General features: G+C 40.4%; 3 protein-coding genes across 3 annotated transcripts; all 3 read right to left on the reverse strand.

Moving 5' to 3' along the window:
- Nucleotides 1-11,592: 11,592 nt before the first annotated feature.
- LOC130293261 (nicotinamide N-methyltransferase-like) lies at nt 11,593-13,577 on the reverse strand. Its single transcript, XM_056541762.1, has 3 exons — nt 13,555-13,577; nt 12,325-12,645; nt 11,593-12,016 (listed from the first exon to the last, which is right to left on the reverse strand). Exons 1-3 carry the CDS (start codon nt 13,575-13,577, stop codon nt 11,593-11,595), a joined length of 768 nt encoding a protein of 255 aa, XP_056397737.1.
- A 19,069-nt stretch (nt 13,578-32,646) lies between these two features.
- LOC130294430 (indolethylamine N-methyltransferase-like) lies at nt 32,647-38,037 on the reverse strand. The gene is made up of 3 exons (XM_056544192.1): nt 37,887-38,037; nt 35,143-35,350; nt 32,647-33,070 (listed from the first exon to the last, which is right to left on the reverse strand). Exons 1-3 carry the CDS (start codon nt 38,035-38,037, stop codon nt 32,647-32,649), a joined length of 783 nt encoding a protein of 260 aa, XP_056400167.1.
- A 6,328-nt stretch (nt 38,038-44,365) lies between these two features.
- Nucleotides 44,366-54,026, reverse strand: LOC130293262 (nicotinamide N-methyltransferase-like). The gene is made up of 3 exons (XM_056541764.1): nt 53,876-54,026; nt 45,151-45,358; nt 44,366-44,789 (listed from the first exon to the last, which is right to left on the reverse strand). The coding sequence occupies exons 1-3, from the start codon at nt 54,024-54,026 to the stop codon at nt 44,366-44,368; spliced, it is 783 nt and encodes a 260-aa protein (XP_056397739.1).
- Nucleotides 54,027-65,120: the final 11,094 nt, after the last annotated feature.

Consider the following 65,120-nt stretch of genomic DNA (forward strand, 5'->3'; position numbering starts at 1 on the left):
GTTTTCTTGTGGTAATTTTTACTGTGGTGCTTCTGTCTGTTCTGCAACCTCTTGAGGCCAAAACCAGCAAGCAAATGAAAAAGCACATGCGCCAATACGCTAACTAACAACCAATAAGAAATTAAATATCAAATAGCCACTTCACAGGAAGGTGGATCATGATTATGACGGAAGAATATTCATGAGGGAGGGGGGCGGACACCAAATGAGCGAGGGGCAAGGCTGTTAGATACGCAACACCCTACATGGAGACGTGGCGAACACAACATGGCGGTCGATTAGAAAAAATAAGTGGTCGACATGAAAATAAGGACTTGAAAAGTACACAGTTTCCGAATCTCAAAGAAGGTAAACAAACAAGAAATCCACACACACCAAACACAGGGGCAGAGAACATAATGGTACACACACACATAATACCCAAAACCAGTCAAAACAACGGAGAACCCCTTTAACCCCTTAAGGACGCAGGACGTAAATGTACGTCCTGGTGCGGTGGTACTTAACGCTCCAGGACGTACATTTACGTCCTAAGCATAACCGCGGGCATCGGAGCGATGCCCGTGTCATGCGCGGCTGATCCCGGCTGCTGATCGCAGCCAGGGACCCGCCGGCAATGGCCGACGCCCACGATCTCGCGGGCGTCCGCCATTAACCCCTCAGGTGCCGGGATCAATACAGATCCCGGCATCTGCGGCAGTGCGCGATTTGAATGAATGATCGGATCGCCCGCAGCGCTGCTGCGGGGATCCGATCATTCATAACGCCGCACGGAGGTCCCCTCTCCTCCCTCCGTGCGGCTCCCGGCGTCTCCTGCTCTGGTCTGTGATCGAGCAGACCAGAGCAGAAGATGACCGAAAACACTGATCTGTTCTATGTCCTATACATAGAACAGATCAGTATTAGCAATCATGGTATTGCTATGAATAGTCCCCTATGGGGACTATTCAAGTGTAAAAAAAAAAATTAAAAAAATGTAAAAGTAAAAAAAAAGTGAAAAATCCCCTCCCCCAATAAAAAAGTAAAACGTCCGTTTTTTCCTATTTTACCCCCAAAAAGCGTAAAATTTTTTTTTATAGACATATTTGGTATCGCCGCGTGCGTAAATGTCCGAACTATTAAAATAAAATGTTAATGATCCCGTACGGTTAACGGCGTGAACGAAAAAAAAAAAAGTCCAAAATTTCTACTTTTTTAATACATTTTATTAAAAAAAAATTATAAAAATGTATTAAAAGTTTGTTTTATGCAAATGTGGTATCAAAAAAAGTACAGATCATGGCGCAAAAAATGAGCCCCCATACCGCCGCTTATACGGGAAAATAAAAAAGTTATAGGTCATCAAAATAAAGGGATTATAAACGTACTAATTTGGTTAAAAAGTTTGAAATTTTTTTTAAGCGCAACAATAATATAAAAGTATGTAATTATGGGTATCATTTTAATCATATTGACCCTCAGAATAAAGAACACATGTCATTTTTACCATAAATTGTACGGCGTGAAAACGAAACCTTCCAAAATTAACAAAATTGCGTTTTTCGTTTTAATTTCCCCACAAAAATAGTGTTTTTTGGTTGCGCCATACATTTTATGATATAATGAGTGATGTCATTACAAAGGACAACTGGTCGCGCAAAAAACAAGCCCTCATACTAGTCTGTGGATGAAAATATAAAAGAGTTATGATTTTTAGAAGGCAAGGAGGAAAAAATGAAAACTTAAAAATTAAATTGTCTGAGTCCTTAAGGCCAAAATAGGCTGAGTCCTTAAGGGGTTAAGGGGTTACGATTAGAAGATAATTTCAAGATGAAATTAGAGAAAGTATACCATTTACAGTCATTTTTGCTGAGAGAAAATGTGTGATGATTTGACATACTTTCTATTATACAAACAAAATCATTCTTCATAATTATACACCAGGACACAAAATATCCATAAAAATTTTGTCTACACATTTATTGATAGTTTTTTTGGAAATCAATTGTACTAACTTTCCAGATTTATTTAACCCCTTAAGGACGCAGAGTTTTTCCGTTTTTGCATTTTCATTTTTTCCTCGTCACCTTCTAAAAATCATAACGCTTTCAATTTTGCATCTCAAATTCCATGTTATGGCTTATTTTTTGCACCACCAATTTTACTTAGCAGTGACATTAGTCATTTTACCAAAATATCCACGGCGAAGCGGAAAAAAAATAAAATGCCATTTTGTAACTTTGAAGGCTTCTGTTTCTACAATTTTTCGGTAAAAATGACATCTTCTCTTTATTCCGTAGGTTCATACGGTGAAAATGATACCCTACTTATATATAGGATTGATTTTTAATTACTTAAAAAAAAAAATCATAACTACATGCAGGAAAATTTATATGTTTAAAATTGTCCTTTTCTGACCCATTTAACTTTTTTATTTTTCTGCGTACGGGCTGATATTAGGGCTCATTTTTTGCACCGTGATCTGAAGTTTTTATCAGTACAATTTTGAATATTGATTGGACTTTTTGATCACTTTTTATTCATTTTTTTCATGATACAAAAAGTGACCAAAAATACGCTATTTTGGACTTTGGAATTTTTCTGCGTGTACGCTATTGACCGTGCGGTTTAGTTAATGATATATTTTTATAATTCGGACATTTCCGCACATATGTTTCTTTTTATTTACACTGTTTTTTTTTTTTAAATGTGAAAGGGGGGCTATTCTTACTTTTATTAGGGAAGGTGTTAAATGATCTTTATAAATTTTTTTTACACTTTTTTTTTTGCAGTGTTATAGCACCCCCTTGTGGCTTTTTCACTGCACATACCGATCTCATACACCGATCATTGCCATGCATTGACGCGGCAAAGATCAGTGTAATCGGCGGTCAATTGCTCAAGCCTGGATCTCAGGCTTGGAGCAATCAATCGCCGATGGGATGCGACGGAGGCAGGTGAGGGGACCTCCGCTGGCGTTCTAGCTGATTGGGACAACGCGATTTCACCGTGATGGTCCGGATCAGCCCGACTAAGCTAATGGAAAACTTTTACTTTTATTTGAGATGCAGCGATCAACTTTGAACGCTGCGTCTAAAGGGTTAACAGCACGCGGCACAACGATCAGTGCCACGCGCTATTAGCACAGGGTCCCGGCTGTCATTGGCCGCTGGGACTAACCCAGTAAGACGTGGGGTTATGCCGCGTGACCCCGCGTTTTATACCGGGATCGGGAGCAGGGTGTACAGGTACACCCTGCGTCCTTAAGAGGTTAATTCATGGTGTTTCACATACGATATCTTTTAAGGAAGGTTCTAGTTAGAGAAGACTTTACCATTGATCATTTATAAGGGAGTGAAGAGGACAAAAGTGACTGATGTTATTCATCACAGTTCACAAGTCTAGATACAAATGAAACAATAAAGTCTACATGTCATAGCAGTGGCAAAGCTATACGGGTCGCAGTTGTGAATGGGCCCCCTCACTACAGTTAGGCTGACTCCTGCCTGTCCCCTCCTTCCTGTATAAGCAAAGGCTCTCAGAGGCAGCACAAGATCAAAAAAAAGCCAAAGATCAGGCTGTGTATGAGAGAGGGGAAGACCTTTGGTTAGGTTATATGATCGGTTATATATATATGCTTATTAAATTGGGAAATATAGATATAGCTATACATCATTATTGAGGGAATAATGCATAGTCACAGATGGTAAATTGTTAGAATCTGTGAGAAAGCATATATGCCCATGAAGAGGTGTGTAAAAATGGTCAAATTCTATACAAACCATTATTTAGCAACAACAATAGAGAGTGAGATAATAGGAGTAAGATAATGAGGCACTATTCACTAAAATCTGTAAATAGGGGACCCACATACAGGAGCTTTGAGCTCATCTGAAAACACTGCAGTTGACAGCTGCTGATGGTTGCATGTCCAGAGATTTTCCTTCAGCAGCCACTGCATCAGAAGGTTGATATATCAGTCACGATATTTGACGAGGGCTCCTTTCTGGAAAACGCAGTTGAACGATGCAGAAAATAAGATAACGGCTAAGTATTTCTTTATTATCATTGCTTAAGTGATGCTTAGCTCTGTAACATCAGTTTCTTGCCTTATTTAAAGATTACTGTATCTTGGTTATAGCTGACTGTTATTGTACCTGTAGTGTATTTAATTATTGGTTATTTTTTGCTGTCATACTTTTCCTTTTTGTTTTCATTATTGTCATCACTACATGTTATTGTCATTTATTAAATGTTTTTAGGTACAAATATTGTTTGTTTGTGATTATTGAAATACAGATCCTTAAAGGGGTACTACCGTGGAAAACTTTTTTTTTTAAATCAACTGGTGCTAGAAAGTTAAACAGATGGGTATCACTTCTATTAAACATCTTAATCCTTACAGTACTTTTTAGGGGCTGTATACTAAAGAGAAATCCAAAAAGAAATGCATTTCCTGTGATGTCCTGACCACAGTGCTCTCTGCTGACCTCTGCTGTCCATTTTAGGAACTGTCCAGAGAAGCATATGTTTGTTATGGGGATTTTCTCCAGAGAGCACTGTGGACAAGACAAAAAAAGAAATAAAAAAAGAACATAATTTCCTCTATAGCATACAGCTGCTAAAAAGTACAGGAAGGATAAAGATTTTTTTTATAGAAGTAATTTACAAATCTGTTTAACTTTCTGGCACCAGTTCATGAAAAAAAAAAGTTTTCTACCAGAGTATCCCTTTAACTTACTATCTGCCACTCCCCCCAGCAACACTAAAATCACTCTCCTGTCCTCAGGTGTAGTATTCTTTCGGCTTTAGGTGCTCATTACATCACACTCCTCTTAGGCCATCACTGGCTGAGGCAAAACGGCGATTAGTTCAGCACACCGTGATGTGTAACAAAAAGGTACTAATTGTAGTGTATTTTATATTTGCCTAAATGCAGTGTTTTTCCAGGCATAATGGGGGAAATTTATCAAAACCTGTCTAGAGGAAAAGTTGCTGAGTTTTTACCATGGCAACTGTCACGATTCGGCTGGCAGGAGGTGGATCCTCTGTGCCAGAGAGGGATTGGCGTGGACCGTGCTAGTGGACCGGTTCTAAGTTACTACTGGTATTCACCAGAGCCCGCCGCAAAGCGGGATGGTCTTGCAGCGGCGGTAAAAACCAGGTCGTATCCACTAGCAACGGCTCAACCTCTCTGACTGCTGAAGATAGGCGCGGTACAAGGGAGTAGACAAGAGCAAGGTCGGACGTAGCAGAAGGTCGGGGCAGGCAGCAAGGATCGTAGTCAGGGGCAACGGCAGGAGGTCTGGAACACAGGCTAGGAACACACAAGGAAACGCTTTCACTGGCACGATGGCAACAAGATCCGGCGAGGGAGTGCAGGGGAAGTGAGGTATACATAGGGAGTGCCCAGGTGAACACACTAATTAGAACAACTGCGCCAATCAGGGGCGCAGTGGCCCTTTAAATCGCAGTGACCCGGCGCGCGCGCGCCCTAGGGAGCGGGGCCGCGCGCGCCGGGACAGGACCGACGGAGAGCGAGTCAGGTACGGGAGCCGGGGTGCGCATCGCGAGCGGGCGCCACCCGCATCGCGAATCGCATCCCGGCTGGAGGCGGTATCGCAGCGCACCCGGTCAGTGGATCTGACCGGGGCGCTGCAGTAGCGAGGATGTTGCGAGCGCTCCGGGGAGGAGCGGGGACCCGGAGCGCTCAGCGTAACAGCAACCAATCAGATCAATTCTTTCATTTTTCAGAGGCTTCCTCAAAATGAAAGAAGTGATCTGATTGGTTGCTATGGGCAACTGAGCAACTTTTCCTCTGGACAGGTTTTGATAAATCTCACCTCATGTGTATCACAAGCCTAAGACTCCAGAAATGCATTTGTTTTATTGTGAACTTAAACCCCTTTGCGACTATTTTAACCTAAGGACTCAGCAATTTTTTTTCGTTTTGTCCTCCTTCCCTTCTAAAAATCATAACACTTTCAATTTTGCACCAACAGATCCATTTAAGGGCTTGTTTTTTGCGTCACCAATTGTACTTTGTAATAATATCACTTAGAAAACAATTATTTGTGGGGTGAAACTAATAAAGAAACGCCATTTTGTAAATTTTGGGGGCTCCCGTTTCAACGCAGTACACTTTTCAGTAAAAATGACACCTTATCTTTATTCTGTAGGTTCATATGGTTACATGGATACCCAATTTATATAGGTTTTATGTTATTTTAACCTCTTAAGGACGTAGGGTGTACCTGTACGCCCTACGCCCGGTCCCGGTATATAAAACGGGGTCACGTCCTTACCCCGCTTCATACCATGTCGGTCCCGGCGGCTAATGATAGCCGGGACCCTGGACTAATAGATTGCGGCACCAATCGTTGTGCCGCGCGCTATTAACCCTTTAGACGTGGCGATCAAAGTTGATCCCCGCGTCTAAAATTAAAGTGAAAGCTTCCCGGCAGCTCAGTTGGGCTGATCGGGACCATCGCGTTAAAATCGCGATGTCCGATCAGCTAGGACGCGAGCGGAGGTATATAGATATATATATATATATATATATATATTCCAGAGAAGCACCCCTTTAATATTAAGTACAGAAACCTTTGTTTGCTATTACAGAGATCAAATGTTTCCAGGTTTGCACACACTGCAGAAGAGATTTTGGCCCACTCCAGGACAGACCAGCCACTTCAGTTGTGGAGACTGTCTAGGCCACTCCAAGACCTTCAGATGCTCCTTACGGAGCCACTCCTTAGTTACCCTGGCTGTGTGTTCCGGGTTGTTGTCATGCTGGAAGACCCAGCCATGACCCATATTCAATGCTCTTAGTGAGGGAAGGAGGTTGTTGACAAATATCTCCCGATACATGGCCCCCATGCATCCTCCCCCCAAAACGGTGAAGTTGTCCTGTGCCCTTTGCAGAAAAGCAACCCCAAAACCACAAAGAATTATGTTTCCACCTCCATGCTTCAAGATTGGGATGGTGTTCTTGGGGTTGTGCTCATCCTTCTTCTTCCTCCAAAAGCGGTAAGTGGAGTTTAGACCAAAAAGCTCTATTTTTTTCTCCCCTTCCTTCTCTGGATCATCCAGATGGTCATTAGCAAACTTCAGACAGGCCTGGACATGCGCTGGTTAGAGCAGGGGGACCTTTGGTGTGCTGCAGGAATTAAATCCATGGGGGCGTAATGTGTTACTAATGGTTTTCTTGGAGACTGGTTCCAGCTCTCTTCAGGTCATTGACCAGGTACTGCCATATAGTTCTGGGCTGATCTCACAAGGTGAGATCTTGCATGGAGCCCCAGACTGAGGGAGAGTTATCATCATCGTGAACTTCTTCTATTTTCTAATAATTAAGCAAACATTTCTTGCCTACTCACCAACCTGCTTGCCTATGGTCCTGTTGCCCATCCCAGCCTTGTGCAGGTCTACAATTTTTTGCCTGATGTCCTTACACAGCTCTCTGGTCTTGACCATTGTGGAGAGGTTGGAGTTTGTTTGATTGAGTTGTGGACAGGTGTGTTTTATATGGGTAACAAATTCAAAGAGGTGCAGTTAATACAGTTAATGGAATGTAGAACAGGGCTTCTTAAAGAAAAAATAGCAGGTCTGTGAGGACTGGAAGTCTTACTGGGTTGTAGATGATCAAATACTTATGTCATGCAACATACAATGTGATTTTCTGGATTTTTGTTTTAAATTCTATCTCTCACAGTTGAAGGTATGATGATAAAAATGACAGACCTCTACATGCTTTGTAAGTAGATTCCTCAGGTCTGGCACCTGACTCTAGTAATTTTTCCCCAACACAACACCGAAATCTAATGCTGCTGTAAACAACTGCCAATTGCAACAGGGTTTCCATGGCAAAATTAAAAAATATGTTATGCCTTTGCACCAAAAACGTTCTGCTTCTGCCTGGGAAACCCTGTGGCAGTAATCACAACACTGAATAGAGGGATAATTAGATTTTTAACTTTTTTTTTTTTTACAGTAAATAGACCAGGACTATTATACATCAGTGGCTGAAGATATATATATATATATATATATATATATATATATATATATATTACAAAATAAAGAGTACATTTTTATTAAAAGAAAGTTTTTTTTAAACCTGATAGACAGTGTGCTTAACTAAACTGGGGCTTTGCATTAGCCTGTAAAATGCCAAACGCTAACTCCACATTAATATACCCCTACCCACTATTACAAATGCTGCTGGGACACATTAGATACCAGCAGACTGACTCTGACTGTCAAAAATGATAGTCTATGTCTGTGGTGCTAGCATGCTTATACCCATGGGCCAATGGGTACCAGGGTAAAGATAAGGTGGTTAGCACTTGCCATTTTATGAGCTTATGCTAAACACCCAGCTTAGTAATGAATGCCATAAACTACAAATTATGATTTCAACAGAGCACTCACCACAACCACTTCTTCAGCATACAGGCTTTATTCATAACATCTGTTACAAGCGTCAAAAAGGTCAAGCCCATACAGTGGAGCAAAATGACCTAGAGGTGAGGGAGTGTTCACAGAGGAAATGATTGTTTCATGCCGGGTTGGCGCTTGCTCAGGTTCATGATCTGTAATGGATGCCATCTATCAGACAGCTTCCACTATTTAGCCAATAATGAGTACACATAAAAAGCATAAAAAGCATACATATTCTACTGTTTCAACAAAATATATACACATTGTATTATGCAAAATTTCCAAAAGACCAGACAAACCACACTAAAACACTAAAAAAGCCAAACTCCATCAGATGTAACATAGCCAGAAAACTCCTACAAACTGAATGTGCTCCTGTCCAAGTTGCTGGTGTCAAGGATGGCTTGAGGTAAGGCATTAAAATGTGAGTGACCACTGCTTCATATTGCTGAGGGCCGGCATAAGCAAATTCTCACCAGATAGAATGTTGTCATTAAAACTCTTTTCTCAGCAGGAAAGTTGGCCAAAGTTCATTTATGCGGCCCTCTCACTCTCATACTGGAAAATTGCAGATCCTTGTCCTTCTATACAATCTGTATCTTCCTCAAATGTTTTGTCTTCTAACGTCTCATCTTGGCGTCATTTCAAGGTTTCCATCTTAGTCACGAGCAGATAGCAAGATCAGGAACATCCCAACAGGAACATGGTGTATAGGTTAAGAGTAGGTAACAAATATGTTTTTTCAGGATTAGAAATGGCATATAAATATGTAAGTACTAATATACATTGATCGGCATTCAGAATCATTTTAATCAACTTGTCACTGTTACTGCAGTCCTTCCCTTTCAAAGTGGACACTCAGAGTATGAGGGTGCACTGATAGGCAGGGGCTGGAAAAGGTGGTAGCTCGCCTTGTGGCGCACCGCCAGCTCGATGCTCACCAGAACGGGTGATCAAAAAACGTAAAATAAATTCAAATTAAATAAAATAAAAATTACCTAAAAAAATCTGCCACATCCAGACACTCTGCGGCAATAATTCCAATAGTGATGCCTGTAATCTGCATGTCATATTGAATAACAGTATTTTTTCACTAACACAGCACACTTCCTATGGGTGTTAGAGCAAAGCAAAGTGTTCTACACCCCTATTGAGCTTCTCTGTAGGCCAGAAATAGCTGTTTTTAATAGTGATTTGCCGTGAATAAATTCGGACCGAACCAATTTTTTGGTGAAAATTTGGCAAACCGGCTGAATCAAATTTTTCAAAAATTCGCTCTTCTCTAGTGTTACCCAATCGATGACGGCAGATGGGTTGCTGGTGGAGACACGACCGCTAGCTGATACTGGGAGATCAGGCCTCTAGCTGCAATTCCTGCTGCCACGTGCCCCTAGTCTGCTGCAACCTCTGCCTGAATTTAGGCCTCTGCCACTCCTCTGTGCACGTCCTGACGCTTCTCTGCCTGACATACTTAGTGCATATATGAGGGGAGTGCAATACGCTCCACTACGCTCAAAACAGTATTTGTCTACAACACCAGCAGGTGTGTATTTTTGCCTGGCCTTTCACAATATCTAGGCCCTTAAGACTTTAACAGGAACAAATGGTACACCACTTAGATGTACGCATGTGGTATGCACTTATGAGGGGAGGACAATAATGTTTTTTGCATGACTGATTTTACTTTGTAATGACACCTTTATCGTTATTGTAAAATGTATGGCACAACCCAAAAGGATTATTTATGGTGAGAAAGTAAAAAAACAAAAAAAGAGGGTTTTGCATTTACGCAGTGGATTTTATGGTAAAACTGACATGTTATCTATCTATCTATCTATCTATATATGTATACATATATTTATATTTTTTTTTTAGTAAAGAAAAAGTGTATGATACAATAATACCTATATTACACACTTTTCTTTTATTGTACTGCTTAAACTGAAACATTTTTGACAAAAAAATTATTCTGACCCATTATATCTTTTTTTCCGTACCCTATGGCTGTATGAAGTCTCATTTTTTGTACCATGACCTGTAGTTTTTTTTCTATATATGTGGCTTTTAAAAAATGTTATTCCTTTTTTTCTGGGATGACCTAAAATCAGCAAATTTGGACTATTTTTTAAGATTATGCTGTTTACGGGATCATTACATTATATTTTAATCGATCCGACATTTCCACAAATGCAAATATGCAACTATACCAAATATGCTTTATTTAATTATTTTAATTTTTTTTTATAAAATGGGAAAAGATGCGGATTTAATTTTTATAGGGGGAGGGGCTTATGTACATAAGTCCCTCACAGGGACTATGTATTGCAATCTTTTAAATGCAAATACTGATCAATGCTATGAAGAGGCATAACACTGGTCAGTGTTATCTACGATCTTCTTCTCTGGTCTGTCAGAAAGCAGACCAGAGGAGAAAAGCACAGCAGATGCGAAGCAGTTGAGCGGAGCTCTTGTGGCCATCTTTACTTATCAAATAACTGAGACTGAACCGCTGGTGGTCTGATGTGTGTCTGTGCTCCCCCCTCCCCCCCCCAGCATACTTCAGATACCGTGATCAGTATTGATTAATGGCGAGCATCAGAAGATAGCTGCCAGGACCCACAGTCTATGAAGCAAGTGCAGCTCCTGTGCTCACTTCAAAGCTGGGATGGGACTCCAGACTTACATGTACATCCTGGTGCATCAAGTACAAGGCAGCCAGTGCCTACAGATACATCCTGTGTCCCTAACAGGTTAAGTGCTGATTTAAAGAAGCTATGGTCAAAAATATGATCTATGTTGTTGACATGTCTTACACCTATTTCAATATAATTATTGGGCATCAATCGAGGTTTGTGATACCTATAGATCAGAAGAGTGACACAGATCCCACCCTAGTAAAGGATACAAATAATTAAATAATATAAGCAAAAAACAACAACACTAACCATGAAAAATAACTTATTCCAAAACCCCAGGCTTCCATGATGTCCTCTATGATCAGGCCATGTCTTAGCACTATTATAAGACTACAATAAGGTCTCAAAATTATAGGGGCTCCAAGTCCCAACATATGCATACTATATAACCTAGAATATCCACTCAAGCATTTTAAACCATTATATATTAAAAGATTTTGTCACAGAGACTTAGGTTGTATTTTTCTACTCAGACCTACTTATCCTTGTGAGCTGCAATGAATATCATGGCCTTATAGTCCATAAGGTCACTTACATTTGTTCTCTTCTTAACCTTACAGTAATCTATAACAAATCCTTCTCCAACTAGAGCTTTCCTGACAAAACCCTCATCATATGTGAGAGCATGGAACTTGTCTTTACCGACTATATAATATGTCATATCTAAAGCCCCAGCTAATATAAGATGTCCTCCAGGTTTCAGCATCCTTGAGAACTTCCTGAGATATCTCCTGTAGTCATCTTGGTCTTTGCAGATTGCATCTAGGAGCGCAACACTGATGATACAATCTGCTGGTGGTAAGTCTATCGGGTCCGTCATATTTTCTTTCTCAAGGTCACATTTCATTACATGTGGAATTGTTGATCTCACTTTTCCTTCTTTGTCTTGAAACTGATCACTGAAAGAAATAGGAAAAATTAGAAAAAGAATTGTCTCACGGTCAATATGAATATACAGGTATGTAAGCTCTATAGTTAGGTTTGGATTATTGGCATCCAGCAGGGATGGAATAAACCTACTGGATATTAAGCTGTCTAACATGACTTGCTCCACATTATTTGAGTGGTTTAGAATCTATTTTGTCTCATCTGAAAAAGGGTCATGGCTTTGATGTTGAATAGACTAATACTGGTCTTTATTAGGAGCAACAAAACAATGATAGTAGACTTCACCTAATATAAAAAAATAAAAAAAAAAATACTTCACCTGCTTCCTTCTATGTCTGCATGAAGTTTTATGGCATGTCCCCAATCGAATGCTCCAGTTCGTGAGTCCAGCCATCTCTTCAGCTCCATGATACATCTGTCACTGACCTTCAGGACTATGATGTGTTGGAAAAACTCACAGGCTGAATAGAGATGATGGATAAATGATCCACCGCTGAGGTCAATGAGGACATCTCCATTAATGTGACCTGCAGAAAAATGTTTCCAAAGAAAAAAAAAAGACTTCCATTTATGAATGTACCTGAATTTACCATGTAACCTATTAGACCTGAGATTGGCCCTGTCTTGCCGAGATGTGTAACTGAAAGGGAGCAAAAACCAGTAACAATTTTGGTAAGAGAATAGCTCATGGTGCTCAAATATATATTTAGATACAAGATTCCTGAATGACCTAACTAACTTGGACTGAGGTCAAGAAGTATAAGAATGAAGCAAGAGGCTTACCCCTGCCAAACTTTTGTAAAGAAGGGTAGGAACCCCCATTTTGAAAGTCACCGAAGCTGTCCTCAATTCTGAAAGAAAGCCTGGGATTCCTCATGGTGTAATGGCCAATATGGACACTAACGTAATTGATGTTACAGCTTAAAGAAGGCAACACTGGAAAAAGTTAAGGAGGGCTATCTGAATGGCCTACACTAAAATGTATAGTAAAAGATATACCTGAACTAGGCATTTTGCCAGTGAGTGGCGGAATACTTAGTAACAGTAGGATTACCAGTTGTTGTGACTCACATATCGGTTTTCCAGGAAGAACCCCTACCTGTCATGCCCAGATATTTGACCTTCAGCACCGTTGGAACGTGACTTTTTCCCAAATTCCCCTGACCACCTAAAATGCCAAATAAGTGGCTGCTTGATGACAATACTCAGAAACTTAAATTGTGAAGTGACTACTAACTAGCTCATACCGAACAGGCTGTGTCACATATTGCTACTGAGGAAGGGGTCTTTTTTAATTTAATATGTTTTGTGTACCCCAAAAATTGTTTAGCATTACCAATGCACCTTATTTTTTGTTCCAAAGATCCACATCTGAACCAGTTTAGACCAAGATCTCCTGGGGTGAAATCTCCATCAGCAGCGGGGAACATCCCTTATCCTTCTGTAATGTTTTACGCCATCTATTGCTGAGAGCTGCCCGGAGCCTGCTAACTACGAGGGCAAATAATTTCTCTCAACTTACCAGCTTTACCTCCATCAAACAACTTACCAGCTATACCTCCTGACCACCATCTTTGTTCATCTCCTATTTCAGCACATGAGCACATTACCTTTATGATTTAACCTGGAGTGAGATTGTTCTAGCTGGATGTCCTGTCCACCACTGGACGGAGCAAATATCTAATATATCTATAGTTCCCTTCAGGCCTACACCGGATTCTAACATTTGAAATTTTATCTGTATATTCAACACTTGTCAGGAACTGTCCAGAGCAGCACAGGCTTGCTATGAGGATTTGCTCATACTCTGGACAGTTCCAGACATGGACAGAGGTGTCAGCAGAGAGCACTGTGGTCAGACAGATTGGAAATTCAAAAAGAAAAGAACTTACTCTGGAGCATATAGTATCTGATAAGTAATGGAAGGATTACATTTTTTTAAATAGAAGTAATTTACAAATCTGTTTAACTTTCTGGCACTAGTTGATTTAAAAAATATATATATTTTCCACCGAAGTACATCTTTAACCTGGTGGAAAAGGGGTACTCTGATGGAAAACTTTTTTTTTAACCCCTTAAGGACTCAGCGTTTTTCCATTTTCATTTTTTCCTCATCACCTTCTAAAAATCATAACACTTTCAATTTTGCACATAATATTCCATATGATGGCTTATTCTTTGCGTCACCAATTCTACTTTGCAGTGACATTAGTCATTTTACCCAAAAAATCCACAGAGAAATTGAAAAAAAATTCATTGCGTGACAAAATTGACAAAAAATGTCATTTTGTAACTTTTGGGGGCTTCCGTTTCTACGTAGGGCATTTTTCTGTTAAAATGATACCTTATCTTTATTCTGTAGGTCAATATGATTAAAATGATACCCTACTTATATACATTTGCTTTTGTCGTACTTCTGAAAAAAATCATAACTACGTGCAGAAAAATTTAAACGTTTAAAATTGTCATCTTCTGACCCCTATAACTTTTTTATTTTTCCTCGTACGAGCCGGTATGAGGGCTCATTTTTTGCACCGTGTTCTGAAGTTTTTATCGTTACCATGTTTGATTGCTTTTTATTCATTTTGTTTATCATGTAAAAGGGACCAAAAATACGCTATTTTGGACTTTGGATTTTTTTTGCACGTACACCATTGACAGTGTGATTTAATTAACAATATATTCTTTATAGTTTGGACATTTACGCATGCGGCGATACCACATATGTTTATTTTAATTTTAATTTACACAATTTTTTTTATGGGAAAAGGGTGGTGATTCAAACTTTTATTAGGGAAGGGGTTAAATTACCTTTATTAACATTTTTTTTTTCACTTTTTTTTGCATTGTACACTGCACACACTGATCTTTTACCCTGATCCCTGCAAAGCCATAGCTTTGCATGGATCAGCGGAATAGGGTGTTGATTGCTCAAGCCTGCAGCTCAGGCTTGGAGCAATCAAATGCCGATCTGACGCGACGGAGCAAGGTGGGGGCCTCCGCTCATGTCCTAGCTGATCAGGACATTGCGATTTTATCGCAATAGTCCCGATCAGCCTGACTGAGCTGCCGGGAAGCTTTTACTTTCATTTTTGACGCGGCGATCAACTTTGATCGCTGCATCTGAAGGGTTAAAAGCGTGCGGTACAAAGATCAATAGCAGCCAGGACCGACCCGGTGTGATGCGGGCGTGCGCACGGCGTGACCCCGTTTTAAACACTGGGTAAGCCCTGCGTCCTTAAGTGGTTAAATCAACTGGTGCCAGAAAGTTAAACAGATTTGTAAATTATTTCTATTAAAAAATCTTAATCTTTTTGCCTCACCAATTGCAATTTGTTTTTTGCGTCACCAATTGTACTTTGTAATGATATTACTTATTTTATAACATAATCTGCGGTAAAACCAAAAAAAAATATTTATGTGGGGAAATGAAAAAAAAAGTCATTTTGCAACTTTTTAGGGCTTCCATTTCTAAGCAGTGCACTTTTTGGAAGAAATTACACATTGGCCCACATTTTCTAAAGTGTTTACACCCTTTTTTTCCCACACATTTGGCGCAATTTTGGCGTATCTGTCACCAATTTGCACCTTTTGAAGCTAGACGCTTTTGCTCCTTCCAGATGATTTTGACTATCTATACACTCTTTTATATTTTAAGTAGTCTGTCGAAGTGTTTTTATGAAGTGTGCCTTTTTGCTTTAGGCTCAAAGTTTGGCGCAAATGCCTTATTTACGGGAAAAATCTACACCATCTCCAGGGTGGTGTGAGAAAAACTTCTATGTTCTGTTTTGGTGCTTTCCTCTCCGGACAAGTGTTCTTTCCTTTTTTTCTATTTGTTTTCTGTGCATTATTGGTGACTGGTGCCGGCTCCTTATGCTCCTGCCATCCGGATGTCATCCTTCCATCCTACCCTTCATCTACTTGGCTGCAAGGACTATTGGGTCTCTGAGTGAGTGGTCCCTGAGTGGACCGTGGTGCTTTATTACAACCTTATAAATTTAAGGCAAGGATATTGAGGATATTTGTTCTATAAATGTATTAACCCCTGATGAACCACACACAATCTAGGGGAGAAACGCATTGGGTTCATGTTTTTGGTTAACTGTGCCTACTTATATTTGAGGAACTGACCCAACCTATTACATTGGTGGATCGGTTGGCTACCATATCAAGTACTGTGGCATTGTTTGGGTAACTGGTACATTATTATTTCTTGCTCCGACATGTATTGGCATGTGCATCTAGCCATCTTTTTGGCATTGTTCCATATCGCTGAGGGTTAGAGATTTATCAGTTTTAATATTTATTCAATAAATGATATGTTTTAGTAATACTATTTTCCTTCAGTGATGTGATTTTAGCAGTATTACACAAAAGCCTCTTGACACCAGAGAGACTTGTTTCTGTGATATGAGACACATAGTTACAGAGTGGTTACTAAGCATCCAGCTTTACTAGGAACATATGTTTAATATAGTAAGTCTTTAAAATTGGCAGGAAAAAACAGCCGGGTCCCAGAAGAGAGATGGACATGCCACCTCAGAAGGAGAAAACCAAAAGCAAGTGAGCAACAGAAAAAGGTTATAGGTTAGAGAAAAAGAGGCCAGAAACACAACTAAATTACAGGTACATTATCAGGATTAGGTAGGAGGTAACAGATCACTTCTTAATTTTAGTTTGACACTAGGACAGGTACGCATAAAGAAAAGGAAGACAGTTGGCCATGGCCCCAAAAATAAATAAAAAATTTGTATGTTCAAAATAGTACCAAAGACAGCAAAAGAGGCAACAATGACCTTAGAAGATTAGTACTTTTTAACATTATGATCTAAGGGAAAACAAGAAACCAAGATCAAGAAAATAAAACGGAAAAAGTAAGTTTGCGTCAAAAATCTTAAGATAAAACAAAAAAAAAAAAAAACCTCCTCAACAATTAGTTCGGTTTCACGTCCCGAAAAGTTCCGCTTTTTGGGACCACGACGCCGAACACTCCCATCAGTTTCAGTAGGCACTTCACTCCCTCCAACCTCTGCCATACTGCCCTCCTCCATATTCCGATTTTGAGAACTAGGAGCAGAGTTTGAAGATGAGGGTTGATTTCTATCATGAGCTCTGCGAGACGCCATCTCCACAAACACAGCTTACCAAATGAATTTAGGTAAGTTCCACCTATTTAACTAACGCTAAAGAGAAACTCCTGCGGCATTGGAAAAACCTGTGTAATTAAAAAGTGGGAGATAGAGCTTGGGCAGGATGTTCGTGGCTGTGCCTTTTTTATTATGTTGCGTGCGCCTTTTTAATACATTTGGCGCATGTACGAAAAACGTACAGGGTTAAAAAGGGTGTATAAAAAGATCAACAATACACACACATTGATAAATGTCGGCTATTATCTTTATTTTGTAGGTCAATGTGGTTACAGGGATACCCAATTTATGTAGATTTTATTTATTTTACTACTTTAAAAAAATTATAACTACATGCACTAAAATTTGTATGTTTAAAATTGTCATCTTCTGACCCCTATAACTTTTTTACTTTTCTGGACTATATGAGGGCTTATTCTTTGCGCCGTAGTCTGTAGTTTTTTTTATCAGTACCATTTTTGTTATGATGGGACTTTTCATCGCTTTTTATTAATATTTTTATGGTATTTGAAGTGACCAAAAATTCACTATTTTGGACTTTGGTATTTGTTTACGTGTAAGCAATCGACCATTCGGTTTAGCTAAACTTATATTTTAATACTTCGAACATTTACGTATGTCATGGTACCACGTATAACTTTCTTTTTTTATTACATTATTTTATTTTAAAAAAATAGGAAAAGGGGGGGGGGGGGTTAAACTTTTATGGGGGGGGGCTTATTCACATGTATTCTCTTTTTTTTTTTACCACTATCTACTTCTTTTTTTAGCCCCCTTAGCCAGGCTATACCATGTAATCTTCTGATTGCAGGCACTGCTCAATGCTATGCCACATAAATAGCATTGATGAGTGTTACCAGCGCTCTGCTGCATGGAGGCATGGAGCTGTAGATCACCGATCAGATGACCAGGAAGCAGGTGAGGACCCTCCCATCATCCAGTAAGCTGATCGGGACATCGCGATTCTGTCACAATAGTCTTAATCAGCTCCGCTGAGCTGCTGGGATAGATTTACTTTCAGTTTGGATGCCGCGATTGACTTTGATTGCAGCGTCTAAAGGGTTTATGCCGGGCATCCGACCAATCAGCAGTGCCAGGCATTAGCCATGGGTGCTGGCTGCCAGTAGCAACCGGGACCCACAGGGTTTAACCCGTTCTCCACTTGTGAGAATGGTTTAAACCCCGTTAGCGGGACTCAGGACGTACAGGTACGCCCTGAGTCCTTAACCCCTTAAGGACCCAGGACATATGGGTACATCCTGGGTCCCGGTCCTGCGATATAACGCGGGGTCACACGGTGACCCCGCATCATATCGCGGCGGGTCCGGCCTCATAGTGAAGCCGGGACCCGCCTCTAATAGCACTCAAAGCTGAGCCGCGTGGCTAAAATTGAAAGTGAAAGTTGCCGGTTAGCTCAGGGAGCTGTTCGGGATACCGCGGCATCCCCAACAGTTGTAGCACAGGAGGAAGGTCTCTTACCTTCCTTCCTGCAGTCCGATCGCCCAATGAATGCTTCAAGCCTGAGATCCAGGCTTGAGCATTCAATCGCCGAAAACACTGATTGATCCATTCCTATGGAGATGGATCAATCAGTGTAAAAGATCAGTTAATGCAATGTTATAGCCCCCTATAGCAGCTATAATATTGCATAAAAAAATCATTAACCCTTTCAATTATCCCTTTCCCTAATAAAAGTTTAAATCACCCGGCATTTCCAAGAATAAAAAAAACACAGTGTAAATAAAAATAAACATATGTGGTATCGCTGCATGCAGAAATATCCGAATCATAAAAATATACCGCTTTTTAAACCGCACGTTCAATGGCGTACGCGCAAAAAAAATTCAAAAGTCCAAAATGGCGCTTTTTTGATGACTTTTTATACCACAAAAATAAATAAATGAATAAAAAGTGATCAAAAAGTCTGATCAGAACAAACAGGGTACTGCTAAAAACTTCAGATCACGGCGCAAAAAATGAGCCCTCATAGCACCCTGAACACAGAAAAATAAAAAAGTTATAGGGGTCAGAAGATGACCATCTTAAACGTATACATTTTCATGCATGTATTCATGATTTTTTTCTGAAGTAATACAAAATCAAACCTATATAAGTAGGGTATCATTTTAACCGTATGGACCTACAGAATAAAGATAAGTTGTCAATTTTGCCGAAAAATGTACTGCGTAAAAACGGAAGCCCCCAAAACTTACAAAATAGTGTTTTTTTCATCAATTTTGTCGCACACTGATTTTTTTTCCCGTTTCACCGTAGATATTTGGGTAAAATGACTAATGTCATTACAAAGTAGAATTAGTGACGCAAAAAATAAGTCATCATATAGAATTTTAGGTGAAAATTTTAGGTGAAAAGAGTTATGATTTTTTAAAGTGAAAATGAAAAAACGGAAAAAGCCCAGGTCCTTAAGGGGTTAAAGGGGTACTCTGGTAGAAAACTTTTTTTTAATGAACTGGTGCCAGAAAGGTAAACAGATTTGTAAATGACTTCTATTAAAAAATCTTAATCCTTTCAGTACTTTTTAGCAGCTGTGTGCTACAGAAGAAAATCTTTTTTTTTTAATTTCTTTTTTGTGTTGTCCACAGTGCTCTCCGCTGACACCTGATGCCAGTGTCAGGAACTGTCCAGAGTAGGATAAAATCCCCATAGCAAACCTATGCTACTCTGGACAGTTCCTGACACGGACAGAGGTGTCAGCAGAGAGCACTGTGGACAACACAAAAAAGAAATTCAAAATGTAAAGAATTTTCTCTGTAGCATACAGCTGCTAAAAAGTACTTAAAGGATTAAGATTTTTTAATAGAAGTAATTTACAAATCTGTTTAACTTTCTGGCACCAGTTAATAAAAAAAATGTTTTCCACCGGAGTACCCCTTTAAGGACTTGGGTACAGAGGTGTACCTGTACACTCTGTGTCCTTAAGGGGTTAAGTCAAATGAGTTTTGCACAACAGAGAAGGACTTGTTTATGATGAAGTACTGACACAGAGCTGATACTTTGATGACAATGCAGCGTTCACAACACTTTAAATACGTAATGCTGAAATACAGGTCGGTTGACTGCTTTGCAGTTTGCTAGATATTTATGTGTGATGGTTTTCTGGCCTACATCAATGCTAGCTGGGATTTGTAGTGCACCAAAAGACTTCTGCTCTGCAGATACTGACAGGACAGGATATGATGTGAGATCAGTCCACAGATTAATGCTGTGCTCAGCTTGCTGTGGAGTTGCATCGATAAGAGTTTATGAAGGGTCTGTAGCATCAGCAGTGCTTACTACCTCTCAGCGTTCTCTCTCCCAAATGGTGGCCGCACACAGTACATAGGACCTTATTTTTGTCTATTAGACAACCCCTGTGCTGTGTTTTCTTGGCCCAAATCTAGTTTTGAGCTCAACTGGGTACTCTCATTTTTATTAAAGGGGTACTCCAGTGGAAGTTTTTTTTTTAATCAACTGGTGCCGGAAAGTTAAACAGATTTGTAAATTACGTCTATTAAAAAATCTTAATCCTTTCAGTACTTATTAGCTGCTGAATACTACAGACTAAATTCTTTTCTTTTTGGAACACAGTGCTCTCTGCTGACATCATGACCACAGTGCTCTCTGCTGACATCTCTGTCCATTTTAGGAACTGTCCAGAGCAGCATATGTTTGCTATGAGGATTTTCTCCTACTCTGGACAGTTCTTAAAATGGACAGAGATGTCAGCAGAGAGCACTGTGGTCATGTCAGCAGAGAGCTCTTTGTTCCAAAAAGAGAAGAATGTCCTCTGCAGTATTCAGCAGCTAATAAGTACTGGAAGGATTAAGATTTTTTTTTTTTAATAGAAGTAATTTACAAATCTGTTTAACTTTCTGGCACCAGTTGATTATTTATTTTTATTTTTTATCAATTTCCACCGGAGTACCCCTTTAAACACAGCTTCCAGCCCATGCAGAACTTGTTTGTGACCAGGGTTAGGAAAGCAAATGCAGAAGAAGTAGGTAAATTGTGCATTTTTATGGGAGTTACATGAACAGCGTCTCCCCACAATGACTCCATGAGTGACATAAACAGCATAGCTCCTATCAAAGCAAAATGCATAGCTCTACAAAGCAAACATATACACAAACAATATCAACTCATTTAGAGCATATAAGGAACAATTATAAGTGTGCATTTTATACTCTAAATATATTAATAATGTTTGTGTAAGTATTTGTTTTGTAGTTTTTATGTACCCGTGTTGGACACTCATTTGGTTGCCATTTTACTGCATTGTAAACCCATACATATTCAGCCTGGCTGCATCCAGGCATCCTGCCAATCTGATGAAGGGGTGATATTCCCCAAAACACATACAGTAATTGGATACATCTTTAAATGGAATAAAGATCATCTGCTTAATGATACACCTGATCCTCTCTGTGATCTGTCTGGAAGAATCCTTCTCTATGGATTCTTCATTTTCTTCTTTATGAATGGACATCAGGGTGATGTCCATTCATTAAGAAGATATAAAATACAATAAAAAAACAATAACTATTTAAACATAGAAAAGCCAAGCTACTTACCCTCTGTGAACATTTTTGTTAAGTTTTCAAGAGGAAAAATCAAGGAGTCACCTCTAAAGACCATATCTTGTTTATCTGAAAAGTATTGCTCCAGATATTGTCTGGAATCAAATCCCCCCCGTAGTACTTCTTTAAATATTGTTCCAACCAGAATTGCCCTATTCTCCTGATCCTCCACATTTCAACTCTGCATCAGAACCGGAATTTATCCTACATAAATTGTGCCAGTTTTTTTCTGAATACTTTCTTTTATACTGAGGCCATCCAGGATACATATTTCTTCATCTTTCTAGCTGGTGTCTTGGAATCCTTCTAGGTTCCTTTTCTCTACCATGTAAAAAGAAATAAAAAATGTTCTCCTCTTTTTCTCCTTGTAATCAGTAAATCAGTAGGAGACCATGGGGCTCAAATCAACTAAATACTCACCCACCCTTAAGTCTGGGCACCCGGAGAAATAGTATCCCAAAAGAACAAAATGTTGGTGGGGGATGAGTGGCATTAGTCAAGATTTAAGGGATCCCCACCGCCTATAGCCTGTTCTAGATACCAAGGGGAGAGCCCGAAGCAGTCCTTTAGCTTCTGTCTAATGCGTGCAGGGAATAGATATAAGAAAAAATGTAAGGAAAAAAACATTTCACCCATTTCTCTTTGAGCAGTGAAGATTCTAGCCAGTTCATACAGAAAAGAATGACAAGCTTTTCAAGGAGCAGATGGATAGAGGGGGTTGAGTCAGATATCTAGCAGTGAAGTATGGATTTTCAGGCATCTGCAGAGATAAAGAACAGTAGGCGTTTGTCATGGACCAGTCTCATCGAGGTGGAATCTGGGGGAATACCAGGTCAGGTGGATATGCAAGGTCATATACTCCCGAACCCGCTCCCAGAAGGCCCTAATAGAAGGATAGGACCAGAAGCAGTGTAAGAGGTCAACATGATGGGTTCCACATTTTGGGCATGTGTGGTCTGTGGTGTTGCCAATGAGGAATCCGCTGTGTGGGGAGATGTATGTGTAATTTTATAGGCCATTTCCCAATAGAACGCAGAGGGGAGATGTTTAGCCGCAGTCATTAAGGCCTGTAGGATGTTGTCGTCAGTTGTTATGTCATCCAGTATGGTCGTCCAGTATGAAATGCCCGAACTGATGCTTGAGTAGCGGAATTTGTGAGACAACATGTGGTAGTATTTAGTTATTTGTCCAGGGCAGAGCTGAGTCGGGGTAGTCAGGGAAGGGGCCATCCCATTCTTTTTCTGTCTAGTGTTGTGTAACACTGTGGAGTTGGCTAAAAGCCTGTAAGTAAAAGAATTGGTGAGGGCCCAGGATGTCATATTTCAGCCATAACTCATTATATATAAAGATGGCATCTAGACCTATCAACAAAGGAGGCACAGATGAGTTCATGCAGATAAAGGCACATTGAGGAAGATTTCTGCCAGATCCATGCATCGGATCAAGAGAGCAGCTGCTAAAATACCATTACATAGCAGCAATCAGATAGTTGAAGCTGTTGGAGCCTCTGGAGTCCCACGGACATCAATGTGTAGAGTCCTCCAGCGCCGTGATCTGATGTTTTAATCAGTACAATTTTTGTTTTGATCTGAGTTTTTGATCACTTTTTATTTATTTTTTTCTTGTGTAAAAAGTGACCAAAAATACTCTATTTTGGACTTTGGAATTTTTTTGCGCCTACACTATTGACCGTGTGGTTTAATTTACGATATATTTTTATAATTCAGACATTTACAGAGGCGGCGATACCGCATATGTTTATTTTTATTATGTTTATATATTTTTTACATGGAATTTGGGAAAAGGGGGGTGATTTAAACTTTTAATAAGGAAGGGGTTAATGTTTGAGTTTTTAAACTTTTTTAAACTTTTTTTTTTACACTTTTATTCCCATTAGGGGACTTTTAGGAGGAATCATTAGATTCCTCATACAGATCATTATGGTTCCTTAGAACCATATTGATCTGTGTGCTCTGCGCTCGATTGATAAAGCCTGTCCCTGCCAGGCTGTATCATTCAGAGCACCAGAGCTGCAGCAGGAGAGGTAAGCCCTCAGGCTACCTCAGCAGTGGATCAGCCCCCCCGCGATCACTCTGCGGGGGGGCGATCCACCCCACCGGACCACCAAGGACAGGATAAAGGCACCTTTAGACGCCGCTGTCAACTTTAACAGCGACGATCTAAAGGGTTAATAGCCGGCCGCTGCGATCGCCGCATTTCGGCTATTAATGCCGGCCCCCAGCTACAGGAATTAGCTATGGACCAGCTGGTATGACGCGGGCTCGAGTCGGGAGCCCGCATCATACCCCGTAAATGGCCATTGGACGAGCATAGACATCCATGGTCGTTATCAGGTTAATAACTCATTTGTGAATTATGAATTATTAATTATGGTCATCAAAAATATGACAAATATTATGACCGTTATGAATTGCCAAAAATATACAAACAATGCAATTCACAATATCTGGGCCCGACTATTTTTCCAGATATGAGTTCTTTGAAGTAGTGGTAGAAGTAACTTTTGCAATGTAATAAAATAATAACGCAGTTATTATAAAAGGGATATGTACATTTATTGGTTACAGTTGATTAACATTAAAGAGTAATAAAAACAGACCACAATATCAATGAAATGATATAAAGGATATCAATGACTTAATGTCAGATATATATCAATGATGTATTAGTAAGTTATTTAACAACATTAAACTTAGTCACAGAAGTGGGTTAGTTCAGATATCAATAGATTACTTTGCATAGAGATCATCACATCAAAAGATATCAAATGGGCATTTTACGTGTATACAATGGGAGTAAACCTGGCCCACTTCTAACCACAACTATCTCTGGTAAGATACGGTACTAAATATAATTAATAGTACGCTACTAATTAGGAAGACTTAAATTAAGTTTCCTCGTAGAAATTATTATGTCATGCGGAGGAGCAGAGAATTGGATCCCATCACACTATGCTAATAAGCAATAAGATCATTGCATTGATCCCCATAAGACGCGCCCCGTTCATCTGCAGTAGAAGGGGGTGTGGCTTATAAACTACTATTACATCTCATAATTGAGATTATATATAAGCCAGGTCTGCTACTGTACATGACATAATTCGGTCCACATAAAAAAGAGGTAACTTAATCAAATAAGAAACCTGTGTATCTTACCAAGAATACTTCTGGATGAAAGAAAAATTGTTGCCTGGGGTCCATGGGAATGCCTGAAGTCATAACCGGTTATCAGATAAGAAATTACTTATGGACTAAAGTTTTTCTCCCTGGTTCTTCATGGCTCCGCCCCTTCAGGTAGCCTCTAGGAACTTCTGTGATGAAGATGGGGTGCCCTCTGTCTGTTTCTCTGTTCCTCCCATGTTTTTAACCTCTTTCCTATATTAAGGGTTAACCCAAGTAATAATGTATTATCCAATAATGACTGGTGGGTGTGTGTATGGAGATCAGGGTTAGTCACATGTCCAGCTGCATGACATCACAGCTAAACATTAATTTACTATAATTGTGTTTTAGATGCATCCTTGCACTACAATATCATTGATGTCATTGATACTTCTCAGGCATCTCAAATAGATGTCCAGATATACAGATAAATAGAATGCAAATGCAACCCATGGTTAAACACCCACACACCTGTATTCAGGTGTACTGAGAAGTCAAAATAACAAACAATGAGTTTCATTCTCCGGGACTTTCTTTGGAGACTTGTCAGTCATGGGTATTGTCTAGAGTAATCTATTTTGATTACTTCACACATCCCACTCTGTGTTTTTTTCCTGACTTGGTGAAAATTCATTAAATAGAATCATTCAGTGATTCATACATCTTTCATATCATAACATTTGATTATATCCGTACCAAAAAGCCTGACACAATGCACCATCTCATGCTGCAAAGAATACCTCTGCATCAATGCCTGCTATGGGGTTAAAAGGAGAGAAAGTCATGGTGTGGCCTCCATCCTCCCCTGACCTCAATCCTGTTGAGAACCTTTGGAGCATCCTCAAGCAATTGATCAATGAGGGTGGGAGGCAGTTTACATCCAAACAGCAGCTCTGGGAGGCTATTCTGACATTGTCCAAACAAATTCAAGAAGAAACTGTCCAAAAAACTCACAAGTTCAATGGATACAAGACTAGTGAAGTTGCTATCAAATAAGGGGTCCTATGTTAAAATGTAACGTGACCTGTTAAAATATTATAAAGTTAAAATGTTGTTAAAAGTTTGATTGAAATAGCTTTTGATTTCAGTAAATGAGCTGCAAACACAACAAATGACAGTTTTCCCTTCTTTACAACCTTTAAAGTCTTTTGAAACTTACTGTGCTTAATAATTTGGCACAGTGTATTGTAAGTTTTTTATGTTTAAAAAAAAAAATCCTGTTATCATTAGGAGGTTTGTTCCATAAAATTTTAATTGTTCTCTTAATAGTTGATAACATGAGAATTATGCTGACTGTTATTTACATCAATTATTTAGGTAAATGAGAAAAATATCATTTGCATAATAATTTGGAACAGGGTGTATAATAGGATATCTGGAAAGTTGATTCCTCCATTCGACTTATGGGTGCTCTAAGATATGGAGGGCTATTCTAGTTCTATGATTATTCCAGATAAATCTGCAGAATAGGTTGGTAAAGTGTCTGACGTCCTTGGGGCGGAGGAGTATGGGTAGGGCTTGTAAGATGTTCAACAACTTGGGAAAGACAACTAATTTTAAGAGGTTCGCCCTGCCTAGAAATGAAAGGGAAAAGTGTTTCCATAGAAGGTGTTGAGGACCAAGATATTTTAAAAAGGGCGCTACATTATACCGGTACAATTAGGAGGGTCGTCGGGTAATATTTATCCCTAAAAAAGGGAGGGAGATAATATTCCAGTCATAGGCACATGCCCAGTTAAGCTGCGCCGGGCCTCTGAGGAGAGCCTCACACTTGTCAGTGTTGAATGTGTAGCCTGCAAGGGTCCAAAGGATGTTTGCAAACACTGCAACAAGGTCTGTAACGCTGTATGTCTGCTAACACTGCGACAAGGTTAGATATAAACAGTAAGATGTCGTTGGTTAAAGCCGACGGTTTTCAGCACAAGGTGCCAATCATGATCCGCTAGTCTGGAGTATGATAAGAGAGGTTTCTCAGCAGTGGATCTAAAGACGAGTTAAAGGGGTACTCCAATGGAAAACATTTTTTTTTAAACCAACTGGTGCCAAAAAGTTAAACAGGTTTGTAAATTACTTCTATTTAAAAATCGTAATCCTTCCAGTACTTATCAGCTGATGTACACTGCTCCAAAAAATAAAGGGAACACATAAACAACACAATGACACTTCTGTGAAATCACACTGTCCACTCAGGAAGAACACTGATTGACAATCAATTTCACATGTTGTTGTGCAAATGGAACAGACAACAGGTGGACATTATAGACAATTAGCAAGACACCCCCCAATAAAGGAGTTGTTCTGCAGGTGGTGACCACAGACCACTTCTCAGTTCCTATGCTTCCTGGCGGATGTATTGGTCATTTTTGAAAGCTGGCGGTGTTTTCACACTAGTGGTAGCATGAGACGGAGTCTAATACCCACACAAGTGGCTCAGGTAGTGCAGCTCATCCAGGATGGCACATCAATGCGAGCTGTGGCAAAAAGGCTTGCTGTGTCTGTCAGCGTAGTGTCCAGAGCAGGGAGGCGCTACCAGGAGACAGGCCAATACATCAGTAGACGTGGAGGTGGCCGTAGGAGGGCAACAACCCAGCAGCAGGATCACTACCTCCGCCTTTGTGTAAGGAGGAGCAGGAGGAGCACTGCCAGAGCGCTGCAAAATTAACTCCAGCAGGCCACAAATGTGCATGTGTCCACTCAAACGGTCAGAAACATATTCCATGAGGGTGGTATGAGGGCCCGACATCCACAGGGGGGGTTGTGCTTACAGCCCAACACCGTGCAGGACGTTTGGCATTTGCCAGAGAACATCAAGATTGGCAAATTCGCCATTGGCGCCCTGTGCTCTTCACAGATGAAAGCAGGTTCACACTGAGCACATGTGACAGATGTGACAGAGTCTGGAGATGCCGTGGAGAATGTTCTGCTGCCTGCAACATCCTCCAGCATGAACAGTTTGGTGGTGGGTCAGTAATGGTGTGGGTGGCCTTTCTTTGGGGGGCCACACAGCCCTCCATGTTCTTGCCAGAGGTAGCCTGACGGCCATTAGGTACCGAGATTTGATCCTAAGACCCCTTGTGAGACCATATGCTGGTGAGGTTGGCCCTGGGTTCCTCCTAATGCAAGACAATGCTAGACCTCATGTGGCTGGAGTGTGTCAGCAGTTCCTGCAAGAGGAAGGCATTGATGCTATGGACTGGCCCGCCCGTTCCCCAGACCTGAATCCGATTGAGCACATCTGGGACGTCTCGCTCCATCCACCACAGACTGTCCAGGAGTTGGCGGATGCTTTAGTCCAGGTCTGGGAGGACATCCCTCAGGAGACCATCCTCCACCTCATCAGGATCATGCCCAGGCGTTGTAGGTAGGTCATACGGGCACGTGGAGGCCACACACACTACGGAACCTCATTGTGACTTGTTTTAAGGACATTACATTTGATTTCAATTGATCATTTTTGTGTGATTTTGTTGTCAGCGCATGTAAAGACGAAAGTATTTCATACGATTAGTTCATTCATTCAGATCTAGGGTGTGTTATCTTAGTGTTCCCTTTATTTTTTTGAGCAGTGTATAATACAGAAGTTATTTTCTTTTTGAATTTATTTTCTGTCCATCCACAGTGCTCTCTTCTGACACCTCCGTCCCTGTCAGGAACTATCCAGAGCAGGAACTATTCCCCATAGTAAACCTCACCTGCTCTGCACAGTTCCTGACATGAACCGATGTGTCAGCACTGTGAGATCACTGTGGTCAGACAGAAAAGAAATTTGAAAAGAAAATAACTTCCTCTGTAGCATACAGCAGCTAATAAGAACTGGAAGGATTTAGATTTTTAAATAGAAGTAATTTACAAATCTGTTTAACTTTCTGGCACCAGTTGATTTAAAAAAAAATGTTTTCCACCGGAGTACCCCTTTAACCACTTAAGGACCAGGCCCATTTTGGCCTTAAGGACTAAGCCAATTTTATTTTTGCATTTTCGTTTTTTCCTCCTCACCTTCTAAAAATCATAACTCTTTTATATTTCCTTCCGCAGACCCATATGAGGGCTTGCTTTTTGCGTCACCAATTCTACTTTGTAATGACCACTTATTTTACCATAAAATGTACGGCACAACCAAACAAATATTATTTATGAGGGAAAATTGAGAAGAAACTGCAATTTAGCAAAGATTGGAAGGTTTTGTTTTCATGCTCTACACTTTATGGTAAAAATTACGTTTTCTTTATTCTGTGGGTCAATATGATTAAAACACTACCCATGATATATGCTTTTCTAAAATTGTACCGCTTAAAAGAAAATCTCAAACTATTTTAACAATAGTAGTAAAATCTCAAACTATGTTAACAAATTAGTATTTTTGAAATTGCCCTATTTTGACCACCTATAACTTTCTAATTTATCTCTATATGGGGCGGTGTGAGGGCTAATTTTTTGCTCTGTGATCTGTAGTTTTTATCTTTATCACTTTTGCTTAGGTTTTACTTTTTATACATTTTTTTATAATTTTTTTTGGGAATAAAATGTGACAAAAAAAAAGCAGCAATTTTGGAATTTTTATTTCTTCTACGTTTTTGCCGTTCACCATACGGGATAATTAACAATATATTTTGATAGTTCAGACTTTTATACACCCAGCGATACCAAATATGTTTATTAAATATTTATATTACACTTTTTGGGGGGTAAAATGTAAACTGATGATTTACATTTTTATTGGGGGATTTTTCACATTTTTCTACTTTTTTTTTCATTTAACCTTTTATTTTTTTTTACACTTTAGTAGTCCCCATAGGGGACTATTTATAGTAATCATTTGATTGCTAACACTGTTCAGTGCTATACATAGGGCATAGCACTAATCTGTGTTATCGGTCAACTTTTGCTCTGGTCTGCTTGATCTGGTCTGCTTGACCAGAGCAGAATATCCCTGGAGAGGGACGGAGGCAGGTGAGGGGACCTCCGTCTGCCATTATGGATGATCAGATCCCCCGGCAGCGCTGCGGGCGTTCCGATCATTCATTTAAAGAACCGCACTGCTGCAAATGCCGTGATCTGTATTGATCACAGCATCTCAGGGGTTAATGGCAGACATCCGCGCAATCGCGGATCTTCGCAAGTATCGGTGGGTCCCTGGCTGCTGATAGCAAGTAATGATGATCAGCTGCTGATCCCAGGGGGCCATAGTCACCCCAAGGAGAACTCGTCTGTCCATGAAAAATGAGAGACTGACCTTTGTGAAGATGAATCAGACTTGGATCAGCCAGGATTTCCAACCACCAATGCCTGATGCATCAGAGTAGATTGACCATGGTGCCACACTAACACTTCACAAATATGGATAGTGCCAAACAGATTTAAGGCGCTGCTCCCCATTTACAAACATTCCTCTGCATGAGACCTTTTTCACCCTTCTTCGTAACCGGGTACTGGTATTTCCACCTACCACACCACTCTGTCACTGGGTCACTTTCAGGACTCCTGATGCTGCTGCTGCCATCTCCAGGCAGTCTCATTCAGCCACTATATGGTCTCTTCATGCTGCCACAAACTCCAGGCTGTGCCATTCAGCCACTATATGGTCTCCTCATGCTTCAGCCACCTCCACGCTGTGTCATTCAGCCTATATATGGTTTACTGATGTTGCTGGGCCTGGGCCTAAACATTTTTTATGGTAGCACTAGCTACCATAAATATTCAATTTCAATTTCAAAATTCATCTTTTAATCTCAGGGATTGTGAAGCCCTAGTGTCTAATCATGCTGCTGCCAGCTCCAGGCTGTGTCATTCAGCAACCATATGGTCTCCTCATGCTGCCAACACCTCCACGCTGTATCATTCGCAGCTACATGGTCTCCTCATGCTGCCAACACTTCCACGCTGTGTCATTCAGCCACTATATGGTCTTCTCATGCTTCAGCCACATCCAAACTGTGTCATTCAGCCACTATATGGTCTCCTCATGCTGCCAACATCTCCACGCTGTGTCATTTAGCCACTATATGGTCTCCTCATGCTGGCAACACTTCCATGCTCTGTCATTTAGCCATTATATGGTCTCCTCATGCTTCAGCTAACTCTAGGCTGTGCCATTCAGCCACTATTGGGTCTCCTCATACTGATGCCAACTCCGGGCGCTGTCTGTCATGTGCTGCTCTGCGGCAGTGATTTTAAAAGCAATGCCTGTAATCTGCATGTCAAACTGAATAACAGTATTATTTCATTACCCAGCACACTCCATATGCGTGTTAGAACAAAGAAAAGTGTTCTACACCCCTATTGAGGCTCTCTGTAGGCCAGAAATTGCCATTTTTAATATAGATTTGCCGCAAATAAATTCGGATCAAACCAGATTTTTGAGGAAATTTCGGAGAATCGGCCGAATTTAATTTTTCAAATGTTCACTCATCTCTAAAGGAAACCTTACTGGGAAGAGATGAGCAAGGGACCAAACAGTAGTAGCCTATCCACTAAGATTTTTGCCAGTATTTCATAGTTCTGATACAGTAGGGAGAAAGAGCAAGAGGAGGTGATGAGAGTAGGGTCCTTATTAGGTTTAGGGAGCAAGACTGTCCACAAATGAAAAAAGTTTGATGGGCAGGGTCCCCCGCTATAAATGTCATTGAGAAGTCTAAGATAAGGGACAACCTCAGGGAGCAGCATTTCATAATATACTATGAGTAACCCATTGGGGCCAGGGGTTTTATTATTGGGAAGCCTAGTAACAGTGGTCTTAACTTTGTCCTCCATGATTCCCTGGTACAGAACGTCCCGGTCTCCTGAGGGCAGATCGGAGAGACACAAGTTAGTGAGGAAAGACCACGTGGCCACAGAGTCTTAGGGTCTGGCTTGATAGAAGTCATAGAAGAAGGTGACAAATGCCTTCTGTATCTCAGTAGGGGTAAAAAGCTCCGAGCGGGTATGAGGGTGGTTTTACCGTGGAGATGTCATATGCGGTGTGTTGTGGTTTGTGGATGGTTGCTAGTAAGGGGCCTATCCTGTTACCCCAACGAAAATATCTATTTCTAAGGGCATCTACAAATCTGAATAACTTTTTGGCACCAATTGATTTGAAATTTTTTTTTTTTAACTGGAGTACCCCTTTAGGACCCCAATGACTGATTCTATGATTTTGGAAATGTGGGTCATGAAAATTAAAAATTATAATTTTTTTACTAACACCGTGATGTAGCCCCAAATATTTGATGTAGCCCTGATGTACATCCTGGTGCACCAATAACCAGGCAGCCATGGTGTACAAGTACACCCTGTGGCCCTAACAGGTTAAGTGCAGATTTAAAGAAGCTATGGTCAAAAATATAATCTATGTTGTTGACATATGTTACACCTATTTCAATATATTTATTGGGCATCAATCGAGTTTTGTGATACCTATAGATGAGATGAGTGACACAGATCCTGCACTAGTAAAGGATACTAATAGTTAAATAAGATATACTTCACTTTATTTCACTATAGATATAAAGCAAAAAAAAAAAAAAAAAAAGATCAAGACTAACAACACAAAATAACTTATTCTAAAATCCCAGGCTCTCCTGCTGTCCTATATGATGAGGCAAAGTCTACAATAAGGTCTCATAACTAAAGGGGCTTCCAATATATTTATACTACATAACCCAGAGTTCTTATGTTAAAGCATATTCTCTAAATCTGTTTCTAGCATTACATATTAACTCTTCACACACAGAATTAGGTTGTAATTCTTTATTCAGACCTATTTCTCCTTGTGAGCTGCAATGAATATAACGGCCTTATAGTCCATAAGGTCACTCACATTTGTTCTCTTCTTAACCTTACAGTTATCTATAACAAATCCTTCTCCAGCTAGAGCTTTCCTGGCAAAATCCTCATCATATGTGAAAGCATGGAGCTTTTCTTTACCGACTGTATAATATGTCGTACCTAAAGCCCCAAGTAATAAAAGATGTCCTCCAGGTTTCAGCATCCTGGAGAACTTCCTGAGATATCTCCTGTAATCATCTTGGTTTTTACAGATAGCATCTAGGAGCACAGCGCTGATGATACAATCTGCTGGTGGTAAGACTATTGGATCCGTCATATTTTCCTTCTCAAGGTCACATTTCATAACATGTGGAATTGTTGATCTCACTTTTTCTTCTTTTTCTTGAAACCGGTCACTGAAAGAAACAGGAAAAATAAGAAAAAATAAAATGTCTCACAGTCAATATGAATATACAGGTATGTAAGCTATATACAGTGGTCCCTCTACATACGATGGTAATCCGTTCCAAACGGACCATCGTTTGTTGATACCATCGCATGTTGAGGGATCCGTGCAATGTAAAGTATAGGACAGTGGTCTACAACCTGCGGACTTCCAGATGTTGCAAAACTACAACAGGTTGTAGACAACTGTTAGCGAAAGTTGTACTCACCTGTCCCCGCTGCTCCGGACCGTCACCGCTCGTCACCGCTGCCCGGGATGTCGCCGTCCATCGCTGTCGCCGCATCCCCGAGGTGTCCCCGGCGCTCCGGTAAGGCCTCCGCTTCCCCGGCATCCGCGCTCTCCGTCACCGCCATCACGTCGCTACGCACGCCGCTCCTATTGGATGACGGGACAGCGTGCGCAGCGACGTGATGACGTCGATGGAGAGCGCCGACGATGCAGAGGATCCCGAAGAGGACGCTCCGGAGACCAGAGGACAGGTAAGAGACATCACCGGAGCTCACGGGGCACCGTAAACGGCTGTCTGGTGGCAGCTGAAGCAGTCAGCGCTGTCGGATAGCCATTTATGCGATGGCCCCGACATACGAAAGCATTGTATGTTGATGCTGCCTTCAACATGCGATGGGCTCTGAGAGGCCATCGCATGTTGAAATTATCGTATGTCAGGGCCATCGTAGGTCGAGGGGTGACTGTAGTTGGGTTTGGATTATTGGCATCCAGCAGGGGTGGAATAAAGTTACTGGATCCTAAGATTCATAGACTCAGATTTGCTATTGCTCATGCACCAGAATTCTGCAATAATTTGCCCCAATAAACTGTCTAATATGACTTGCTCCACATTATCTCAGTGGTTTAGATACTATTTTGTCTCATTTGAAAAAGGATCATGGCTTTAAAATTGATTAGACTAATACTGGTCTTTATGAGTAGTGACAATAATAATTAGAGGCGCACTGAAATGGAAATTTCAGAACCGAAACGAAACCGAAATAAAAAAAAATGTCCGGCTGAAACTGATACCGAAACCGAAAATGACTTCTCCCCGTCTTCTGGTAAAATGCAGTGCTCCGCTCTCCATCCTCCGGGAGGGGGGATGAGGGGGCGTGGCTTCAACTCGGGCTCTGCCCTCGCTCCTCCCCGCTCTCTCTTCGGCAATTTTCACCCATCCCCGCCTCTACTATTTAACTAAGTCAAAGATCGTACTGCAGTAATTGAAAACAATAGCAAACCTGCTATTGGCTATTTCAAAATGCAATAGCCAATGGCAGGTTGGCTATTGGACCCGCCCAGTATCTGCAGAGGAGCGGACCTGAAGGAGAACTTACTCCTTCAGCAGGCAGAGGGCGGGTCCAAAAGCCAACCTGCGATTGGCTATTGCATTTTGAAATAGCCAATAGCAGGTTTTTCTATTTGGTAAATGGTATACGGGAAGCGGAGCTTGCAGAGGCCCCGGAGCGGCCCCGGAGTGGATCGGCCAGCGGGAGATGGTGAGTTGGGATGGTCTTGGGAATGGGGTGGTGTAGGGGAGCGGAGTTACCTCTGCAGTGCCTCAGACATCCAGGCTGGAATCAAGTCAAAAGACAGCTGCCGGCCGCAAGATTATGCCACCGGGAGCTGATTGTAAGCACGGGAAATAAATGGATTAGAGGTGCGGGGCGGGACTGAAGGTATTTAGCTGTGCCGATCCCCCCCACTCCCTCCTTCCTTTTCAATGTGGCCATCTATACCTGCACTGTACGGGAGAATTTTCGCCGCTCGCACAGAAGGTCAGTCTGAGTGCGGTCTTGGCAGAGTGATAGCAAGTGGCGGGGGCTTCAGATTGGTGGGCACTGGCAGTGTTTGTAACTTGAGCTGTGGGCGGGCAGGGGAGGTGGGTCATTATCGGCAAATTTTTTGTTGTTTCGGTATTTCCCCAAAATAGCTATTTTCGGCCGATATGTATCGGCCGCCGATATATCGGTGCATCCCTAATAATAATGATAGTAGACTTCACCTAATATTCAAAAAAAAAAAATACTTCACCTGTTTCCTTCTATCTCTCCATGAAGTTTTGTGGCATGTCCCCAATCGAATGCTCCTGTCCGTGTATTCAGCCATCTCTTCAGCTCCATGATGCATCTGTCACTGGCCTTCAGGACTATGATGTGTTGGAAAAACTCACAGGCGGCATAGAGTTGATGAACAAAGGAACCAGCGCTGAGGTCAAGCAGGACATCTCCATTAATGTGACCTGGAGAAAAATGTTTCCAAAACTAAAATAAGACTTCCATTTCTGACTTTACCTGTGACAGTATCCATATGTAAACATCCAAACAAAATGCATAAGGCTGGGTTCACACCACATTTTGTTAACTACGGTTCCCATATATGGTTGGGAGGAGAAGGGCGGGGCTTAATCGAGGCACCCGCACTCAGCCGTATTCGGGAACCGTATTTAATGCATGTCCATGAGCCGACCGGAATGAACCGCAGCCTCCGGTCGGCTTCGTTTTCGGCCGTATGCGGTTTCCCAACCGTAGGCAAAAACGCGGTAGACCACGTTTTTGCCTGCGGTCGGGAAACCGCATACGGCCGAAAACGAAGCCGACCGGAGGCTGCCGTTCATTCCGATCGCCTCATAGACATGGATTAAATACGGTTCCCGAATACGGCTTAGTGCAGGCGCCGTGATTAAGCACCGCCCCCCCTCCTCCCAGCCGTATACGGGAACCGTAGTTAACAAAACGTGGTGTGAACCCAGCCTAACAATGGTTGAAAAATATTACAAATCTTTATTTAGACAAATATTATTAAAACATAGATACATAAATACATTGCTATGCACGAGGAAGAGACAATATCATAGTTATCATTAGATAATATCATAGATCTAGCAGGACATATACACACTGAGGGTGTAACTGAATAAAGAATAACACATGTAAAAGTACTATGAACTCATGTGTACAAAAGCCAGCATATGGAAGAGAATAACAAAATGCGGAGTCAATACCACCATGCACTTACCAAAATGAACGTTTCACTATGGTGCTTCGTGAGGGGGCGCTTCATCATAGATTTGTAAATCACTTCTATTTAAAAATCTGAATCCATCCAGTACATATCAGCTGCTGTATGCTCCACATGAAGTTCTTTTCTTTTTGAATTTATTTTCTGTCTGACCACAGTGCTCTCTGCTGACACCTCTGTCCATGTCACGAACTGTCCAGAGCAGAAGAGATTTACTATGAGGATTTGCTCATACTCTGGACACTTCCTGACATGGACAGAGGTGTAAGCAGAGAGCACTGTGGTCAGACAGAAAATAAATTCAAAAAGAAATACAAGTCCCCTTGTAGTATGCAGCAGCTGATAAGTACTGGAAGGATTAAGATATTTATATAGAAGTAATTTAACTTTCTGGAACCAGTTGATTTTCAAAAATATTGTTTTTCACAGGAGTACCCCTTTAATATTAAAGTTACTGGGACGTGGGAAAACCCATGGTAACTAACATCTTATTTAAAAAAAAAAACTCTGCACGAGCAGATTTTGTATGTTTTTTAACATTACATTATGGGTGTGTTCACACTTACAGTATTCTGCACCGATTTGATGTGCAGGATTTTATGTAGACGATTTTTTGCTGCAGATTTCATTGTAAACGAAATCACTGAGCACAGCTTCTAATCTGCAGTTACAAATCCCGCGCATCAAATCTGCTCATAAAACTGTATGCATTAATAGACCCTAAAGCTACATGAAGTTGGCAGATGGCTGCTGGTGTCAAAATGCACACAGAAGTATCAGAAGACACATTGGCTTTTTCCAAGCGTTACAGAGATTATCTCTTTTTTGGGGGATCATGGGTTGTGTATGTGTAGGCCTGGCTGGTAGTAGCAAAATTAAGGGTGATAGTGAACTGGTGGGAGTTGTTGTAGCCAGCGTACAGGACAGCAGGCTGTGGTAGAGTGTGGGAGTAGTAATAGCAATGGACAGCAGGAGATGCAGATGGCAAACTGAGGGTTGTAGTAGTAATCAGCGTAAAGCAGGCAGTGGTGGACTGTTGGGTTTAGTAGTAGCCAGCAGACAGCAGGGGTGGTGGTAAAACTGTCTTTTCAATTGCATCTGGCATAGGAGGTTTAAATTCCTCACTGATCCATGCCTGATTCATTTAAACAAGCATGAGTTTTTCCATGTTAATTCCAGATGATCTTGTTCCCTTAGGGTTGACGATGCTGCTTCTTTCTGATGCTACACTGGAGGATGGACAAGACAGAACGCCCATTACAAACTGGGCAAGTTCTGGCCAATGCAGGGCCGGCTCTGCCTATAGGCAAAATAGGCAGCCGCCTAGAGCGCTCTTGATGGGGGCGCCACTCTGCCTGCAGCAATAAATTTAGCCAGCATCCGACACAACGACTCATGCAGCTAAACTTCGCCACCCCAGTAGTAAGGTGTTTATATGATTTTGGCCCTAATCTAGTTTTGTGCTCAAATAGGTATTCTCACCTCTATTAAGCACAGCTCCCAGCCCACGCAGAACTTGTTTGCTGTCAGGGTTGGGAAAACAAATACAGAAGTAGGTGAATTTGGCAATTTTAATGGGAGTTGCATGAACAGCATCTCCCCACAATGACTCCTGGAGTTACATAAATAGCATAGCTCCCATTAAAGCAAATTGCATAGCTCTACAAAGAAAACATATACACAAACAATATCAATTCATTTAGAGCATATAAGGCACACTTAGAAGTGTTTAAACATAGAAAAGTCAAGCTACTTACCCTCTATGAACATTTTTGTTAAGTTTTCAAGAGGAAACATCAAGGTATCATCTCCAAAGACCATATCTTTTTTATCTGAGAAGTAACTCTCCAGATATTGTCTGGAATCAAATCCATGTACATGATAGATCTTATGGGTTCTGGGATCCATTGTCTAATCTTCTATCACAGACAGGTGACTGATCTCTACACTGGATCTCGAGGTCTTTATATAATAACCAGGAATCAGTTTATAAAGTATGTCAAATATAATTTCTCATAACATTGTGACTTATAATCTCCTTCAGGCAGTCATGGGAATATGTGCATTAAAGAAACACATGGAACAGTATTGATCTTTAAATAAACAGCTCACTAGTATTGTTTAATGGACAATTTCATTTTAAAGTATATTGATTAGAATGATTTCCACCTTCAGTCAGTTAAGGGAAATTAAAGGGACAATGGGGAAAAATACCCAGTCTGAAATGGCTATTAAAAAGAGAAGAGACACAATCATCCAACAGGAATTGAAAAATAGATTTTACAATTAGAGTAGGATCACACACAGCACATCCGCAGCGTATTTGATGCTGCAGATACACCGCCGGCAGTCACAAAGCAACTGTAGAGCGAGCTCCCTGCTGCAGCCGGGTAACTCTGTGTGAGAGCTCATGGCTGCCTGCGGGAATTCACCACATTGAGTGGAAACACAGAGCTACAGGGAGCAGGGAGCTCGCTATGCCTTCACTCTGTGACTACCAGGAGCACATCCGCATGGTCAACTATTTGGTTTCGGAGGCAAGTGTAATTCTTGCATCCGAGTATGTCCCTATGCAAATCCCTAACTTAGGCCTCAAATGCACATGGCGCTCTCTCACTTCTGAGCCCTGACGTATTTCAAGGCCACAGTTTAGGGCCCCATATGGGGTATTTCCGTACCCGGGAGAAATTGCCTAACACATTTTGGAGAGATTTTTCTCATTTTACCCCTTCTGAAAATGAAAAGTTGGGGTCTACACCAGGATGTTAGTGTAAAAAAAATGTAATTTTTTTCCACTAACATGCTGGTGTTACCCAATACTTTTCATTTTCACAAGAGGTAAAGGGAAAAAAAGACCCCCAAAATTTGTAATGCAATTTCTCCTGAGTACGGAAATACCCCATATGTGGACAGAAAATGCTCTGCGGGTGCACAACAGGGCTCAGGAGTGAGAGCGCACCATGTACATTTGAGACCTAAATTGGTGATTTGCACAGGGGTGGCTGATTTTACAGCGGTTCTGACATAAACACACACACAAAAAAAAGCCCCATTTAAGAAACCAAATTTTGGGGTCATTTGTTCCTATTACCCCTTGTAAAATTGTAATATTTGGGGAAAAAGCAACATTTTAGTTAAATTTTGGTTTTCATTTACACCTCTGACTTTAACAAAAAGTCTTCAAACACCTGTGGGGTGTTAGGGCTCACTGTACCCCTTGTAATGTTTCTTGAGGGGTAACAGTATGCCATGTGTTTTTTTTTTTTTTTTGCTGTTCTGGCACCATAGGAGCTTCCTAAATGTGACATGCCTCCCAAAAGCCAAATACCAAATGTGACTCTTTCCCTTCTGAGCATTGTAGTGCGCCCGCAGAGCACTTGACGTCCACTCACGGGGTATTTCCATGCTCAGAAGAGATGGGGTTACAAATTTTGGGGGGCATTTTCTCCTATTAGCCCTTGTGAAAATGTAAAATTTTGGCAAAAACCAGCATTTTAGTGAAAGAAAAAATTTCATTTACACATCCAACTTTAATGAAAAGTTGTCAAACACCTGTGGGGTGTTAAGGCTCACTTTACCCTTGTTACGCTCCTTGAGGGGTGTAGTTTCCAAAATAGTATGCCATGTGTTTTTTTTGCTGTTCTGGCACCATAGTGGCTTCCTAAATGCGACATGCCCCCAAAAACTGTTTCAGCAAAATTCCCTAATGAGATTACAGGTGGAAAAAAAAAAACGTATCCCCTATACACAGGAAGGGTGATCACCCTGAGGGGGTTCATGTTTAATCAAAAGACCCTTGAAACCATACTGGGATAATTTGGCTTGGGTGTTAGAAAACTATGGTCAAGACACCTAGAGAGTGGGTAAGTACTAATGGCCCACAGAGATCATGGCTCATGCATAGATGTTCTCTCCTCAAACATACACTGGACTCCCATTATTATTTCAATAAGATCACCAATATTATTATCTTATTGTCATTATTTTTGGCATGTGGATACAATCTCATGGAGAGTGAATCATCTTTAAGCAAACTTTTTCTGGAGCATTGTAATATTATTTAGAAGTATATTATATTTACTAGGTATATAAAATACATGGAATGATAAATATTAGAAACGGATGAAGAAACATCATGTGGTCATCTAACTCCGTGTGATTTCTTTGTCAATATTAATGAACAATGTTTTTTGTGTAATGAAGTCTTCTTCAGCAAACACTGACTGCACATTACTTATGACTAAGGACGATACTCTGGATTACAACTCCCATGATGCCAGGATTTTATGTTTAACCCCTTTAGAACATGCACCGTAAATGTACTTCGCTGCATAGCATCACTTAGCGCACAGCGCCATACAGTTACGGTGTGGCTTTGATGCAAGCGTAGGGGCTGCGCTCGCTTCATTTGCTGATGTTGATGTCTGCCATTAACCCCTCAGATGCCGTGATCAATACAGATCACTGCATCTGCAACAGTGCGGCACTTAAAATGGCTGAGTGGCTGGCTGGTGTACGTAACCATGGGTATCATTTTAATAGTATTGACCCAGAGAATAAAGAAAACATGTAAGTTTTACCATAAATTGTACAGTGTGAAAACGACCCCCCCCCCCAGATAGCAAAATTATTATTTTCATTAAAATAATAAAGGGATTGAACGTAGAATTCAAAACTAACAACAAAATGTTTACTAGGCATGCTCTCCTTGAAAATTATTGATCGCTGTTTGATGTGGGTTAATTTGCACAAACACTATATAGTTTTGTTGTATATATATATATACATATATATATATATATATATATGTATACTTAAAATATGCAGGTGAATATGCAGGTATGTGTGTGCATTTGCATGTAGATGTGTGTACAAAAATGTGCATTTTATATGACTATATTAATTTTTTCCTTAGAAATGGATGAAGTTGGGGAAGGAACGCCTCACCAATATGCACTATATTCTGTTCTTTATTATGTTTAATCATCGGCTGGTGGGAGGACACATAGGTGTTTCAGGACGAAGATGCTTGGTGGTGCCCCCAGATCATTTTCTGGGGGCGCTATATTGATGACATTCTAGTTCTTTGGGCAGGAGACGAATTATCTTTCAGTAATTTTGTTAAAGATCTAAACATCAATCCCATAGGCCTTAAATTCACTTTTGAGACGGATAGACATAAATTGTCGTTCCTTGATGTATCTATTAAAAAAAGCCCTGAGGGGTACCTACAGACTGCCACATTCAGAAAACCCACTAGTACCAATAGCCTACTGAGGGGGGACAGTTACCACCCACTAAAACAAAAGAATGGAATCCCCAAGGGCCAATACCTCAGGATGAGAAGAAATTGTTCGGCCCTTGGTGACTTCAAGAATCACGCAATAGATCTAACAAATAGATTCATGGAGAGGGGATATCCCAGTAAGCCGTTAAACCTAGCATATCAGCATGCCATTTCACAGGATAGATCTGCATTATTGAGACCAAAAATTAAGACTGAGGATGAATATATCATCCGCCTGGTGGGCATGTTTGTTAATCAAAACAATAGACTCATGTCAATCTTAAGGCGACACTGGGGTATTCTAAGAGCTGATCCCGATATTGCTACTGTGATTTCAAAACATCCTTCCTTGACCTATAGAAGGGGGAGGTCCATAGGAGACCGGATCATCCATAGTCACTATTCAGGACCCCCCAGAGAAGGCACATGGTTGACACGTAAACCATTGGGACAATTTAGATGTAGTGGCTGCATTGCCTGTCCATACATCAGTACGAGCAAAATGTTCAGGAATGCCTGAAATGGCCGCCTTTATGTGGCCAGAGATTTTGTGAATTGTAGAACCGAGGGGGTAGTGTATTTGATTACCTGCACATGCCCATTGAACTATATTGGCAAAACCAAACGGGAACTTAGGAGAAGAGTAGGTGAACATCTAAGTGACATCAGGCATCGTAGGGATACCTCAGTGGCAAGACATATCTGGGAAGTACATGGGGGTGACAGTAAAACCCTCACTTTTCAAGAGATTGAGGTTATTCGGAAAAGCCCTAGAAGGGGCGATTGGGAAAAAAAAGATCTTGCAAAAAGAAACTCAGTGGATTTTCAGGTTTGGCTGTGTGTCACCTCATGGTCTTTATGACCAATTATCATTTCAATGCTTTATTGATTAAAATTTCTGTAATTTTATAGTGCTTCTGGTTATATTCTGGTTATGAAAACCGATGAATCCCAGTAGAATGTCTCATCTTCATGGGGGGTGACAGATAATATTATGTACTTGTCCATTTAGCGGCAAGCCATTTGTAGACACCCCAAGTAGATCTGTGGGACTTAAATATTAGTGGTCTATTTTTTCATAGATGCCAATAATAAATAGTAGGGTATATATCTTATCACACACACTATGGCAGTCCTAATTGTATAGTCTTTCTGTGTTAGGTCACATATTTGTGTCCAGTATTGGGGATGTATGTGTTATTCAATCATACGGATGGTCTATTGTACAACCCTACAGGGACCAAGAAATGGATATTAGTATATATAATGTTTATAGCATATTACAACTAGGATGGTGCGGTTATGGGGACATACTTATATATGAATAATACCTGTCTAATAAGATAATGTATATGTGATGATATATGTGACATACTTAACTATATATATATATATATATATATATATATATATATATATATATATAGGTTGCACCATCATAGATAGTTGGATTTGGAGTACTATATGGGAGATGTAGTTGTCACTGAGGATATTAGAGGAACCGCATTTATCACCATTATATCATTTGTTATCATAATATTAACTGTAGATTTCCATCTGGTGGAATAATATTGTATCTCCTGCACATCATGCGTTTCACTACTATTGAAATACACTCATCATTTTCGGTCGAATCAGACAATCTGTCCCTAACACATACATACTGCTATATTTGCGTTCCATCTCGGGAGGCCGTGATACGCACACGACACTTCCTGTTGGATTCGCATACATGGGATTGCTCTCAGGGGCTATTATACCTCGGGAGCATGCGCCGGCCTCTTTGGAATGCACACAACCAATTTACATTGCGCTTTGCATGGAACATGGATGATGCGCATTGCGTGCATGCGTGAATTATATTTCCGGACTACATAGATCTAGCGTTCCTCATGGCAGCGGTAATGGAGTCCTGTGAACCCTCATCAGATCGATCTATGGGACATTACAGGTGTGTGATTATCTAAGTATATCCCCCTCCCCCTTCTTTAGTATCTAGCTATAAAAAGATCTCTTTCACTCTTAGTGTTAGGGACGCACGGCATCTATGTGCACCTCAACTATGGAGATATTTTGTTACATCAGTTCTTCCATCAAATCTCTCATAGTGTCTAATTTTATATCTATTTCACTCCCTCCTGAAGAACCCCAATAACACCTAACATGGGGGGAAACGCGTAGAGGAAGTCTAGGTTTTACCTTTTGTTATTATCTATATTATTTGAGCACATTATTGCACTGTATTGTATCTTTAGTCTGTAAGTGGTGATGCATCATCATTAGGGATCCTATCATTGTATAGGGTTACTTAGGGCCATCTAGCAGACAGTCAACGGTTGAATTGGGGGCTCATCCTCCACTGTCAGGTAGGGCAATTGGTCGCAGGGGCCTGACGAAGCACCAAAAGGTGCGATACGGCTGTGGCCTGATGCCTGATCTCCCCCCGTAACATCTTCCGCCTCCCGCTGTACCTCCGCCTGACGGCGATGCTGATCGCAACACCGATCGTCTGAATTGATTGCACCAATACCGGGTGAGTTGCTCCGCTATCTTTTCTATTGTGGACATCTTTTAAATATATTTATTGGGCATCAATCAAGATTTGTGATATCTATAGAACAGATAAATGACACAGATTCCAACCAAGTAAATAATACAAACAGTTAAATAAGATATATTTCACTTTATTGCACGATAGATATAAAGCGAAAAACAAAACAAAAGCAGAACAACAAAATCTGATCTTAAAATCCCAGGCTCCCATGATGTCCTATATGATTAGGCCATGTCTCAGCACTATTATAAGTCTATATTAAGGTCTCATAATTAAAGGGGCTCCCAATACATTTATATTATATAACCTAGGGCTCTTATGTTTAAAGAATATTCTTGTAAGCTGTTTATTGCATTACATTAACTCAGACTTTGGTTCTAATGTTTTACTCAGACCTATTTCTCCTTGTGAGCTGCAATGAATATCATGGCCTTATAGTCAGTAAGGTTACTCACATTTGTTCTTTTCTGAACCTTAGAGTAATCTATAACAAATCCTTCTCCAGCTAGAGCTTTCCTGGCAAAATCTTCATCATATGTGAAACCATGGAACTTGTCTTTCTCCACAGTGTAATATGTCATTTCTAAACACCCAATTAACATGAGGTGTCCTCCAGGTTTCAGAATCTTTGAGAACTTCCTGAGATATCTCCTATAATCATCTTGGTCTTTGCAGATACTATCAAGGAGCAAAACGCTGATGATACAATCTGCTGGTGGTAAATCTATCGGATCCGTCATATTTTCCTTCTCAAGGTCACATTTCATAACATGTGGAACGGTTGATCTCACTTTTCCTTCTTTGTCCTGAAACTGGTCACTGAAAGAAATAGGGAAAATGAGAAAATGATCGTTCCACAGTCCACAGGAATATACAGGTATATAAGCTCTGTAATTATCTTTGGATTATTGGCATCCAGCAGGGGTGGAAGAAACCTACTGGACACTAAGTTTCGTAGACTCAGATTTGCTATTGCTAAGGCACCAGAATTCTGCAATAATTTTCACCAATAACTGTCTAATGTAACTTGCTCCACATTTTTGAAATATTTTAGATACTGTTTTGTGTCATCTGAAAAAGGGTCATGGCTCTGATATTGAATAGACTAATACTGGTCTTTATCAGTAGTAACAATAACAATGATAGTAGACTTCACCTAATATTCAGGAAAATACTTCACCTGTTTCCTTCTATCTCTCCATGAAGTTTTGTTGCATGTCCCCATTCAAATGCTCCAGTACGTGCGTTCAGCCATCTCTTCAGCTCCATGATGCATCTGTCATTGGCCTTCAGGACTATGATGTGTTGGAAAAACTCACAGGCCGAATATAGATGATGAACAAAGGAACTAACACTTAGGTCAATGAGAACATCTCCATTAATGTGACCTGGAGAAAAATGTTTCCAAAATGTAAAAACAAAAGAAATGTAAACAATTACAGATGTTGCAGATTACCCATCACTTATTTTATATTATTAAAATTATTATATATTATGAAATTGTTGTTGCATGAAAAAGTAAGTGAACCCCTTTGAATCACCTGGAATTCTGTATTGATTACTGATAAAATGTGATCTGATATCTAAGTCCTAGTGATAGACAAACACAACGCAAATAAAGTAATAACACACAACCATTTATACAAGTCATGGCTTTTACCCCTAAAGACACAGCCCATTTGCACCTTAAGGACACAGTCAGCTTCCTTTTTGCATTTTCGTTTTTTCCTCGTCGCCTTCTTATAACTCTTTTATATTTCAATCCACAGAACCATATGAGGCTTGTTTTTTCTGTGACAAATTTTTACTTTGTAATATCAACTTTCATTTACCATAAAATGTATGGCTAAACCAATAAAATATTATTTGTGTTGGGAAATTGAAAAGAAAACTACAATTTTACAACTTTCTGTGAGTCAGTAGGATTGATACCCATGGTAATATGCTTTTATATTATTGCACTGCTTTAACCCAATTTTTAATTTTTCACTTTTGTTTTTTCCTTTTCCCCTTCAAATAATCATAACACTTTCAAATTTCCACCTACAGATCAGTATGATGACTTGTTTTTTGCACCACCAATTGTACTTTATAATGACATCAATCATTTCATAACAAAATCTACAGCAAAACAAAAATAACTTATTTGTGGCGCAAAATTGAAAAACCATTTTGTGACTTTTGGGGGCTTCCGTTATTACGCTGTGCCCTTTTGGGTGAAAATTACACCTTATCCTTATTCTGTAGGTCCATACAATTACGTTACCCAATTTATTTTATTACTTTAGAAAAATTAGAAATATTTTCCAAATATTATGATGTATGAGGGCTGATTTTTTTGCACTGTGGTCATTAGTTTTTATTGGTACCATTTTTGTTTTGATGGGACGTTTTGATCACTTTTTATTCATTTTTTTTATAGTATAGAAATGAACAAAAATGCACAATTTTGGATTTTTATATTTTTTAACATTAACTCCTTAACGACGAAGGACGTATATTTTCGTCCTGCGCCGGCTCCTGCGATATGCCACGGGGTCACACGGTGACCCCGAGTCATATCGGGTCGGTCCCGATGGCCATCAACGGCCGGGACGCGCGGCTAATACAGGACATCACCGATCGCAGCAATGCCCTGTATTAATCCCTGCAGACGCGGTGATCAAAGCTGACCGCCGCATCTGAAGCGAAAGTGAAACTATCCGGGCTGCTCAGTTGGGCTGTTCGGGACCGCCGCGGTGAAATCTGCCTGCCTCCTTGGTGTCCGATCTGCGAATGACTGCTCCGTGCCTGATATCCAGGCAGGAGCAGTCAAGCCCCGATAACATTGATCACAGGCGTGTTAATACATGCCAGTGATTTGTGTAAAAGTTCAGTGTATGTAATGTTATAGGCCCCTATGGGAGCTATAACATTGCAAAAAAAAAAAGTTTAAAAAAGGGTTAATAAAGATCATTTAACCCTTTCCCTAATAAAAGTTTGAATCAACCCCCTTTTCCCATTTAAAAAATAAAACAGTGTAAATAAAAATAAACATGTGGTATCGCCGCGTGTGTAAATGTCTGAACTATAAAAATATATTGTTAATTATACCGCACGGTCAATGGCGTACACGTAAAAAAAATTCCAAATTCCAAAAAAGCGCATTTTTGGTCACTTTTTATACCATTAAAAAATGAATAAAAAGTGTTCAAAAAAAGTCCAATCAAATGGTACCGATAAAAACTTCAGATAATGGCGTAAAAAATTAGCCCTCATACCGCCCTGTACGTGGAAAAATAAAAAAAGTTATAGAGGTCAGAAGAGGACATTTCCTGCATGTAGTTATGATTTTTTCCAGAAGTACGACAAAATCAAACCTATATAAGTAGGGTATCATTTTAATCATAAGGACCTACAGAATAATGATAAGGTGTCATTTTTACAGAAATATTCACTGTGTAGAAATGGAAGCCCCCAAAAGTTACAAAATGGCGTTTTTGCTTCGATTTTGTCGCACAATTATTTTTTTTTCCGTTTCGCCATGGATTTTTGGGTAAAATGACTAATGTCACTGCAAAGTAGAATAAGCCATAATATGGATTTTTAGGTGGAAAATTGAAAGGCCAGTGGGAATGATACGGTCCGTGGCCAGGGTCTGAGGCTCCCCTCGTTACACCTGCCTCCTCCCCGCTATGGAAATCCGGGACTGAGATCAACTTCAGCTGCCAGCCTCCGAACAAGCGTCACAGTGTGAGTGCTCTGTATTTTTTCCTTTTCTTCTATGATTGCTAGATTTGTAAATTACTTCTATTAAAAATGTTGATCCTCCCAGTACTTATTAGCTGCTGTATAAAACAGGGACATTTGTGAATCACAGGGTTAATGATCCTGTACGGTGAACGACGTAAACGTAAAAAAAAAAAAAAAAAAAGGCCAAAATGTCAGCTTTTTGGTTTCATCACATTGCAAACAAACAATAAAAAACGATCAAAAAGTCACATATACTCAAAAGTGGTACTAAAAAACTGCAGGTTGTGGATGTTAGATTAGAAAGTTAGAGTTGGTCAAAATAGGCAATTTTAAATGTACAAATTACTAAGCAGTACAATAATAGCAAAGCATGTAACAGCATCATTTTAATCGTATTGACCTACAAAATAAATAAAACATGTTATTTTTTTACCATAAGGTGTACAGAGTGAAAACGATAACATACATTTTAGGGTAAAATGAGTGATGCCAGTACAAAGTACAATTGGTCACACAAAAAACAAGCCCTCATATGGGTCTGTGAATGGAAATATAAAGAGTCCTTAAAGGGGTACTCCGCCCCTAGACATCTTATCCCCTATCCCGTCACTGGGGACCCCTGTGATCTCAGCTGCGGCACCCCAGACATCCGGTGCACGGAGTGAACTTTGCTCCGTGCCAGGTGACTGTTGGCATGGGACGGAGGCTCGTGATGTCAGGGCCATGCCCCCTCAATGCAAGACTATGGGAGGGGGCATGATGGCCCCTTACACCCCCTCCCATAGACTTTCATTGAGGGGGCGTGGCCGTGACATGACGAGACTCCAGCGATGCACCCGACGCTCTAATCAAATGCAGGGTGCAGCAGGGAGATCACGGGGATCCCCAGTGGCGGGACCACTACGTTCAGACATCTTATCCCCTATCCTTTGGAGGCCAAAATGGGCGGTGTCCTTAAGGGGTTAAAGCTGGAAAAATGTTTTAAGGGCAGGAGGGGTTTTAGGAGTAGTTATAATATAATCTGAGTTAGTTTAGAAAATATGATTTGACTCTTTAACCTCTTAAGGACCAAGGACATACTGGTACGTCCTGAGTCCTTTCCCTTTCTATAACGCGGGGCCATGTCATATCGGGTCGGGCCCGGCCTCTAACATCGGCCGGGACCCATGGCTAATAGCGCGCGGCAATGATCGCAGTGTCACACGCTATTAACCCTTTAGACGCAGCGTTCAAAGTTGAATGCTGCGTCTAAAGTGAAAGTAAATCATTGCCGGCTAGCTCAGGAGGCTGTTCGGAATGTCCGTGGCAAAATCGAGGCATCCCGAAATGCTCTGGGATACGAGGAGCATCTCCTACCTTGCCTCCGGGTGTCCAATCGCCGAATGACTGCTCAGTGCCTGAGATCCAGGCTTGAGCAGGCAAGCGGCAGAATCATTGATCACTGGTTTCCTGTGAGAAACCAGTGATCAATGTAAAAGATCAGTGTGTGCAGTGTTATAGGTCCTTATGGGAGCTATAACACTGCAAAAAAAAAGTGAAAAAAAGTGAATGAAGATCAGTTAACCCCTTCCCTAATAAAAGTTAGAATCACCCCCCTTTTCCCATAAAAAAAAACTGCGTAAATAAAAATAAACATATGTGGTTAAACATATGTCCTAATTATAAAAATATATAATTAATTAAACCGCACAGTCAATGGCGTACGCGCAAAACAATTCCAAAGTCCAAAATAGTGTATTTTTGGTCACTTTTTATATCATGAAAAAATGAATAAAAGTCGATCAACAAGTCCGATCAATACAAAAATGGAACCGCTAAAAATAGATCATGCATAAAAAATGAGCCTTCATACCGCCCCATATGCAGAAAAATAAAAAATTTATAGCGGTTAGAAGATGACAATTTTAAACGTATAAATTTTCCTGCATGTAGTTATGATTTTTTTCAGAAGTACGATAAAATCAAACCTATATAAGTAGGGTATCATTTTAATTGTATGGACCTACAGAATAAAAAGAATGTGTCGGCGTCTAAACAGAAGCCCCAAAAGTTACGACATGGCGTTTTTTTTCCAATTTTTTTCCAATTTTTTCCAATGATTTTTTTTCCGTTTCGACGTACATTTTTAGGTAAAATGACTCATGTCATTACAAAGTATAATTCATGGCGCAAAAAATAAGCCATCATAAGGATTTTTAGGTGCAAAATTGAAAAAGTAATGATTTTTTAAGGGTGAGGAGAAAAAAATGAAAGTGCAAAAACGGAAAACCCCCTGGTCCTTAAGGGGTTAAAGTGTACCTGCCAGATCACCCCCCCCCCCAAAAAAAAAAAAGAAAATGGTATATGTTGCTCAGTACCTCATTCTGATCATGAATATGTATTTTTTTTTTTGTATCTACAACCTATATTTCTCTCAGACTTACCTTTATATTCTTGCAGCTATTGCTCAGTGGGTCATGTCCCTCTCTTCTCCTCACTGTGATGACCCCTCCCCCTCCTCCCTCACTCTGTTCTGACTCACTGGTCTTGGAGCGAGCCTTGCAGTCAGCTAATTACAGCACTCTTATCTGTAACCCTTTCCTCTCTGGTTTTATGCTGTACACACACACATATTAAAAAATCTTATCATATAAAAAATGTAATAATATAAATAGATCTTTCTAAATTAGTGCAATGTTTTAGTGAAAAGAGTACAGTATGTTGTATACATACATCTGTTTTATATGGTCTTATGTCAATCATGTGTATCATCCATTGACAGTCCTGTAATGCTGGGACTTGTAGTTTTGGAATAGTTGGAGGTACAATAGTTGGAGGTTTACAGCAGTGTTTCCTCCAGCTGTGTGCCTCCAGCTTTGGAAAAACTACAACTCCCAACATGCCCAGACAGCTTTTGGCTGTCTAGGCATGCTGGGAGTTGTAGTTTTGCAACAGCTGGAGTCACATGATTTGTACAACTCTGATTTACAGCAGTGTTGCTGCAAGCTGTGTTCCTCCACCTGTTCCAAAATTACAACTCCCAGCATGCCCACACGTTATTTGGCTATGTAGGCATGCTGAGAGTTGTAGTTTAGCAACAGCTGGAGGCATCCTGCTTGGAAACACACTGCATTTTTTAATATGATTTCTGATCCGTGTATCCTGTGAACTACATTGGATTCCATGGACTACTTAAATGACCGGATTTTTTTTCTTTTAATAAAATAGAAGCGTTTTTTTTTCTCAATGTGCCCTGTTTTTATAAACAGAATTTTCATGCTTAGTAGTGGAAGCCGTCTAATAGACGGAGTCCATTAATAAGCCATTAATAAGCCAGGGCTTAGCGCTAGCCCCAAATACAGCTAGCGCTAACCCCCTATTATTACCCCGGTACCCGACGCCACAGGGCTGAGGGGGGGGGGGGGGGGGGATAACAATGATCCTCGCCCACCATGATAACGTCAGGCTGTTGCTGCTTGGTTGGGATCTCACTGTCACTGATAATGAAAATACAGGGAATTTTTGAAGGGGGTGGGGGGGTGGGGGAAACCAAGAGGAAACTTAGCATAAAACTACCACTCCTATCATGACCTGACAGCCTGTATATCAGTGATCCACAACCTGTATTAATTTAGCAGGTATACAGACTGTCAGGGCATGATGGGAGTTGTAGTTTTAGACAAGCTTTCCACAACCAGTCACTCTTCAGCCACTCTAAAACTTCAACTCCCATCATGTGATATACAGGCTGTCAGAGCATGATAGGAGTTGTGGTTTCATGTGATCCCTCCACAAACAGTCACTCTGCAGCTGCTCTATAACTACAACTCCTATATACACAGCCTGTATAACAGGACATGACGGGAGTTGTAGTTTCAGAGAGTGACAGGTTAGGGCAGTGTTTCTCAACCAGGATGCCTTCAGCTGTTGCAGAACTACAACTCTCAGCATGCCCTGACAGCCAAAGGCTGGAGGCACCTTGGTTGGGAAACACTGCGTTAGGGAGTGTACAAATACAAATATGTGAACAGATCCTAAAAATGCACATAAAATATGCAAGACATGCACTCAAACTCTAAAATAAACATTTACTGTACACTAAATACATATAAAGACATATACAAACACATAAAATACTTACTAATTTGGCTGCTGTCAATCAAACCAGGGGGTCCATGATGAAGCGATGACAGCTGGACATGGCCGGACTGGTATGTGTCCCAGAAGGCAGAGAGACCCCTAGTGGCCAGTTTTTTTTAACTAACTTTTTAAGTAGGAAATACTGAAAATGTTGTGAATAAAGCAATTGCAAAACTTATTGTTTTGCAATGCTTTATAACATATTAAAAGTTTTTGAATCTGACAGTGCCCATTTAACTTTTTTTTTAAAGAGGGAGAAGGGGTTGTATACAGTATACAGCATTTTCTGTATACTGTATACCGAAGAAAATTAGACAGAAACGAGGATGGTAACTATGGGTCTGTTTCAATGCATTGTGCACTTTTAGCATACCTTTTTGCTTTAAAAAGGTATGTTAAACATGTATAATGTGAAGAGACCCATTGTGTTAAAGGGGTACTCCGGTGAAATATATATATATTTTTAAATCAACTGGTGCCAGAACGTTAAACCAATTTATAAATTACTTTTATTATTTAAAAATCTAAATCCTCTCTGTACTTAGCAGCTGCTGTATGCTCCACATGAAGTTCTTTTCTTTTTAAATGTATTTTAACAGGGATCCTCCAGCTGTTGGTAAACTACAACTTCCATAATTTCCAGACAGCCAAAGGCTGAGGAAAGTATGGGTCTTGAAAATGAGAATTAAAAATGTATTTAGTGATTGCCCTCACAATTACTTGGGGCGGGGGGGGGGGGGGGGGGGCAACAGCTTTACTACACCCTAAGGCTCGTAATTCTTCATTATATTAAATGACAAAGTCTTTGCCCGTCTGCCTTTATCTAGTATGACTTGAGAACTGTGGCTTATTCCTCTGATCTTCCACAACCCCCAAAAGAAAGTTTGCTTGCATTTAGTTATTTACATTTTTTAAATCAATTTAACCCAAAAATAGAAGGACCGGTGGACAGCGCCTTTGTAAAAACTAGTAAGACAATTATATACATAAACCATAAAAATACTTCTATAAATGTCCCTTATATGCTCCAAATGTATTTCTAATGTTTGTGTATTTGTTTCTTATTATATCTGAAACAGTTTTGGCCTCCCACTCTTTTAGGTCGCCATTTTACTGCATTGCAAATCTATATACTGTATATTCAGCCTGGCTGTGTCAAGGCATCATGACAATCTGATGAAGGGGTGATGTACCCTGAAACACGTAATTGGATACATCTATGGAATAAAGATAATCTGCTTAATGATACACCTGATCCTCTCTGTGATCTGTCTTGATGTTGCAGCATCTGCATTAAGGAATCCTTTTCTACTGTTTCTTTGTTTTCTCCTTTACTCATGGGCATTGGAGATTGGGGTGATGGGTCGTTGTTGATTAATATATATATATATATATATATATATATATACATACATAAGTGAAGGAGAAAACAAAGAAACAGTAAAAGGATTCCTTAATGCAGATGCTGCAACATCAAGACAGATCGCAGAGAGGATCAGGTGTATCATTAGGCAGGTGATCTGTATTCCATTATATATCTATCTATATATATATATGTATATATATATCTATGGCTGCCAAATTGCAAGCTAAGTATCTCACTATTTCATAACTTCAGAATTTTATATTTCCATTTATTGCACCATAGCTGTATAGCTTTTCAGGTTGTATCTATATACTCATGTTTTATCTATATCTTTGTGCTAGCAGTGTTCTGCTGTATCCTTATGTTTCTATATATATATATATATATATATATATATATATTCCAAAAAGACAGTGGCACTCCAGGTGTACAAAAAGAAAAGGTGTTTATTCAAAAAACGTGAGGCATCGCCTTTTCTTTTTGTACACCTGGAGTGCCACTGTCTTTTTGGATTTTGTTGCTAAGGGGGTCCCTGACCTGGACCTGACACCCATGCACCTTTTCTACTTGGAGTGCTGCTTCTCTGTACTTGTCTATAAATATATATATATATATATATATATATATATATATATATATATTGCAATAAACAATTACTATTCAAACATAGAAAAGTAAAACTACTTACCCACCGTGAACATTTTCGTAAAATTTTCAAGGGGAAACTTCAAGGAGTCGTCTCCAAAGACCATTTCTTTTTTATCTGAAAAGTAATTCTCCAGATATTGTCTTGAATCATAGCCGTGTACATGATAGATCTTAAGTGAGCCGGAATCCATCGTCTGATCTTCTATCACAGGCAGGTGACTACCTCTACACCGGAGCTACAGGTCTTTATATAAAATCTAGGAATTAGCTTACAAAGTATGTTAATAAGAATTCTAGCGAATTATAGTGATGTGACTTATCATCTCCTTCAGGCAGTAATGGGAATATGTGTTATAAAGAAGTCACATAGAAAATAAATGATCGGTAAATAAACAAATACATTTTAAAGTATATTATTATAGCAATTTTCTACCTCCAGTGAGTTATGGGGTGGGACATACTGTAAATATATTGTTTCATGTGATAACACTAAAGAAATGACCTTCTACTACAGTGTAACACCCCAAATTGTGCCAAAGTGTCAACATTTCGTGTGGCCACTAAAGATAAGAGAAAGTTTTTATTTATTTTTTATTCTTTTTAATACATTAATACATTGCAGTTGTTACATTTCATATATACATAAATATACAAAAAGTTGCAGTCATATATAAAAGAAATATGCAACAATTCCATAAAACTGAGAAAGTTACATTAAAAAAAGTATAAAATACATATGCCTTCTCCACAGGACAGGAAAAAAAAATAACAATTTAAATAATACATCACTTTATTCATTCTCCCCGTATTTCCCAGCGTTTTATTATTTTTTTTTTATGTTAACTCCTCCACCTTTATCATTCATTTAAGTAATCTCATACGTTTAAATTATTTCTAGCAGTCATTCCAATACCTGAATAGGGAGAATGTTCCGAGCAAACCAATTCCTAGCCATTAACCTTTTAAAGGGGTACTCCCATGGAAAACTTTTTTTTTTTTTTTATCAACTGGTGCCAGAAAGTTAAACAGATTTGTAAATTACTTCTATTAAAAACCTTAATCCTTCCAATACTTTTTAGGGGCTGTATACTGCAGAGGAAATGTTTTTAGATTTCTCTTATGTCACGACCACAGTGCTCTCTGCTGACCTCTGCTATCCATTTTAGGAACTGTCCAGAGCAGCATATGTTTGCTATGGGGATTTTTTTCCTGCTCTGGACAGTTCCTAAAATGGACAGCAGAGGTCAGCAGAGAGCACTGTGGTCGGGACATAAGAGATATCCAAAAAGAAAAACATTTCCTCTGTAGTATAAAGCCCCTAAAAAGTACTGGAAGGATTAAGATGTTTTAATATAAGTAATTTACAAATCTGTTTAACTTTCTGGCAGCAGTTGATAAAAAAAAAAAGTTTTTTCAAGGAAGTACCCCTTTAAGTACACAGGGTTTTTCCGCATTTGCACTATCATTTTTTTTCGTCTTCACCTTTTAAAAATCATAACCCTTTCAATTTGGCACCTACAGACCCATATGATTTTTTTTACTTTGTAATGATATTAGTCATTTTACCAAAAGATCTACAGTCATTTTACCAAAAGATCTACAGTGAACCCCCCCCCCCCAAAAAAAAAAAATCGTTGTGCGACAAATTTGGAAAAAATAAATGTTTTTAACCTGTTCAGGACCCATGACGTATGCATACGTCTTCACACCCTGGGCCTTAAGGACCCATGACGTATGCATACGTCATGGCGTTTTCCGGTCTCTGCCGCTCGCCGGGCAGAGATCGGAACTGGATGCCTGCTGAAATCCTTCAGCAGGCATCCAGGGCAAACGCCGAGGGGGGCCATGTAGGCCTCCCATGTCGGCGATCGCCGCAAATCGCAAGGGAAATCGCCCTTGCGATCTGCGGCGATACCGGGCTGATCGGGTCTCTGGGACCCGACCGCCCGGTAATTTCGCATGATCCCGGCTGTCACAGACAGCCAGGACCATGCTGGAGTATCGGAGCGAGGTGGCAAGCCGGCCACCTCCTCCGATCCCCTGCGATCTGTCGGTTAGTTAACCGACCAATCGCAGGAGGGGGGGCGGTTACTTCCTCCCGTCCTGCCCGGCCCCTGAAAGTCCGGAGAGGACGGGAGGAAGACCGGAGGACGCGGCGGGGGACGGGGGAGTGCTGGGGACCGGCCCCGGTACTTACCTCGTCCCTGAAGACCCGGATCCGGACGATGAAGACGGCGGCAGCGGCGACAGGTGAGTCGATCTTCAGCCGCGGTCGGGCCCTTTACAGCAATGCACGTCGCCGTAAAGCGACATGCATTGCTGTAATAGGACCCTGTAAACTACAACTCCCAGCATGCCCAGACAGCCCTTGGCGTCTGGGCATGCTGGGAGTTGCAGTTTTGCAACATCTGGAGGTCCACAGTTTGGAGACCACTGTGCCCTTCCAGATGTTGCAAAACTACACATCCTCAGCATGCCCTTACTGTCCAGGCATGCTGGGAGTTGTAGTGCTGTAACATCTGGCCCTTCAGATGTTGCAGAACTACAACTCCCAGCATGCCTGGACAGTTTTGGCATACTGGGAGTTGTAGTTTTGCAACATCTGGAAGGGCACAGATTGGGAACCACTGTATCAGTGGTCTGCAAACTGTAGTCCTCCAGATGTTGCAAAACTACAACTCCAAGCATGCTGGGAGTTGTAGTTCGGCAACTTCTGGCTCTAAAGATGTTGCCGAACTACTACTCCCAGCATGCCTGAGAATGTTTGGGAGTTGTGGTTTTGCAACAGCTGGAGGCACACTGGTTGGGAAACATTGTTTCCTAACTCAGTGTTTCCCAACCCGTGTGCCTCCAGCTGTTGCAAAACCACAACTCCCAAACATTCTCAGGCATGCTGGGAGTAGTAGTTTTGCAACAGCTGGAGGCCCCCCCCCCCTGTGAATGTACAGGGTACACTCACATGGGCAGGGGGCTTACAGTGAGTATCAGGCTGCAAGTTTGCGATGCAGCAAATTTTGCGCGGCAGCTCAAACTCGCTGTAATCCCCCGCCCGTGTGACTGTACCCTAAAAACACTACACACCACTACACTAACACAAAATAAAATAAAAAGTAAAAAACACTACATATACACATACCCCTACACAGCCCCCCTCCCCTCCCCAATAAAAATGAAAAACGCCTGGTACGCCACGGTTTCCAAAATGGAGCCTCCAGCTGTTGCAAAACAACAACTCCCAGTATTGCCAGACAGCCGTTGACTGTCCAGGCATGCTGGGAGTTTTGCAACAGCTGGAGGCACCCTGTTTGGGAATCGCTGGCGTAGAATACCCCTATGTCCACCCCTATGCAAATCCCTAATTCAGGCCTCAAATGCGCATGGCGCTCTCACTTTGGAGCCCTGTGGTATTTCAAGGCAACAGTTTAGGGACACATATGGGGTATCGCCGTACTCGGGAGAAATTGACTAACAAATCTTGGGGGTCTTTTTCTCCTTTCACCCCTTATGAAAAGGTGAAGTTGGGGTCTACACCAGCATGTTAGTGTAAAAAAATAAACTTTTTACACTAACATGCTGGTGTTGCCCTATACTTTTCATTTTGACAAGAGGTAAAGGGGAAAAAAGCGCCACAAAATTTGTAACACAATTTCTCCCGAGTACGGAGGTACCCCATATGTGGGCGCAAACTGCTCTGGGGGCTAACAACAAGGCCCAGAAGGGAGAGTGCGCCATGTACATTTGAGGTGATTTGCACAGGGGTGGCTAATTGTTACAGCGGTTTTGACAAACGCAAAAAAAACAAAACCCCACATGTGACCCCATTTCGGAAACTACACCCCTCACGGAATGTAATGAGGGGTGCAGTGAGAATTTACCCCCCACTGGTGTCTGACAGATCTTTGGAACAGTGGGCTGTGCAAATTAAAAATGTTGTACAGCCCACTGTTCCAAAGATATGACAGACACCAGTGGGGGGTAAATGCTCATTTTATGCCTTGTTACGTTCCTCAAGGGGTCTAGTTTCCAAAATGGTATGCCATGTGGGGGTTATTTTGCTGTCCTGGCACCATATGGGCTTCCTAAATGCGACATGCCCCCCGAGCAAAATTTGCTCTCAAAAAGCCAAATATGACTCCTTCTCTTCTGAGCATTGTAGTTCGCCCGTAGTGCACTTCAGGTCAACTTATGGGGTACCTCCATAATCAGAAGAGATGTGGTTACAAATTTTGGGGGGTATTTTCTGCTATTAACCCTTGCAAAAATGTGAAATTTGGGGGGAAACACACATTTTAGTGATTTTTTTTAATTTTTTTTTTACGTATGCAAAAGTCGTGAAACCCCTGTGGGGTATTAAGGCTCACTTTATTTCTTGTTACGTTCCACAAGGGGTCTAGTTTCCAAAATGGTATGCCATGTGTTTTTTTTTTGCTGTCCTGGCACCATAGGGGCTTCCTAAATGCGACATGCCCCCGAGCAAAATTTGCTCTCAAAAAGCCAAATATGACTCCTTCTCTTCTGAGCATTGTAGTTCACCCATAGTACACCTCAGGTCAACTTATGGGGTACCTTCATACTCAGAAGAGATGGGGTTACAATGTTTGGGGGGTATTTTCTGCTATTAACCCTTGCAAAAATGTGAAATTTGGGGGGAAACACACATTTTAGTGAAATTTTATTTTTATTTTTTTACATATGCAAAAGTCGTGAAACCCCTGTGGGGTATTAAGGCTCACTTTATTCCTTGTTACGTACCTCAAGGGGTCTAGTTTCCAAAATGGTATGCCATGTGGGGGATTTTTGCTGTTCTGGCACCATAGGGGCTTCCTAAATGCAACATGCCTCCCAAAAACCATTTCAAAAAAACGTACTCTCCAAAATCCCCTTGTCGCTCCTTCGCTTCTGAGCCCTCTACTGCGCCCACCGAACACTTTACATAGACATATGAGGTATGTGCTTACTCGAGAGAAATTGGGCTACAAATATAAGTATACATTTTCTCCTTTTTCCCCTTGTAAAAATTCAAAAATTGGGTCTACAAGAACATGCGAGTGTAAAAAATGGAGATTGTGAATTTTCTCCTTCACTTTGCTGTTATTCCTGTGAAACACCTAAAGGGTTAAAACGCGGACTGAATGTCATTTTGAATACTCTGGGTGGTACAGTTTTTATAATGGGGTCATTTGTGGGGTATTTATAATATGAAGACCCTTCAAATCCACTTCAAACCTGAACTGGTCCATGAAAAATTGTGAGTTTGGAAATTTTGTGAAAAATTGGAAAATTGCTGCTGAACTTTGAAGCCCTCTGGTGACTTCCAAAAGTAAAAACACGTAAATTTTATGATGCAAACATAAAATAGACATATTGTATATGTGAATAAAAAAAAAAATTATTTGGAATATCCATTTTCCTTACAAGCAGAGAGCTTCAAAGTTAAAAAAATGCAAAATTTTCAAATTTTTCATAAAATGTTGGGATTTTTCACCAAGAAAGGATGCAAGATACCACAAAATTTTACCACTATGTTAAAGTAGAATATGTCACGAAAAAACAATCTCGGAATCAGAATGATAACTAAAAGCATTCCAGAGTTATTAATGTTTAAAGTGACAGTGGTCAGAATTGCAAAAAATGGCCGGGTCCTGAGGTGTAAAATGGCTGGGTCCTTAAAGGGTTAAACTTTTGGGGCTTATGTTTCTACGCAGTGCATTTTTGGGTATAATGACACTTTATCTTTATTCTGTATGTCCATACGATTAAAATGATACCCTACTTATATAAGTTTGATTTTGGTCGTACTTCTGAAAATTTTATATGTTAAAAAATGTCCTCTTCTGGCCCCTATATCTTTTATTTTTTTCCAGATACTGGGATGTATGAGGGCTCATTTTTTGCTGGTACCATTTTTGTTTTTATCTGACTTTTTGATCACTTTTTATAAAAAAAAAAAAAAAATGTTTGGTATAAAAAGTAACCAAAATAAATTAATTTATTATATATTTTTATAGTTCGGCCATTTAAGCATGTGGCAATACCACATATGTTTATATTTATTTTTATTTACATAGTTATTTATTTTTTTATGGGAAAAGTGGGACTTTATTAGGGAAGTGGTTAAATCACATTTATTAACTTTTTCTTTACACTTTTTTTTTGCAATGTTCTAGCCCCCATATGGGGCTATAAGATGCAATACACTGATCTCTCACATTGGTCAATGCTATGCCATAGCAATGCATTGATCATTGCTATCGGCGGTCGATTGCTCAAACCTGGATCTCAGGCTTGGAGCAATCAATTACTGATCAGACGCGGAGGAGGCAGGTAAGGGACCCTCCTCGTGCGTCCATTTCACTGTGGTGGTCCCGATCAGCCCGACTGAGCAGCCGGGGATGCTTTTTTTTTTTCACTTTAGATGCTGCAATCAACTTTAGCCCCGGATCCTGGCTACCGTTAACAGTATTGTTGATAATTTTATAAAAAATAGATTGACTTCTAATTATATTCCCTATAAGTGTTTCAAACAGATAGTTTAACTCTACAAGTAATCTATCTTTATTAATAGTGGCTAGAGATGAGCGAATCGAAGCTGACGAACCCAAATTCGTTACGAATTTCATGAAATATTCAATTAGCAACTACTGTGAATATCGCCACGATTCTATCGCGTGAATCGCTTCATTAAACTCCATTTACAGCGTTACAGGCTCCAGGACTCCTAAAATGGCGGATCCACATGTCATTACATGGGGCAGGGGATGCTGGGAAGGCGTGAAGGTAATAAAGGTAGGTGGGATGACCCCGAATCACATGTGAGATGCAGCCTATCAGCATTCATTGACCCCTGTGATGTCACAGCCCTATATAATCGGCAGCCATCTTGCGGCTGCTCATTTCATGCCATATACACTGCAGAGATAGGATGGACTGCGTGTCTGTATGTGTTACACAGAGACGCTGAATTGTTTATACCGCAGCGTTCCACTGCCAACTGCTAGTCACATCAGGGTGGTGGACAGAGAGAAGTGCAGTGCTTGTTGTCACTGAGAAGGATTTTGACGCCAGCCATTAAGCTCCCAGTCACTTCATTCAGCATTTTATCAGAGGGGCAGATAGCTTTTCGTGGCCTCATACATATCAACAAGCTGCCTGAACTTCATGAACCTTATCACAGGAGGCAGGAAAGATTTTCAGCGCAATTCTGTGTATTTTTTCCACAAGAAATCATCTGCTGCTTATATTAGTCTATAGACGGTATAAAAACCAGTTCACACCATTCTTAACACTCTGTGACAGAGCAATTTAGGGTTTAATCCCCGTAGTTTTTTTTTTGTGGTGCTGCTGTGCAAAAATAAGTTTTTTCAGCGGACTGTAGTGCATTTGTCTGCCCTCATACCTGCATACCACATACCTACATCAAAGCAGTCTACAATTTTTTATCTGTAAATCTGTAACAAGTCTAGATACTGGAAAAGTCCTGGCAAAAGTAATCACCGGCTGGTGTTTTACAAAAATACAGAGTTTTTTGGCATATTGTAGGGCATTTTTTTGCCCTCATACGTGCATACCACATACCTACATCTTAAGTAGTGTACCATTTTGTAACCTGTTAATCTATCAAGGGCCTACATATTGTGAAAGTCCAAGCAAAATTAGCCACCGGCTGGTGTTTTGAAAAAATTCAAAGTTTTTAGGCTTATTGTAGCGCATTTTTCTGCCCTCCTCAGTGCATACCACATACATACATCTAATAAGTGTACCATTTTGCACCTGTTAATCTGTCAAGGGCCTATATACTGTGAAAGTCCAAGCAAAATTACTCACCGGCTGGTGTTTTACAAAAATGCAGAGTTTTAGGCATATTGTTGCGCATTTTTCTGCCCTTATCAATGCATACCGCATACGTACATCAAATTAGAGTATCATTTTGTACCTGATAATCTCTCAAGGGCCTACATACTGTGAAAGTCCAAGCAAAATTATTCACTGGCTGGTGTTTTAAAAAAAATACAGAGTTTTTTGGCATATGGTAGCGCATTTTTCTGCCCTCATCAGTGCATACTGCATACGTACATCTAATTAGTGTGCCATTTTGTACATTTTAATCTGTGAAAAGCCTACATACTGTGAAAGTCGAAGTAACAGTACTCACCGGCTGGTGTTTTACAAAAATACAGAGTTTTTTGGCGTATTGTTGCCCATTTCTCTGCCCTCATCAGTGCATACCACAAATGTACATCTAATACGTGTACCATTTTGTACCTGTTAATCTGTCAAGGGCCTACATACTGTGAAAGTCCAAGCAAAATGACTCACCGGCTGGTGTTTTACAAAAAGACAGAGTTTTTTGGAGTATTGTAGCGCATTTTCTGCCCTCATCAGTGCATACCGCATACGTACATCTAATTAGTATGCCATTTTGTACCTGTTAATCTGTGAAAGGCCTACATACTGTGAAAGTCCAAGTAACAGTACTCCCCGGCTGGTGTTTTACAAAAATACAGAGTTTTTTGGTGTATTGTTGCACATTTTTCTTCCCTCCTCAGTGCATACTGCATACGTACATCTAATTAGCGTACAATTTTGTACCTGTTAATCTGTGAAAGGCCTACATACTGTGAAAGTCCAAGTAACAGTACTCACCAGCTGGTGTTTTACAAAAATAGTTTTTTGGCGTATTGTTGCGCATTTCTCTGCCCTCATCAGTGCATAACGCATACGTACATCTAATTAGTGTACCATTTTGTACCTGTTAATCTTTGAAAGGCCTACATACTGTGAAAGTCGAAGCAACAGTACTCACCGGCTGGTGTTTTACAAAAATACAGAGTTTTTTGGCATATTGTTGCTCATTTTTCTGCCCTTATCAGTGCATACCGCATACGTACATCTAATTGGCGTACCATTCTGTACCTGTTAATCTGTGAAAGGCCTACATACTGTTAAAGTCCAAGCAACAGTACTCACTGGCTGGTGTTTTACAAAAATACAGAGTTTTTTGGCGTATTGTAGTGCATTTTTCTGCCCTCATCAGTGCAAACCGCATACGTACATCTAATTAGTGTGACATTTTGTACCTGTTAATCTGTGAAAGGCCTACATACTGTGAAAGTCCAAGCAACAGTACTCATCGGCTTGTGTTTTACAAAAATACAGAGTTTTTGGGCGTATTGTAGTGCATTTTTCTGCCCTCATCAGTGCAAACCACATACGTACATCTAATTAGTGTGCCATTTTGTACCTGTTAATCTTTGAAAGGCCTACATACTGTGAAAGTCGAAGCAACAGTACTCACCGGCTGGTATTTTTAAAAAATACAGAGTTTTTTTAGGTGTACTGTACCACATTTTTCTGCCCTGATCAGTGCATACCACATACGTAAGTGTACCATTTTGTACCTGTTAATCTTTCAAGGGCCTACATACTGTGAAAGTCCAAGCAAAATTACTCACCGGCTGGTGTTTTACAAAAATACAGAGTTTTTTGGCATATTGTTGCTCATTTTTCTGCCCTTATCAGTGCACACCGCATAGGTACATCTAATTGGCGTACCATTCTGTACCTGTTAATCTGTGAAAGGCCTACATACTGTTAAAGTCCAAACAACAGTACTCACTGGCTGGTGTTTTACAAAAATACAGAGTTTTTTGGCGTATTGTAGTGCATTTTTCTGCCCTCATCAGTGCAAACCGCATACGTACATCTAATTAGTGTGCCATTTTGTACCTGTTAATCTGTGAAAGGCCTACATACTGTGAAAGTCCAAGCAACAGTACTCATCGGCTGGTGTTTTACAAAAATACAGAGTTTTTTGGCGTATTGTAGTGCATTTTTCTGCCCTCATCAGTGCAAACCGCATACGTACATCTAATTAGTGTGCCATTTTGTACCTGTTAATCTTTGAAAGGCCTACATACTGTGAAAGTCGAAGCAACAGTACTCACCGGCTGGTATTTTTAAAAAATACAGAGTTTTTTAGGTGTACTGTACCACATTTTTCTGCCCTGATCAGTGCATACCACATACGTAAGTGTACCATTTTGTACCTGTTAATCTTTCAAGGGCCTACATACTGTGAAAGTCCAAGCAAAATTACTCACCGGCTGGTGTTTTACAAAAATACAGAGTTTTTTGGCATATTGTAGGGCATTTTTTTGCCCTCATACGTGCATACCACATACCTACATCTTAAGTAGTGTACCATTTTGTAACCTGTTAATCTATCAAGGGCCTACATATTGTGAAAGTCCAAGCAAAATTAGCCACCGGCTGGTGTTTTGAAAAAATTCAAAGTTTTTAGGCTTATTGTAGCGCATTTTTCTGCCCTCCTCAGTGCATACCACATACATACATCTAATAAGTGTACCATTTTGCACCTGTTAATCTGTCAAGGGCCTATATACTGTGAAAGTCCAAGCAAAATTACTCACCGGCTGGTGTTTTACAAAAATGCAGAGTTTTAGGCATATTGTTGCGCATTTTTCTGCCCTTATCAATGCATACCGCATACGTACATCAAATTAGAGTATCATTTTGTACCTGATAATCTCTCAAGGGCCTACATACTGTGAAAGTCCAAGCAAAATTATTCACTGGCTGGTGTTTTAAAAAAAATACAGAGTTTTTTGGCATATTGTAGCGCATTTTTCTGCCCTCATCAGTGCATACTGCATACGTACATCTAATTAGTGTGCCATTTTGTACATTTTAATCTGTGAAAAGCCTACATACTGTGAAAGTCGAAGTAACAGTACTCACCGGCTGGTGTTTTACAAAAATACAGAGTTTTTTGGCGTATTGTTGCCCATTTCTCTGCCCTCATCAGTGCATACCACAAATGTACATCTAATACGTGTACCATTTTGTACCTGTTAATCTGTCAAGGGCCTACATACTGTGAAAGTCCAAGCAAAATGACTCACCGGCTGGTGTTTTACAAAAAGACAGAGTTTTTTGGAGTATTGTAGCGCATTTTCTGCCCTCATCAGTGCATACCGCATACGTACATCTAATTAGTATGCCATTTTGTACCTGTTAATCTGTGAAAGGCCTACATACTGTGAAAGTCCAAGTAACAGTACTCCCCGGCTGGTGTTTTACAAAAATACAGAGTTTTTTGGTGTATTGTTGCACATTTTTCTTCCCTCCTCAGTGCATACTGCATACGTACATCTAATTAGCGTACAATTTTGTACCTGTTAATCTGTGAAAGGCCTACATACTGTGAAAGTCCAAGTAACAGTACTCACCAGCTGGTGTTTTACAAAAATAGTTTTTTGGCGTAT

This window comes from Hyla sarda, chromosome 10 (genome assembly GCF_029499605.1).
Source record: "Hyla sarda isolate aHylSar1 chromosome 10, aHylSar1.hap1, whole genome shotgun sequence".
NCBI lineage: Eukaryota > Metazoa > Chordata > Amphibia > Anura > Hylidae > Hyla > Hyla sarda.

Coding starts and splice junctions, on each gene's coding strand:
- LOC130293262 (XM_056541764.1), bottom strand. CDS start 54,026: ATGGATTCCGGCTCACTTAAGATCTATCATGTACACGGCTATGATTCA. Junction 45,359..53,875: donor TACGAAAATGTTCACGGTGG/GTAAGTAGTTTT, acceptor ATTTTTCTCCAG/GTCACATTAATGGAGATGTT. Junction 44,790..45,150: donor GGAGAGATAGAAGGAAACAG/GTGAAGTATTTT, acceptor TATTTCTTTCAG/TGACCAGTTTCAGGACAAAG.
- LOC130294430 (XM_056544192.1), bottom strand. CDS start 38,037: ATGGATCCCAGAACCCATAAGATCTATCATGTACATGGATTTGATTCC. Junction 35,351..37,886: donor AACAAAAATGTTCATAGAGG/GTAAGTAGCTTG, acceptor ATTTTTCTCCAG/GTCACATTAATGGAGATGTC. Junction 33,071..35,142: donor GGAGAGATAGAAGGAAACAG/GTGAAGTATTTT, acceptor TGTTTCTTTCAG/TGACCGGTTTCAAGAAAAAG.
- LOC130293261 (XM_056541762.1), bottom strand. CDS start 13,577: ATGGTGGTCAGGAGGTATAGCTG. Junction 12,646..13,554: donor GTGGTCAGGAGGTATAGCTG/GTAAGTTGTTTG, acceptor GCTCCCTTTCAG/TTACACATCTCGGCAAGACA. Junction 12,017..12,324: donor GCAGACATAGAAGGAAGCAG/GTGAAGTATTTT, acceptor TATTTCTTTCAG/TGATCAGTTTCAAGACAAAG.